The sequence below is a fragment of the Oncorhynchus kisutch genome, linkage group LG10, assembly GCF_002021735.2.
Source record: "Oncorhynchus kisutch isolate 150728-3 linkage group LG10, Okis_V2, whole genome shotgun sequence".
NCBI classification, from domain to species: domain Eukaryota; kingdom Metazoa; phylum Chordata; class Actinopteri; order Salmoniformes; family Salmonidae; genus Oncorhynchus; species Oncorhynchus kisutch.
The window spans coordinates 60,647,555-60,708,502 of record NC_034183.2 but is presented as its reverse complement, the minus strand read 5'-3'; the positions used below and the strand labels follow the sequence as shown (position 1 = coordinate 60,708,502).

Genomic DNA, 60,948 nt, shown 5'->3' with positions numbered 1-60,948 from the left:
TGGAGAAACCGTACCCATTACATTAGGAAAACTGTTGTAATGAACACTTATGAGAATGGTGGACTGAATTTTCTGGACTTTACTACTTTAAATAATACTTTTAAGATCAATTGGATAAAAAAATTCCTAAGAAGACCCACTTCTATCTGGAATTTTATTCCTCATCATGTCTTCTCTACTTTTGGTGGCCTTAACTTCATGTTGTTTTGCAATTATAATATTGACAAAGTTCCAGTGAAACTTTCTGCTTTTCATCGGCAGGTTTTCTTGTCATGGTCCTTAATTTATAAACACAATTTTTCTCCACACAGATATTATATATGGAATAATCGGGATATATTGTATAAAAATACCTCTCTGTTTTTCGAATATTGGTTCCGAAATAATATCCTATTGGTGAGCCAACTGGTAAATGCAGAGGGTCTTTTACTCAGTTATAAAGAATTCTTATCACTTTACAAGGTCCCTGTAACACCTAAAGATTTTGCAATTGTTTTAGATGCCATTCCCTCAGGTGTTGCTATGTTATTCAGGAACATGTCAAGACCTGACCCTCAGAGCCTACCTTCTGTTGACTCATCAGTAGGAAAGATTTGTTTCTCTTTTGGTCCATTCAACAACAGAGTGATACGATCCTTGTTTCAGCAGGATGTTGTATCTATACCTTATGTCATGCCTTATTGGAATGGATTTATTGATAATATCTGTTGGAAAAGAAGTTTGGATGTTGCCACACACATACCTACTTGTTAACAAACCACTATATGAAGAAGTTTAAGGAAAACATCAACTCAAATTGCTCCTTTTGTAATGACCACCCAGAAACAGTTGTGCATCTTTTTTGGCATTGTATGCATGTAAGAAAACTGTGTCAAGACATCAGTAGGTTTATAATTGAACACATTTATGAAGATTTTACACTATTGTGGAGAGATGTACTGTTTGGATTCTTTACATACAATAGAAATAAGCGGAATCATTTTTATGAAATTAATTTCATTATTCTTTTGGCCAAATTTCATATACACAAATGTAAATTTACAAACAGAAAACCACATTTTCGTACCCTACAAAAATAAATTGAACTGTATTTTACTAACAAAAAAGCTGTTAGAATTGTAAGTATATGCATGTCCCTTAAGGTCCTTGTGTAATTGTAATGTGATATTGTACCCCCTAGCTCGATTGTCTATTGTTTGTAATCTATGTATGCTTGTGTTCCCTCATGTGCTTTATGTATTGATTTGTTATTAATAAAAAAAAGATTTAAAAAAAAAAAAAGAAAAAAAAAAGTTGGCAGCAAGTAGGCCTTAATAGCAGTAGGCCAAAATCGTCTGGACCTGTTAAAAGTAAGGACAGGCGGTCCTTATTTTTTCATGTGACTACGCTAGCTAATGCTAACGTTAGCTATCTAGCTAAAATGTCGCTAGCTAGATAGCTAATTTAACTATAACGTCTAAACCTATAGGGTTGACTAGCTAAGTTAGCTAACTACCAGTAGCAAGCGATCCATAGTCAGGTCACTAACGTTAGCTAGCTACAATAGCTAGTCTAGCTAGTCTAGCTAGGTTAGTTAGCTAACACTAGCCAGCTCGAACTGATTGTTAATGTTAGTTATTAAAGGGAGAATCTGGGATTCGTACATCCATTTTTGTATTTATATTTTGAATGATTGATACTATTAGCTAGCTATTTACTCTTGACGAATATAACTCATACATGTATCATGACCTTCACGTTTAACTAACTGCTTTACCACATTTAAACCCAAAATTGTATTCGCATATCTATTCCATTGTTTGTAAACAATGTACTTTTAAACAAACTCTGTATAGCTTCAAAAATGGGTTAACATTTGGATCTAATGGATGGTCAATCCTGGCATCCATAGCTCCATCTATGAATTTGAGAGTAGTTACATTTCTTCAGCCCCATCTCTCAACTGTTTACCAAAAATGTGTCTCATTAGCCAGTATTATTATAAGCCTATTCTGTTCTGTATCATTTTGTCATATCTTTTCTCCTTTGATTATAGAAGGTCGAATTTGCAAAATGGCTAGACATGACAAACTGTACACATGGATGCGTTATTTGATGTTGCTGCTTTGTGTGATACTTGTTGTAAGTAGCTAAATGTTGCCTAGCTAGCAAACAAAGCCCAGTTGAACTGCAAAAGTCAAACACACAGAAGACAGCAACTGCTGTTGTTGTCACTGTAATATTACCTAGCCTGAGAAATCCATCTGGCAAAACATAGAAGAAAAAAAACAGGTCCATAACAACTCATATGTAATTTATTAGCTGATGATAAAAAAATACAAATGAAACTAGACCACCATCCTTCTCTCTCCTCCAGATAAGTGGTTTTGTGCTGCCGGGGCTTGGCGCATGGATTAGATATGGAGCAGCTACGTTTGTGGATGTCCTGGGCCCCTACTCGTCTCAGCTCAGCTACATCTGTATTGGTATGGGCTCAGTGCTGTCTTTCACGGGTCTCATCGGCTGCTGTGGGGTTTGGAAAGAGAACCACTTCTTTATCATGCTGGTGAGAGACAACAGTTGTGCAGTCAATTTCAAGGCACCAAACAATAGTTGTTTTACTGTGTTATACTACTGCAGAGTTGTGAATGTCCCACTCTTTTCCCCGTGCAAGCTACAATAAGAGGCCATATTTGACCTCTCTCTGCATTTTTTGTACCCTGTACAGTTTTTCTTCATCGTAACAATGCTGTTTGTTGCCGAAATCATTGGGACTGTTTTCGTCTTGACGTACCGGAATCTGGTAAGAATAAATGAACATGCTGGCATCTGTATCATCAAGTAGGCAAACCTATATCATAATTTAAAGCACTGTAAATTATTGATTTATATGTTGTCACATAAAGTAGGCCAGAAGGCTAAACTTGAAAACCTAACCTCTATCAAAATAAAAAGATGGCAGTGCCACAAAAGTTCTTCTGTGCAAGTGTGTTTATTTACAAAGTGATTCCGGAACAAAAACAACAGTACTGCCATCAAACATATACCTTTTGGGCCCGCTACAAACAATACTACCCAATCCAAAAACACCTCTATGAACTGAAAGAGAGGCTCCTTTTGTAGGGCTAGCCCCTCCCCTCAGAACAATTAACACAAATTAATTAGGCAATTACCTAAACAAACCTACATTTTACATTTAACTAAAAATACTAATGTATATACATTGCACATGTTTTTTATTAAACAATATCACAATATAACATTTACAAAATTACGTCACCGCTGACAGTTTCTTTCAATAAGTCCATTTACATTAATGAGCCATTTGGAACAGGCACTACAAAGTCAGCCCATTCCCTTAGCTCGGGTCCTTATCCAGCATACCCGGAAGCTACAGAGATTGAGAGAGAGAGAGGAACAAACAAACAAACAAACAAACAAACAAACAAACGAGCTCATCCACAACATCGATAAGTATAATAAATATTGCTTATATTAAATATGAACACTGACGAGTGTGAAATGTATGTACTAAGACAGAGAAGGTAACTTGTGTGTCAACCCACATTGTTAACTTATCTGATAACGGAGCAGGGAGGAGTGATTAATGTGTGCATGCGTTAAAGTAACAAATGCTGCCCGCGGCCAGTGACTGACTAGTACGTCACATATGTATGATATAGCCTAGTCAGGCTATGCCTTTCAATAAGCTGTGATGTCTAAATGTGACAGGTTAGATTAGTGGTACGTGATGCAAGCAAGAATTCCCTGATGACTGCCAATATGGGCCCAGCAGCAAAAGACCCAATCTCAACAGCATGGAACACAGTCATGGTCAAGGTGAGAAGCTCTAAATGGGATAGGTCCAAATAGGCTTGGCTTTACTATTTGGTTTCTTTGACCACCAGAGCATCCCAGACAGTAGTTATCACAGCTAATATATTTGATGTCTTTGTTTTTTCATCTCTTAGTTCAAATGCTGTGGTTTTGAGAACTCAACTGTAGATTTCAAGGGCTCTGTGTTCAGTACAACCATGGGTTTGAACTACCCTAAGGCTTGCTGCGTGAACAAGACCCTTGCAGACTGTGACGGTATCACCATCACTCCAAGTCTGATCCAACCACAGGTTACCTAACCCAGTGCCTCACTGCACTATGTTGTATCAGTCTGGGCTCTAAAGCTGTAAAGCCTTAAGCCAAATGCCCCCTGTGTGTTTCCCCCAGAGCTGCTTTGGTAAGGTCATTACAGTGATCAGAGAGCAGAGTGTCATCCTGGGATCATCAGCTGGCTGCATATGTAAGATGGAGGTATACTATGGGAGAATCTCAATTGGTTTTGCTTGACTCCTCGCGTCGTCTCCTCCGTCCTCTCCTCACCTGATGAAAAGATGGCGCCGAAGAACATAGCTGACGTTTTACATTCTCCCAACCAATTGTGCTATTTTGTTCGTTTTTTAAAAGTTTTGTGTAACTTATTTTTCAACTTATTGTGTGCATAATGTTGCTTCTACTGTCTCTTATACCAAAAATAACTTCTGGACATCAGAACAGCAATTACTCATTGTGGACTGGAAGAAACTTCTTCCTTTAATGAGTCTGATGAGAAGGATATCCTGTTTTCACTGGAACTGGCCAGATCCCCGCCTTTTGCATGAAGAAAAGATGAAGGAAAAGGGGCCGCAGATCGAGCGGCCTTCTGAGAATCCGTAGGCAAGCGAGTAAACTCCCACTGCCATCCGTTCTTCTTGCTAACATGCAATCATTGGAAAATAAAACTGATGACCTACGATTAAGATCCTACCAACGGGACATTAAAAACGGTAACATCTTATGTTTCACCGAGATGTGGCTGAACGATGATAAGGAATATAGAGCTAGTGGGATTTTCCAAGCACCGGCAGAACAGAGACGCTATCTCTGGTAAGACGAGGGGTGGGGGTGTGTGTCTTTGTCAATAACAGCTGGTGCACAATGTCTAATATTAAAAATGTTTCAAGGTATTGCTCGCCTGAGGTAGAGTACCTTATGATAAGCTGTAGACCACTATCTACCAAGAGAGTTCTTATCTATATTATTCACAGCCGTCTATTTACCACCACAGAACGAAGCTGGCACTAAGAACGCACTCAACCAACTCTATAAGGCCATAAGCAAAGAGGAAAATGCTCACCCAGAACCGGCACTCCTAGTGGCTGGGACTTTAATGCAGGCAAACTTAAATCAGTTTCACCATTTTTTTTTACCAGCATGTGCAACCAGAGAAAAAAAAATCCTAGACCACCTTTACTCCACACACACAGATGCATACAAAGCTCTCCCCTGCCCTCCATTTGACAAATCTGACCATAATTATATTCTCCTGATTCCTGCTTACAAGCAAAAACTAAAGCAGGAAGTACCAGTGACTCGCTCAATACGGAAGTGGTCTGATGACGCGGGTGCTACACTACAGGACTGTTTTGCTAGCACAGACTGGAATATGTTCTTAGATTCATCCAATGGCATTGAGGAGTACACCACCTCAGTCATCTGCTTCATCAATAAGTCCATCGACGACGACGACGTCGTCCCCACAGTGACTGTACGTACAGTGGGGCAAAAAAGTATTTAGTCAGCCACCAATTGTGCAAGTTCTCCCACTTAATGATGAGAGGCCTGTCATTTTCATCATAGGTACATTTAAACTATGACAGGCAAAATGAGAAGAAAAAAATCCAGAAAATCACATTGTAGGATTCTTAATGAATTTATTTGCAAATTATGGTGGAAAATAAGTATTTGGTCACCTACAAACAAGCAAGATTTCTGGCTCTCACAGACATGTAACTTCTTCTTTAAGAGGCTCCTCTGTCCTCCACTCGTTACCTGTATTAATGGCACCTGTTTGAACTTGTTGTCAGTATAAAAGACACCTGTCAACAACCTCAAACAGTCACACTCCAAACTCCACTATGGCCAAGACCAAAGAGCTGTCAAAGGACACCAGAAACAAAATTGTAGACCTGCACCAGGCTGGGAAGAAGGAATCTGCAATAGGTAAGCAGCTTGGTTTGAAGAAATCAACTGTGGGAGCAATTATTAGGAAATGGAAGACATACAAGACCACTGATAATCTCCCTCCATCTGGGGCTCCACGCAAGATCTCACCCCGTGGGGTCAAAATGATCACAAGAACAGTGAGCAAAAATACCAGAACCACAAGAGGGGACCTAGTGAATGACCTGCAGAGAGCTGGGACCAAAGTAACAAAGCCTACCATCAGTAACACACTACGCCGCCAGGGACTCAAATCCTGCAGTGCCAGACGTGTCCCCCTGCTTAAGCCAGTACATGTCCAGGTCCGTCTGAAGTTTGCTAGAGAGCATTTGGATGATCCAGAAGAAGATTGGGAGAATGTCATATGGTCAGATGAAACCAAAATATAACTTTTTGGTAAAAACTCAACTCGTCGTGTTTGGAGGACAAAGAATGCTGAGTTGCATCCAAACCTACTGTGAAGCATGGGGGTGGAAACATCATGCTTTGGGGCTGTTTTTCTGCAAAGGGACCAGGACGACTGATCCGTGTAAAGGAAAGAATGAATGGGGCCATGTATCGTGAGATTTTGAGTGAAAACCTCCTTCCGTCAGCAAGGGCATTGAAGATGAAACGTGACTGGGTCTTTCAGCATGACAATGATCCCAAACACACCGCCCGGGCAATGAAGGAGTGGCTTCGTAAGAAGCATTTCAAGGTCCTGGAGTGGCCAAGCCAGTCTCCAGATCTCAACCCCATAGAACATTTTTGGAGGGAGTTGAAAGTCCATGTTGCCCAGCAACAGCCCCAAAACATCAATGCTCTAGAGGAGATCTGCATGGAGGAATGGGCCAAAATACCAGCAACAGTGTGTGAAAACCTTGTGAAGACTTACAGAAAACGTTTGACCTCTGTCATTGCCAACAAAGGGTATATAACAAAGTATTGAGAAACTTTTGTTATTAACCAAATACTTATTTTCCACCTTAATTTGCAAATAAATTCAAAAAAAAAATTCTACAATGTGATTTTTTGGGATTTTTCTCATTTTGTCTGTCATGGTTGAAGTGTACCTATGATGAAAATTACAGGCCTCATCTTTTTAAGTGGGAGAACTTGCACAATTGGTGGCTGACTAAATACTTTTTTGCCCCACTGTACATATCCCAACCAGAAGCCATGGATTACAGGCGACATCCGCAGCGAGCTAAAGGCTAGAGCTGCCGCTTTCAAGGAGCGGGAGACTATTCCGGACGCTTATAAGAAATCCCGCTATGCCCTCAGACGAACCATCAAACAAGCAAAGCGTCAATACAGGATTAAGATTGAATCCTACTACACTGGCTCTGACGCTCGTTGGATGTGGTAGGCCTTAAACTATTACGGACGACAATGGGAAACCCAGCGCGAGCTGCCCAGTGACGCGAGCCTACTAGATGAGCTAAATGCCTTTTATGCTTGCTTCGAGGCAAGCATGCACGAGAGAAGCATGCACGAGAGCACCAGCTGTTCTGGATGAGTGTGATAACGCTCTCGGTAGCCGATGTGTACAAAACCTTGAAACAGGTCAACATTCACAAAGCCGCTGGGCCAGACGGATTACCAGGACGTGTACAGTCGTGGCCAAAAGTTTTGAGAATGACACAAATATTAATTTTCAAAGTTTGCTGCCTCAATTTTTATGATGGCAATTTGCATATACTCCAGAATGTTATGAAGAGTGATCAGATGAATTGCAATTAATTGCAAAGTCCCTCTTTGCTATGCAAATTAACTGAATCTCAAAAAAACATTTCCACTGCATTTCAGCTCTGCCACAAAAGGACTAGCTGACATCATGTCAGTGATTCTCTCATTAACACAGGTGTGAGTGTTGACGAGGACAAGGCTGGAGATCACTCTGTCATGCTGATTGAGTTTGAATAACAGACGAAGCTTCAAAAGGAGGGTGGTGCTTGGAATCATTGTTCTTCTTCTGTCAGCCATGGTTACCATGCAAGGAAACATGTGCCGTCATCATTGCTTTGCACAAAAAGGGCTTCACAGGCAAGGATATTGCTGGCAGTAAGATTGCACCTAAATCAACCATTTATCAGATCATCAAGAACTTCAAGGAGAGCGGTTCAATTGTTGTGAAGATGGCTTCAGGGCGCCCAAGAAAGTCCAGCAAGCGCCAGGACCGTCTCCTAAAGTTGATTCAGCTGCGGGATCGGGGCACCACCAGTACAGAGCTCGCTCAGGAATGGCAGCAGGCAGGTGTGAGTGCATTTGCACGCACAGTGAGGCAAAGACTTTTGGAGGATGGTGTGGTGTCAAGAAGGGCAGCAAAGAAGCCACTTCTCTCCAGGAAAAACATCAAGGACAGACTGATATTCTGCAAAAGATACAGGGGTTGGACTGCTGAAAACTGGGGTAAAGTCATTTTCTCTGATGAATCCCCTTTCCGATTGTTTGGGGCATACGGTAAAAAGTTTGTCCGGAGAAGACAAGGTGAGTGCTACCATCAGTCCTGTGTCATGCCAACAGTAAAGCATCCTGAGACCATTCATGTGTGGGGTTGCTTCTCATCCAAGGTAGTGGGCTCACTCACAATTTTGCCTAAGAACACAGCCATGAATAAAGAATGGTACCAACACATCCTCCGAGAGCAACTTCTCCCAACCATCCAGGAAAAGTTTAGTGACGAACAATGCCTTTTCCAGCATGATGGAGCACCTTGCCATAAGGCAAAAGGGATAACTAAGTGGCTCGGGGAACAAAACATCGATATTTTGGGTCTATGGCCAGGAATCTCCCCAGACCTTAATCCCATTGAGAACTTGTGGTCAATCATCAAGAGGCGGGTGGACAAACAAAAACCCACAAATTCTGACAAACTCCAAGCATTGATTATGCAAGAATGGGCTGCCATCAGTCAGGATGTGACCCAGATGCTAATTGACAGCATGAAAGAGCGTATTGCAGAGGTCTTGAAAAAGAAGGGTCAACACTGCAAATATTGACTCTTTGCATCAACTTCATTTAATTGTCAATAAAAGCCTTTGACACTTATGAAATGCTTGTAATTATACTTCAGTATTCCATAGTAACATCTGACAAAATATCTAAAGACACTAAAGCAGCAAACTTTGTGGAAATTAATATTTGTCATTCTCAAAACTTTTGGCCACAACTGTACTCAAAGCATGCGTGGACCAACTGTCACGTGTCTTCACTGACATTTTCAACCTCTCCCTGACCAAGTCTGTAATACCTACATGTTTCAAGCAGACCACCATAGTCCCTGTGCCCAAGGAAGCAAAGGTAACCTGCCTAAATGATATCCGCCCCGTGGCACTCACGTCGGTAGCCATAAAATTTGATTTGACCTCTTTGAAAAATGTCAAAAGTAATCGAGGATAGAAGTTGAGGAGAGGAAACATGTGAAAAAAAGTGATGGTACGAAGTGACTCTTTCTCCTCTAGCTCGTCATCATACAGATGACGTTAACAGAGAAGGAATCTTAAAATACATGTGTAAAGTGGTAAAAATACATTTAGGTAAAAAGATTAGTAACGTATCATTTTAAAATCTGTGCATGCTTTCCTCTTCTGAGTATACAGCTGATTCAAAGGGGGAGTGGCAGATTTCAAAACACTTCGCAGAGGATGCACTTCAGTATCCTTTGCCGAACAAAGTAATTGACGATGGGAGCAAACTCCTCTGTTCGCTTACTAACGAATTTCAACTGTCCTTAACCACTTATCGGTTTCCGGGTCACGGAGGAAAGGAGGAAGACTTTTGCCCAATTGAGAATCTCCCTATGAGTTACACTGCTCCCTCAAGGTCTTCTGGAGAACTTTAACCTCTCTCAGACCCAATGACTATTGCTGAAAATCAGTGCACTTTTTAAAGCATAGTAATGCTTTTTCTACAGTAGCTCACCATTAGTCCATAAAGAGTATTCTTAGTTTGATAGCTATCTATTCTATAGCAATTGGTTGCTGAATAGATAATGTTGCTTGGCTTCAAGTCATTGTTTTCCTGTCCTCTCCTCTTTGCAGTTATTCTCCATGATCCTTGCCATGGTTTTGTTTGTTAAGTTTGGGCTCATGAGGCATCCATAGTGAAGCCAAAGGGTCCATCCACACCTGGAGGACACCAACAACCCCCACAGGCAACAATAAAGTTCTGCTAAACAATAAAAGTTAGTGTGTTTTCCTTAGATGAAATCATATGTTATTTTAGTTATATTAAAAGTTTAATATATTATTTTTTAAAGCTATGTACTTTGTTTTCACTGGGAAGAGGAAACCTAGTCAGTTGAACAACTGAATTTTAATTTTAGTGCTCACAAATGACAACAGTGCCCCCATGTGAAATTATTAATTAATGGTAGAGTGAAGACCCATTTAAGGTGACTTGATATGCAATAGCTGCTTCTATTTAAACAAAATAGCTGATTGATGTAGATCTATTTTTTGCTTTTATAAAAATTATATTTTTTTCTTTACATCTGCCACTATTGTTCGTAATGTGTAGAATGTCTTATTCAAAAAGTGACACTTGAAGGCAACATCTAAAATCCCTGTGTTTACAGGACCGTGTCCACATCAGTGGATTTTGTGTATGACTTTAGCTTCCTCATGCTTGATCAATCTTTAATGGAAGGAGACCAACAACATGTACTGTACTAAACATCATGTACTAAACAGGCAAACATCAGAGTTAGACATTAGTTAGTGTTCACCATAAAGTTGAATAATAGTGTAACCTTGCCGGTTGAGCTTTAGATGAATTCCTAACTGAATTAAAAGGGTGTTCAGTCCACATATTGTACAATAATTCTTCAGTGATCAAATGGAAAGAAATGGGGGTGTTTATAACAGCTGGTTATAGAGTACCACCGTGTGAGTTATAATACCCATAAAACGGGCAAATGGTTACAATTGTTTTTCCACATAAAAAAATTTTCATAGGGGATTTTAGAAACACTTCAAATAAGGGCTGTGTTTCGTGAAGGCCTACCCTGGCGTGACATTTTGATAACTGTAAATCTCTCTAGGACAAGGTAACTTATCAATAACCTCGTATGCATTTACCTCCCAAAAATGAAACGCTGCTAATGTGGCTTTCCATAAAGAACTACAAATGCCATGATCTGGATGAGAAGGTAAGAAATGAGTGGTGGAATAACGACTGGAACCATTTCCCTGCTTGACCGCTAGGTTTTATGGTATATTGACACCTCCACTGTGGGGCTCTATATAACTTCAGTGAGACTGGAATTCATTTGAACTGGTGTTAACTTTTAGGGTTTTCATCTCCAGTGAGTTATACAGTTTACAGAACATTGTTAATATGTAACGGGTCACATAAGAGGCTTGGCGTGTGACATTTTCTGAGTCAAACAACACACATAATATAATCCCGAATTAATGACTTAATATAACATGTAGGCTGTTAGAAAACTGCAGTTTCTTATCCTATTATTTTGCCATATATGCATAAAATGGGCCATGGCCATATTATAGACTAATGACTAATAAACGAAGAAATAGCCATGTTGACGTCGAGCCATTATGTATGTCCTTTGATTAAAGGTTATGGCAGGTTTGCAAAGTGTTCGTGGCATTGAGACGGTTTTGTCTGGAAGGGATACAGCTTTTGTCAAAACATTTTCGTAGCCGTTTTAGGAGAACTTAGGCAGCAGGTTAGGATAATTGATGTTGCAGGTTAGGATAATTAGGTTAACGTTACGAAAATGTTTAGGGTTAGCTAAAATGCGACAACAAAAAATATATGCTTTTTACGTCAATTTGACAAAAGCAATATACCTTCTAGACATGACCCATTGAGTTTGCGGATGTTGAAGGAGGAGTCGATCCAGTCCTCGTTTCTTTTCCCACACAGCTTTTGAGCACTTGACGCTTCTCTGCAACTCTTCTCAAATTACAATCCCAACAAGATTCCACAGCTCAATGCAACTTCTGTTCTTAAAGCAGAATCAATCAACCCTCCACTCAGCTTGTTATTAAGACAATTAGCTAGTTAATGTTTTTCCTCAAACCCTTCTGAGTAGGCTACTTTTCGACAGGTGTTTTGGGCAGAGTGCCCGGAAGAAAAAATGTCCAATGGGAAAGATGCACCTGCTGCGGCGAAGTAAGTTTCAACGTCGCGACAGCTTGGCCTACTGCACTGAACTTTCTTTATATATATATATATATATATATATTATAAGTTATATATAACTTGGTGGTTCGATTTATATGTTAGTTATTCAACATCAATTTAATTCATGTAAATACGCAGGTTTGTTTTATATATTGTCAGTACAAGTACTTACTGATCAAGTGACTTTGTTATCTTAAATAACTTCTGAATAAAGTAATGTATTTAAAAAGTTATTTTCCTCTTTACATTGTTGTTTTGACATTGAGATGGACAGGGTCAAGATGGTAGTTTTAACAATATTTTGTGAGGGTTTATTTGATAAATGTATTTTAGATGGAGTACATCTGATTCATGACTATTCAATAAATTCAACAAAAGACCAACCAATGCATTAATAGCTGAAGATCTTATTTATTTTAAATGACTCTCTCCTCCTTTCTAACTTATTCCTGTCAAGGGAAGTGTAGTTTCAGTTTAGTGCTTGTTTATTTCATGTTTCCACATATTACTCCTCACATATGTTGACGAGCTCTTTGTGTTTGGGGGCGAAATCCACTGTAGTGTTGTTATCTTGAAGTCGTACAAGAAGGCAGGTTTCCTTAGATCATCTTGCAGCTTATTTCTAAGAGTTCTGACTCTAAATAAATGCATACATTTGAGAATTTTGACAGGACTAACTTGGCCAAAAGGATATTCTTAAATTTTCTTTTTACTGTACATCAGAGAGCTTCAGATCCATCTGTGCCATGTTTTAATGTTCTGTGCAAAAGTACAAGGAAATGCATTTCTTGCAAGCTCTAAACCCAACAATGCAGTAATGAAGGTAAGAGGCAGTGTGTGAAGACTGCTGTGAACAGATGGGTGCATGTGTATTGACACGGTTGCAGGCAACTTACCTTACCTATGGGCCTTAGAGTCCCTCCATTACCTATTTTCTTTCTCTCTCAGGAAGAGAGATAATACTAAAGCTGATACTTACTGTCATGTAACCATTGTAGTGTGTGTGTGCACAGCTCCTCACAGATGACCCTGCAGGTGTGCCTTGAGGAGTGTATGGAGGCCCTGGACCTCTTCCTCAACAACCACTTCAGTGAGAGCCTGGACAAACTGCGGCCACGGTAACAGTGCCACTCTCTCTGGACTAAAGTGGGATTCAAACTCTCCATTGGCCAATTAGCATGTACAGGGTGTCTTGGGGTATATTTGTGCAGCCTTTAGCCTTTTGTCGTTGAGTGGTGTGTAACTTAGTGCAGCATCATCACCGTTGAGGTGTGATGTACAGTGGTATTGTGGTGTAGTACAGTGAAGTGTCACACTTCCTGCTACCCAAAGCATTAGGCCTCGTCACTTCTCCAGGATATGGAGTGTTTACTGAAGCTGACGCCCAGGGCTCAACGGGCAGAACAGAGGCCCTGGAAAATAAACACCATACTGCTAGAGAAATAAGAAAATAATTAGGTGTCTGTTAACTACTCTGTCTTTTCTCATTATCAATAGGTGAAGCCATATATTGGAAGAAAGGCACATTTTATTTTCGAAAGGAAATTAAAATGTTCGCTGGACAATAAATACTTGCTGTTTTCTGATTGTCAGTGAGGTGTGTATGATGATGTTGTGTGTTGCGTTGAAGGGTGAAAGAGAGCATGTACCATGCTCTGATCTACGCCACTGTGCTGGAGATGCAGGCTATGATGACCTTCCAGCAGGATGACATCGTCAATGCAGGCAACACCATGAAGAGTGCCCAGGAGGTCTGCCAGAGGTCAGGATGCTACTATACATGGACACTCATCTGTTTCATGTCCTCTTTAACACATTAGTTCATATTATAGACACAAGCAACGTCCAGAAAAGGTAAATAGAGGGAAATCCTGGATTACTCTGACAGTTGGTCTGGCCTCTAACAGTGAGGCCTAATATGCCTAGAGCTATTAGTCTCCTGTCCATCAGCCATAACCTGCAGGCAAATGAGAGCATTTACATGGCAACCAGGTCTCTTTGCGCCCCGGCTGGAATTTGCCTGTGTTTGCATGGCCAGAGCAGCTCTATTGATGGCCTACAGCAGTGGTATTCAACTCTTACCCTACGAGGTCAGGAGCCTGCTGGTTTTCTGTTCTACCTGAGAATGAATTGCCAGGTATAAATCAGTCCCTGATTTAGATGGGAACAATAAAAACAAGCACTTGAATTGGCTTCGAAGTCCAGAGGTGAGTTTGAGGTGCCTACAGCACAGGTGTCAAACTCATTCCACTAAGCTGAGTGGCTGCAGGTTTTCGCGCCTCTCTTGTACTTAATTGATGAATTAAGGTCACTAAATAGTAAGGAACTCCCCACACCTGGTTGTCTAGGGCTTAATTGAAAGCAAAAACCTACAGACACTAGGCCCTCCATGGAATGAATGACACCCCTGGCCTACAGCAAGCAAGGACACTTGAGATTGCTGGAGGTGGTCGAAAGGCTGCCGTGTGTTATTATAATGTTCCACATTAATGCCCATGTGATTAACATGAGAAACATGCATTGCTCAATGAGATGTAATTGTTTTAGTCTTACGCTCATAGTTGGTCTCATTTCTTCTTAGGTTTCGACGAAAGTCCCCTAGTAATATCAGTAAATCACCTGGAGAGCATCTAACTGAAGGTAAGAGCGCTTTTATAATTGGGCATCTCAGCCTATTATTATGGCAGATTTCAAATAGCCACTGACCGGGTGTGTGTGTGTGTGTGTGTGGGTTTGCAGAGCAGCTCCAAGCTCTCCATGCTGATGCGTGTTATGCTGAATGCTTGCTCCAAAGGGCTGCTCTCACCTTCCTACAGGTAAGACGGGTCCTCCTGTCCTCAACTATAAATCTTACTGATCCTGGTTAATGACACTGCTGATGTTTAGCATTAATGCACAGGTAAATGCCAAAATAAAGGAAACACTTGAGTAAATGAGGGATACGATGTATATTGAAAGCCGGTGCTTCCACACAGGTGTGGTTTTCTGAGTAAGTTAAGCAATTAACATCCCATCATGCTTAGGATAATGTATAAAAAGGCCTAGTTGCCCATTAGAAGAGATCAGTTACTTTGAAAGAGGGGTCTCAAGGGAGCACAAGGGCTTTAAAGTGGGTGCATGTGTATGTCTGTCTCTCGATCATCAGATCTCAACCCCATGTAACACTTATTGGAGATTCTGGAGCGGTGCTTGAGATAGCTTTTTCCATCAACAAAACACCAAATTATGTGATTTCTAGTGGAAGAATGGTGTTTCACCCCTCCAATAGAGTTCCAGACACTTGTAGAATCTATGCCAAGGATCATTGAAGCTGTTCTGGTGGCCCTATTGTGTTTCCTTGATTTTGACAGTTACCTGTATGTATGATAACTGTATCCAACTGATTAGTTATCGGTCGATGAAACACATTGTGGTTGTTTGCCTTCCTGCTTCCTGGTGTTTTGCGTCTGTGTGCATAGTTTTTAAAGAGCGATCCAACAGGTTTCCCCTGTCCTCTCATTTATTTTCCCTCTTCCTCAAGGATGAGAACATGGTGAGTTTTATCAAAGGAGGAATCAAAGTACGCAACAGTTACCTGATTTACAAGTAAGTTTGCAGGAGAAAGGGCAGAATGGTTCTCACATTAAACAGGCTCACACAGTGTGATTGTGAATCAACAGGTGGAATCAATAATTCTGTTGACCAAATTATGAACTGCTATTAAAATAAAACTATGCTCAGATGTTATAACAGTAATGGCAATTTTCTCTGGTAAGTGTCTGTCGTTATCAGTCATTTAGATGTGTTTTTATTGTGTAATAATCAGGCATTATTACAGCCTATAATATAATCATGTTAGACTATGAATGACATAATTGGCTTTTATGACACAGGGAGCTGCACACCTTCCTACAGTCTAACAGCTCTCTCCAAGGACCCAACCACATTCACTTAGAGGGAGGAGTGTCTTTTGGGATCGGAGCATTCAACTTGGTATGTCCCACTAGCATCCCCGTATTCCATTAATGGTCCATTTGGTAGATAATTGTGTGTTTTAGCACGTGTCAGTCAGACCTTATGCTGTATCACAGGATTCTGTACTGTCTTCCAGACTCTTTCCATGTTTCCACCTCGGTTACTCAAAGTTTTAGAGTTTGCTGGCTTCTCTGGAGACAAGGTATAGTTGCTCATTCTAACTCATGTCTAGAAAGTGACTGGTTTACAGCAGGGCTGCCCAACCCTGTTTCTGGAGAGCTAGCCTGCTGTAGTTAATTAACATGATTCACCTTAACAAGCAGGTCATTATTATGGTTTGCTAGATGCTCTAAAGGAACAGCGTTGGGCAGCCCTGCTTTACAGGTTGTCTCTGTCTCCCCCCTCTCACTATATATTGTATGTTATTGTGTGCAGGAGTATGGTCTGTCCCAGCTGAATGATGGGGCCACTACAAACAACCTGCGCTCCATGCTGTGTGCCCTGCTGTTGCTCTGTTACTACACCTTCCTCACCTTCATACTCGGTACTCTACTCTTCACAACCAGGAAGTGAATGGAGATCACAACTGACTTGACACAATTACATACACACATGTGTGAAAGAGCGAGAGATAAAGAACGAGAGAGTAGAATGTTTGAGTTTCTGGTTTTGTCCATACATCATATTCAGTTCTTTATCACTCTACAGGGACCGGTGAGGGGGATGTGGCTGATGCTGAGAAGCTGCTGAAGCCTTTCCGGCTCCGCTACCCACAGGTGAGTGACACTCCTCCCCAGGCTCTCACCCAGCCCAAAGCAAACTCAACTCTGTATGGAACCACAATGCGTAGTGATACCAGCAGACTCCTAGGCAAACACAATCTAAAGTAATAGTTTTGTAATGTGGGTAAGTAATGCACTGACCAAGAGAGAAGTCATTTAGTCAGAGGAGATGCTTGAGCTACCATTGTGTAAGTATGTCATTTTACAAGTGCTAGCCACCGCCAAAGTATTATATATGGTGTTATCAGAGAATGTTTACATTTCTCTCCACTTCCCTTCAGGGGGCCATATTTCTCTTCTTTGCAGGCAGGGCTGAGGCAATCAAGGGGAACATCGATGAGGTGAGCCTCAAACTACATATCTATGTTATACTATTTGTTATCTGTCTGTTTTTCCAGTCATATTTAGCAGTGGTGTTTGTATTGATAGGCCTAGAATGAGATCAGTGTGTGCCTGTGGTTTGCTGGTGGGGGGTACTGTAATGATGATATGTCACCAGGCGGTGGTGCTGTTTGAGGATGGCTGCAAAGCTCAGCAGCAGTGGAAGCAGTTTCACCACATGTGCTACTGGGAGCTGATGTGGTGCTTCACCTACAAGTGCGTGTGGCGGATGGCCTACTTTTACGCTGACCTACTGAGCAATGAGAGCCGCTGGTCCAAGGCAAGAGAGTGTGCTGTAGTGTTGAGTACAGCCTAGGACCCAATTTAAGATGACACAAAACCACTTGAGCAGACACTCTTAATTGAATTCAGTCAATTTGACCTACCCGCTAAGTGTATGGCTTTTAAAGCCAATGCAATATTTTTATCCCCACAACAGACATAACATTATTAAACTCTACAGTCGTGGCCATAAGTTGAGAATTACAAATATTATTTTCCAAAGTTTGCTGCTTCAGTGTCTTTAGATATTTTTGTCAGGTGTTACTATGGAATACTGAAGTATAATTACAAGCATTGTAAGCAAGTGTCAAAGGCTTTTATTGACAATTACATGAAGTTGATGCAAAGAGTCAATAGTTGCAGTGTTGACCCTTCTTTTTCAAGACCTCTGCAATCCGCCCTGGCATGCTGTCAATTAACATCTGGGTCACATCCTGACTGATGGCAGCCCATTCTTGCATAATCAATGCTTGGAGTTTGTCAGAATTTGTGGGTTTTTGTTTGTCCACCCGCCTCTTGAGGATTGACCACAAGTTCTCAATGGGATTAAGGTCTGGGGAGATTCCTGGCCATGGACCCAAAATATCGATGTTTTGTTCCCCGAGCCACTTAGTTATCACTTTTGCCTTATGTCAAGGTGCTCCATCATGCTGGAAAAGGCATTGTTCGTCACTAAACTGTTCCTGGATGGTTGGGAGAAGTTGCTCTCGGAGGATGTGTTGGTACCATTCTTTATTCATGGCTGTGTTCTTAGGAAAAATTGTGAGGGAGCCCACTCCCTTGGCTGAGAAGCAACCCCACACATGAATGGTCTCAGGATGCTTTACTGTTGGCATGACACAGGACTGATGGTAGCGCTTACCTTCTCTTCTCCGGACAATTTTTTTACTGTATGCCCCAAACAATCGGAAAGGGGATTCATCAGAGAAAATGACTTTACCCCAGTCCTCAGCAGTCCAATCCCTCTACCTTTTGCAGAATATCAGTCTGTCCCTGATGTTTTTCCTGTTTTTTCCCCCTGTTTTTCCTGGAGAGAAGTGGCTTCTTTGCTCCCCTTCTTGACACCAGGCCATCCTCAAAGTCTTTGCCTCACTGTGCATGCAGATGCACTCACACCTGCCTGCTGCCATTCCTGAGCAAGCTCTGTACTGGTGGTGCCCCGATCCTGCAGCTGAATCAACTTTAGGAGACGGTCCTGGCGCTTGCTGGACTTTCTTGGGCGCCCTGAAGCCATTTCACAACAATTGAACCGCTCTCCTTGAAGTTCTTGATGATTCGATAAATGGTTGATTTAGGTGCAATCTTATTGGCAGCAATATCCTTGCCTGTGAAGCCGTTTTTGTGCAAAGCAATGATGACGGCACGTGTTTCCTTGCCGGTAACCATGATTGACAGAGGAAGAACAATGATTCCAAGCACCACCTTCCTTTTGAAGCTTCCAGTCTGTTATTCGAACTCAAGCAGCATGAGATCTCCAGCCTTGTCCTCGTCAACACTCACACCTGTGTTAATGAGAGAATCATTGACATGATGTCAGCTGGTCCTTTTGTGGCAGGGCTGAAATGCAGTGGAAATGTTTTTTGGGGATTCAGTTCATTTGCATGGAAGAGGGACTTTGCAATTAATTGCAATTCATCTGATCACTCTTCATAACATTCTGGAGTATATGCAAATTGCCATCATACAAACTGAGGCAGCAGACTTTGAAAATGTAATATTGGTGTCATTCTCAACTTTTTGCCACGACTGTACTTACTGTATGACTGAGTCCTGACTGAATAAGGCTTGTCTTTCCTTCAGGCTATGTATGTGTACATGAAGGCTGCTTACCTGAGCATGCTTGCTCCTGGGGAGGCTAGGCCTTTTGGGGAAGATGAGGTGGAGCTTTTCAGGTAAACGCATGCTCATCACAACAAAAACATAACTTGAAATTCCCCAGTCCCATTTCATTGTGACCACCCCTCTTTCCTGGCCCCTTCTCTTTTTCTGTCTTTGCCTACTCTCTTAGACGAGTGTCCACCTTCAAGCAAAAGATAGCAGGGAAGTCTCCACCCACAGAGAAGTTTGCCATTCGCAAGGCTAGACGTTACAAAGCTAGCTGCCCAGTGAGGCTCCCAGTACCTGTGCTGGTGAGACCCCACAAACACACATACGCAAAGCTGCATAAAGACATGCACAAATCTGTTGCTAAAATGGGTCACTTGTATTTGTGGTTCTGACAGTATTATCTCTTGCTACACTGTGCTGTAGGAGATGATGTACATGTGGAACGGCTTCTCCATGATCAGCAAGCGGCCAGAGCTGACCGAGGGCATGCTGCAAACACTGGTGGAGGCAGAGCGCACCCTGCTGGAATCTCCCGGTATTGCAACATGTCTGGGGCTAACCAGTTTCAGGCAGTCAGACTGAACTGGGCCAAACCAGCCTGCTTGCCTAAGCTGGTCATAAAGCAATAACCACTCTATCCATTCTCTTTTGGTGATATTATAAAAGACTGATTCTACACACATTCTGCTTGAGCCTGTGTTGATGAGTAATTTTGAATGCATGGTTTTATCATCTGTGTTTTGTTTTGGAAGTGAATGAGTATTCAATGGATGACCGCTGTGTGATCTACCTACTGAAGGGGCTGTGTCTGAAGAACCAGCGACACATTCAGGCTGCAGAGGAATGCTTCAACAAGGTGTACAACAGGTGATGTAGGGAATCTTTTAGTCCGGGTAACTTTCATTTATACACACCTGGAATCTGGTGTTGTATAACAATGGTAAATATATATATATTTTTTTTGGATCCATATTAGCCGTTGCCAAAACAGCAGCTATTCTTCCTTAGGTCCAGAGTGTCACTTTTTTTAACAAGCTCATCCATGCCAAAAGGAAATAATTTCATGTTATTTAATCAAACAATATGTTCTTTGTTTGATTAAACCACACCAATGTTTTATCCATAGCAAGTTGAACAATGCAGTGTTATGAAGGAGGGTAGGACTTCATAGCAGTGAAATGCACTCTGAATAATGTCTAGAGATGTGTTTTTAGAACAGTCAGTGATATATGAACATGTTCAGTGTAAACAACTAAGAGGTTGATGATATGGCCATCTGTTCTCTAACCTCCAGTGAGAAGAAGATCAAGTTTGACCATTACCTAGTGCCCAACGCTCTGCTGGAGCTCAGTGTGGTCTACATGGACACGGGCCGCAAGGAGGAGGCCATCAAACTACTGGTGAAAGCCAAGTGAGTCATCTCTTACTGGTTGTTCCAATACAGTCTGCAAGCTGTAGTAGGATGTAGCAGGCTTACATTCCAGCTCGACATGAAAACACCTTATTAAACTAATGAAGATTGTTGATTGGTTAGTTGAAAATAATGGCACCGGAGGAGATGGCTGCTCTTTTTATGGGCTACTAACCAATTATTTGTAACTTATTTTGTACATAATGTTTTTCCCATGTCTATTATGACCCAAAAAGAGCTTCTGGATATCAGAACAGAGATTACTCACCTCGAACAGGACAAAAAATGTTTTTTCTTTAACGAGTATTGCAGATACAGGGGACGCCTCTACCATCTGTCCTATTTGCCAATTTGCAATCATTGGAGAATAAACTGGAGGAGCTCCGTTCAAGATTATCCTACCAAAGGGGGGGGGGGGGGGGAACTCTTATGTTTCACTGAGTCGTGGCTGAATGACGACATGGATAATATACAGTTGGCTGGTTTTTCCATGCACTGGCAAGACGGAACAGCTGCCTCCGGTAAGACAAGGTGTGCCAGTCTGTCTATTTGTCAATAACAGATGGTGCACAAAATCAAATAAAGGAAGTCTCTACGTTTTGCTCGCCTGAGGTAGAGCATCTCATGATAGGCTGTAGACCACACTATTTACCAAGAGTTTATCTATATTTTTCGTAGCTGTCTATTTACCACCACAAACTGATGCTGGCACTAAGACCTCACTCAATGAGCTGTATAAAGCCATAAGCAAAACAAGAAAATGCTCATCCAGAGGCAGTGCTTCTAGCGGCCTGGGACTTTAATGGAGGGAAACTTAAATCTGTTTTACCTCATTTCTACCAGCATGTTACATGTGCCACGAGGGGAGGGGGGGACTCTAGGCCATCTTTACTCCACACACAGAGACGTGTACAAAGCTCTTCCCCGCCCTCTAGTTGGCAAATCTAACCATAATTATATCCTCCTGATTCCTGCTTACAAGCAAAAACTAAAGCAGGAAGTACCAGTGACTCACTCAATACAGAAGTGGTCAGATGACACCGATGCTAAGCTACAGGACTGTTTTGCTAGCACAGACTGGAATATGTTTTGGGTTTCTTCCGATGGCATTGAGTACACCACATCAGTCATTGGCTTCATCAATAAGTGCATCGAAGCCGTCCCCATAGTGACCGCAACCAGAAGCAATGGATTACAGGCAACATCTGCACTGAGCTAAAGGGTAGAGCTGCCGCTTTCAAGGAGCGGGACTCTAACCCGGACGCTTATAAGAAATACCGCTATGCCCTCTGAACCATCAAACAGGCAAAGCGTAAATACAGGACTAAGATTGAATCCCGTAGCACTCACGTCTGTAGCCATGAAGAGCTTTGAAAGGCTGGTCATGGCTCACATCAACACCATCATCCCAGAAACCCTAGACTGACTCCAATTTGCATACCGCCCCAACAGATCCACAGATGACGCAATCTCTATTGCACTCAATAGAGTGCAATAGAGATTGGACAAAAGGAACACCTACTTGACAATGCTGTTCATTGACTACAGCTCAGTGTTCCACACCATAGTGCCCTCAAAACTCATCACTAAGCTAAGGACCCTGGGACTAAACACCTCCCTCTGCAACTGGATCCTGGACGTCATGACGGGCCTCCCTCGTGTTGTTGCCAACCCTTACGACCTATCTGCCATGCTGATCCTCAACACGGGGGGCCCCCGTACTCCCTGTTCACCCACAACTACAGGGCCAAGCACAAGTCCAACACCATTAAGTTTGCACACAACGGTGGTAGGCCTGATCACCAACAGCGATGAGACAGCCTATAGAAAGGAGGTCAGAGACCTGGAAGTGTGGTGCCAGGAAAACCTCAACGTGATCAAGACAAAGGAGATGATCGTGGACTACAGGAAAAGGGCCAAGCACGCCCCCATTCTCATCAACGGGGCTGTAGTGGAGCAGGTTGAGCTTCAAGTGCCTTGGTGTCCACATCCAACAAACTATCATGGTCCAAACACACCAAGACAGTCGTGGCGAGATGGCACGACAGTGCCTATTCCCCCTCAGGAGACTGAAAAGATTTGGCGTGGGTCCTCAGATCCTCAAAGTTCTACAGCTGCACCATCGAGAGAATCCTGACTGGTATGGCAACTACTCTGCTTCCGAACCGCAAGGCAATAGACTAGAGGGTAGTGCGTACGGCCCAATACATCACTGGGGCCAAGCTTCCTGACATCCAGGACCTCTATACTAGGCGGTGTCAGAAGAAGGCCCTAAAAATAGCCAAATAATCCAGCCACCTTAGTCAACCTGTTCTCTCTGCTACTGCACGGCAAGTGGTACCGGAGCGCCAAGTCTAGGTGAAAACGGCTTCTGAACAGATTCTACCCCCAAGCCATAAGACTGCTGAACAGCTAATAAAATGGCTACCCAGACTATTTGCATTGACTATTTGCTACTCACTGTTTATCGATGCATAGTCATTTTAGCCCTACCTACATGTACATATTACCTCAACTAACCTGTACCCCTCACATTGACTTGGTACCGGTACCCCCTGTATATAGCATCATTTTATTGTTGTTCTTATTTTTTAAAACTTTTTTTTGTAAATATTTTCTTAACCAACAATGAAGTTGGTGAACTCTTATTTTTGTTAAGTGCTTGTGACAAATACAATTGTATTTGAATTGGTTGTATTGTGGCTAGACTGGAACAAAATCCTGCACACTATTTTGCTCTACAGGACCAGGATTGGTGACTGCTGCAAGATAGTGAGCTCAAAGTATTGGGAGTGACTTTTTGTTTTGGCTCTGTACTCCGGCACTTTGGATTTTAAATTATACAATGACGATGAGGTTAAAGTGCAGACTGTCAGCTAACAGTCTGTACTTTAACCCGTATCCTTTCAAATCCAAAGTGCTGAGCCAAAACATGTCACTGTCCCAATACCTTTGGAGCTTTGGGTGAACACATACAATGTTACCAAGTCTTACTCATGATTCCTATCCACTTTGTTCTGTTCCCTCAGAACTAACTACAAGGAGTACTCCATGGAGTCACGCACCCAGTTCAGGATCCATGCTGCTCTCTCCAAACTCAAGGCTGACACTAGTGACCAAGATGAAATCACACCACTCTAGTATAACAGGTGTCATTGTGCTGAGCAAGCACTGGACTTGCTTCCCCTGCCATGTGTAGATGTTCTGGGAAGACTTGCGCTCTTTTACATCCTCAGCCACTTTGATCACTGCCTCCAAATGTTACTTGCTTTGTGGTGAAAGTCTCCGTCCTTCATGGATGGTGATCTTTCCCTGATTTAAAACACTTGAGTTTTGAATGGGACCCTGATCCTACAACTGTGGTTAGGTTCAGCTTCTATCTTCAGTGTTTGAATGTGTGGTACTTATATCACTGTACTGGTTACCCAGAACAGTAGATGGGGAGGCAGTTGCTCAAAACAATTTGAATATGGTATATCCACATTTTTTGTGGGGAAAAACATGTTGAAATTAACTTATTAACAATGTAAGTTGTGAGGTAGAGTTTTGCTTTTAACTTCTCCAAAAGTGATTACTATAAGCATTTTGACAAAAGCACCCATTTAGTGATAATTGAGTTAGACAGACATACAACTACATAACGTATGACATTGCTTTGATCCAAGTTATTTTAACAAATGTATTAACATTTATGTATTAGTAGATGTAGAAGAAGCTTAATAATCAATAGGTCATGCTACATTTGAAGTCAGAAGTTTACATACACCTTAGTCAAATATATTTAATCCTAGTAAAAATTGCCTGTCTTAGGTCAGTTAGGATCACCACTTCATTTTACAAATGTGAAATGTCAGAATAATAGTAGAGAATGATTTCAGCTTTTATTTCTTTCATCACATTCCCAGAGGGTCAGAAGTTTACATACACTCAATTAGTATTTGGTAGCATTGCCTTTACATTTTTAAACTTGGGTCAAATGTTTTGGACAGCCTTTCACAAGCTTCCCACAATAAGTTGTGTGAATTTTGGCCCATTCCTCCTGACAGAGTTGGTGTAACTGAGTCAGGTTTGTTGGCCTCCTTGCTCGCACATGCTTTTTCAGTTCTGCTCACAAATTTTCTATAGGATTGAGGTCAGGGCTTTGTGATGGCCACTCCAATACCTTGACTTTGTTGTCCTAAAGCCATTTTGCCACAACATTGGAAGTATGATTGGGGTCATTGTCCATTTGGAAGACCCATTTGCGACCAAGCTTTTTTGCGACCAAGACTGATGTCTTGCTGTTGCATCAATATATCCACATAATTTTTCTCCCTCGTGATGCCATCCATTTTGCCACCCCCATGCTTCACAGTTGGGATGGTGTTTTCTGCTTGCAAGCCTCCCCCCTTTTCCTCCAAACATAACGACTGTCATTATGGCCAAACAGTTGTATTTTTGTTTCATCAGACCAGAGGACATTTCTCCAAAAAGTATGATCTTTGTCCCCATGTGCATTTGCAAACCGTAGTCTGGCTTTTTTATGGTGGTTTTAGAGCAGTAGCTTCTTCCTTGCTGAGCGGCCTTTCAGGTTGTCGATATAGGACTCGTTTTTACTGTGGCTATAGAAACCTTTACCTGTTTCCTCCAGCATCTTCATAAGGTCCTTTGCTGTTCTGGGATTGATTTGCACTTTTCGCATCAAAGTACGTACATCTCTAGGAGACAGAACGCGTCTCCTTCCTGAGCGGTATGATGGCTGTGTGGTCCCATGGTGTTTATACTTGGTACAGATGAATATGGTACCTTCAGGTGTTTGGAAATTGCTCCCAAGGATGAAGCAGACTTGTAGAGGTCTACAATTTTTGATTTTCCCATGATGTTAAGCAAAGAGGCACTGAGTTTGAAGGTAGTCCTTGAAATAGATCCACAGGTACACCTCGAATTGACTCAAATGATGTCAATTAGCCTGTCAGAAGCTTCTAAAGCCATGACATTTTCTGGAATTTTCCAAGTTGTTTAAAGGCACAGTCAACTTTGTATGTAGACTTCTGACAAACTGGAATTGTGATACAGTGAATTATAATTGAAATATTCTGTCTTTAAACAATTGTTGGAAAAATTACTTATGCACAAAGTAGATGTCCTAACCAACTTGCCAAAACGATAGTTTGTTACAAGAAATGTGTGGAGTGGGTGAAACACTTTGGTTGGAGTCATTAAAACTAGTTTATGTACACTTCAGACTTCAACTGTATGTTGTCCCTGCTGCAATGTACAGAGGAAAGTAGTCAGTTGAAATAAGTTTAACCTCACTAACCTCTGATATTCATTACTTCAAATAAAGGTTAGACTGTCACTCAAGACCTTGTACAAAGAAAGGCGTAGTTAAAAGATTTGAAAAACATAATTAAATATGTCCATTTGCTACAAGCCCTTTTATTATATTGTACTGGAGCATATCTCAGTCGAGTGTAACCCGTCCTTGTCCATATTGATTGTGACTTTACAGAAATATTTAGTACCTAAGCGGAGTGTACAAAACATTATGATCACCTGCTCTTTGCCTGACTGCGCTATGATCCCTTATTGATGAATGGGAGGAGACGGGTTAAAGGATTTTTACACCTTGACAATTGAGACAGATTTTGTATGTGTACCATTCAGAGGGTGAATGGACAATTCAAGTGCCTTTGAACAGGGTATGGTACTGGGTGCCAGGTGCACTGGTTTGTGTCAAGAACTGCAACACTGCTGGATTTTTCACATTTTAACAGTTTCCTGTGTGTATCAAGAATGGTTCACCACCCAAAAGACATCCAGCCAAATTGACACAAGTGTGGGAAGCATTGGAGTTAACATGGGCCATGATCCCTGTGGAACATGCTCGACACCTTGTAGAGTCAATGCCCTGACAAATTGAGGCTGTTCTGAGGGCTAAAGGAGGAGGTGTAACTCAAATATTAGGAAGGTGTTCTTAATGTTTTGTATAATGTGTATAAACTTACCTGCTACTTCCTTGATGAACTTAATCGGTGGATCATGACATCACACCCAGTGTCAATCATGGGGCGGCAGGTAGCCAAGTGGTTAGAGCGTTGGGCCAGTAACTCAATGGTTGCTGGATTGAATCCCCAGCTGACGAGTTAAAAATCTGTTCTGCCCCTGAACAATGCACTGTTCCGCAGTAGGCCGTCGTTATGAATGAGAATTTGTTCTTCACTGACTTGCCTAGTTAAATAAAGGTTACATACACGGTCTGCACAACAGTGTGCACTGTGTAAGGCCATGGGATAAATGTTCTACATCCTTATACTTTATTGTCCATTTATATGGACATTCATTTTGTTAAGTCAGCATACAAATGCACAAAACCTATAATACATACAGGATCTAATTGTAGGGTGTTTACCTAAACTATTGGGCCGGTATCCCAGACACAGATGAAGCCTAGTCCTGGACTAAAAATCTATTTTCTAATGGAGATTCTCTATTGAACATGCTTAGTCCAGGACTAGGCTTCATCTGTGTCCGTGAAACCGACACCTTAGGGTTGCGATGATATTCAGGTATTTTTAACATATTGAGTCACACCCAGGGTCTTGAGACCATGACCAGACCGAGACTGCATTTACTTGGTCTCAAGTAGTGTCAGACCAATCCTCAAGATCAAGACTCATTTTCTGGTGTATACTATATACAGCCTGCTGATTTCATATGGTTCTGGATGGTGGTTTGCTAACCCAATGCCATCCTTCTGTAACCATAACCTAACTTTAACCAATTTCAATCCCTGTGTCTTTGGATCTGACTGTTTTATGTTAATCATATCTCATACTCTGAACAAAAATATAAATGCATCATGTGAAGTGTTGGTCCCATGTTTCATGAGCCAAAGTCAAAGATACACCTTTTCCATACACACAAAACTTATTTTTTGGATTTTGTTTTTACATACCTGTTAGCGAGCCTTTCTCCTTTGCCAAGATATGCCACACCTGTCAGATGGATTATCAAGAATCTGATTAAACAGCATGATCATTACACAGGTGCACCTTGTGCTGGGGACAATAAAAGGCCACTCTAAAATGTGCAGTTTTGTCCCACAATGCAATGCCACTGTTTCAAGTTGAGGGAGAATGCAATTGGCATGCTGACTGCAGGAATGTCCACCAGAGCTGTTGTCAGATAATTTAATGTTAATTTCTCTACCATAAGATGCCTACAATGTCGTTTTAGAGAATTTGTCAGTTTGTCCAACTGGTCTCACAACCGTAGACCACGTGTGAACTGCCCTGATGGCTGGTTCAGCCATCAAACTGTATCCTCTTTGTGAACTCGAGTGGCACCATGCAGTTTCATTGCAACAACCTGCAAGGAACCCTGGCCTCTGCTCGGAACCCCACAGAGTATAGCTTTTTGCAGCAGTTAACAAGGCACAACACCACCCCTACTCCTGTCATTCTATCTCCAGGGATCAACCATGTAGCATACTTCTACAACTGGTACACACAGAACGATGTGGCCCGCCACCCCTGCATCTATAAGCGATCCACAGAGGACTGCTAGTCAAATGTGACATACAGCTTCCCTTAATCTGTGAGGACAGACTGTTAGTCAAGATTCTGATTCTTTGTTTTTCCTGCTGTGTCTCTGGATAAGAAAAGTTTGCCAAATGGCTAAATGTGGTGGGATTTTGCCTGTTTAATATTGTGTAATTATTTTCAATAATAAACATGTTAATATCACAAAATCATTCTTCCTATACTAGCTACTAGTCTATAACTCAGTAAAAAGTCAGTAAAGTATGATCAGTCAGTAAAGTATGTTGAGACAGACCTAGTTCTAGTGCGTTTTATTCATTATAGCAGCCAAACTGAAAACACAGTTGACAATACATTTACAAAGTTGGCTAAATAGTCATATTTACAAAGTCAGTGCCTTATGACGAGGAATCAGCCAAAGAAGCAGGAGGGGCGTGGCTCTGTTCTTCTTTTAGTCTACGTTTCATCAGCTTCCTTTTCTTCTTCTCCTCCTTTTCAATTTCACTGACCATCTCCAGGAACTTGGGGCTTCGGGGGTCCATAGCATAGCCAAAGCGTTCTCTGGCCTCGGCTAGCAGCCTTTCACGACGGGCCTTCTCATCTTTCAACTTCTGTTTCGCCTCCCGTTTTTCCTTCCTCCAGTCAGCCACCATCTTAGGCATCTTGGCCATATTGGCTGCAACCAGTTTCTCTCTGCAAAAGAAGATTGGAGGGTGTGTTCGCCAAGTATCAGGTCATCATAAAAGCTACTATAAAAAAGGTATGGTTAGAGAGCTTTATCCACCGGTCAAGGAAATGCTGTACTTCCACAACACTATCAAAGAACAATATGAATTGAAACCAAAGCCTATCAGACTGTTGAGCATATTTATGTTATACATACATACATACATGAGGCCTCTCATTGAGAGATGTCATGCCCATGTAACTAGTTGCCTTGAGTCATATAGGCAAATGTCATGCAGTAACTACCATTCTCAATTTCTCTCAATGTTATCTAGTATAGCTACGATCTAGTATAGCACGTTGCGTCGAAACAAACATGTCATTTGACAGGTCCTAAAAAGATAGCTAGTATTAGCATGGCTGTTTACCTCGCGAGACGTTTCGCATTGGCTTCCTTCGTTTTCGCCTCGACGTTCTTCAGCATCACCTGGAGCGGAGGGTTCCATTCCCTCTCCTCTGCTATCATCTCCTCGAGCTGGGCATGGCTGGGCCACAGCTTTGCAGGGTCGATTCCCGACGAAGAGCCATACCGCCCGAATAGCTTGCGGTCATACTTCGCTGTCTTCTGCCATTCTGGAGTTTTCTCGCTTTCCCTATCTGGTATGTATGGATCTTTCAAATTTAATTTCAGTGGTTTAGGGTTATAATTTGCTATCTGATGTAGAAGCCCGCAGTGTGAGCTGGCAGGATTATACGATTTTAAGGGTGAAACCCTTCGAATAGCCCAGCTAAATATTGCTGTCCTCCTACACAACATGGAGGTTGCCATTTTTTGTGGCAGAGTTCGGAGGACCCTCGTTGCGTCACATTTGATTGCTCATAGCTGACTACAACATCGCCTGTCCTTTATTGTTGCCATCATCATAAGCAAGAGGATCATAGAGGTTATCAACTCTTAGGCTATAGGCCCAGTCAGTGTTATAATTAAAACAAATATTATTGTGTTGCCAATTTTTTATCCATAGCATATAATGAAGTTTAGGTCAAAATTGCCTTCATTTTGAAAAGTTGTACCATATGCTACAGAATGTCGGCTGTATCCAATCAGTCTTATCAGTGGACGTCATGCTGGAAAAGGTAACACTAGTCTAAGAGCTCATGTGCATATGAAATAGAGCTATGCTCAATAACTGACTTATTTGTTTTCTTGTGAAGTTAAATTCTGCCACAGACCTAAATTATGATGATCATCTCAACATCGCTCATGAGTCCACCATCATACGCTCTTGCAAGCCACTTTTAGCTTAAACTATTTTTTCAATGGGTTTGAGTTTCAAATGTATAAATTAATTAAATTAGTCCTTTCAAGATCCAAGTGGGGCCTGGAACCAGCAGTGGGCTGGTGGGCAACAGAGCCAAAACCAGAACCAGGAGAGAAGTATAAACTCTAACACCTTTTTTTAACATTAGGAATGCTGTATGGGGAATTATCCAGAAAACACACTTTGAAAGAAAGGTTCTTTGTTTCAACTTCTCCCCGCTTTCCTCTTTTAGCAGCTCCCTCCCACAACTCTTTTATTTTAGATTTATTTTCAAGAAGAGGAGATAGAACAAAGGGGGGATCTTGAGTGCAGCACTTACTGAGACAGATGTCACTGCTTTTGTGTTGCGGGATCTGCTCAAAACATTATCATTAAAGATGTAGGGTTCCCATGGCAGGAGGAGGAGAGGGGTGAAGGTGGGGGTGGGTATGATAGAGGCTTAATTTGCTTAGGAACAATCCAGTGCCAAGCTCGGGGCTTTAGGGATCAAATCAATGTCAGTCACTGGCAAATAGGCTTGTTAGCAGTTAGAATATAAGGGATGGCATGGCAAGCACATTGCCTTGGTCTATTTCTGACGGAGGGATATATAGATAAAGATTGAACAAAATTAAGTAGGACATCATAAGATAAACCAATGTAGTTATATCAAAATGATCTGAGGATCTGTAAATAGATAACAAAATATGAACTGACTAACATGAACCCAAACTCATTTTCTATGCAGGGACCTTCACTTCTAGAGTTACTGTGTGGACAAGATGAGTTGAGTTGGAAAGGAGAGAAAATAACTGAACCACATTAGTGGACAAGCACCTCCTGCCTGCTGGTGGAAAGACATCGAGGTAAGTGATGGTGTGGATGAGGATAATGTACATGGTATCTACTGGGGAGTGTTGGCAGAGGATGGGAAAAACAGGAGGCCCTGGCACCAAACATAACTTCCCATGGAGATTAGAGATGGAGATGCATAAGGTTTGATTCAGTGTTTGCCAACCCCAGTGAGTGCAGCTATAGAGGACATTCATATTGCCTTTTGATTAAATATTAAAATATCTCCACTCTCTTATAAACACATGTAAAATGAATGTTTAAATTGCATGAGTGTCACTGTACCCTTCCTCATTCCTGTGACCCCTTCTACACTGCGCTCATTTAACTTATAATTATGTCTTGTGAGTTCTCACATGGTGTACAGATGTACATTAAGTTTGGTCACTTCAGCAGGAGGCCAGGATAAACATTTACCTCCACCTACTAGTACACACACACACACACACACACACACACACAAAGTCCAGTGGCAGTCAGTGCCGTTTAAGAGGAGGGAGGACACTTTTTTTTTCTTGAGCATGGACTTATTTCTATTACAGCATATTGGATGACTGTCATATTCTATTCACCCAGTTCAATGTAACGGTTTAGGCTACTACATGATACTCAAATTTTCCCTTTAACCATCATGTGGTTGCTACAACCTAGCCTATGAATGAACGTTTACAATGTAGGTGAGCACAGGTCAACATTTTTTTAGGTGACAGACAGTGACACTTGCACAGACTGAGACACGTTCAATTGCCGCCTTACACACTCTTGCCTGCGTATAGCTCATATAGGATATAATCATTAGTTCCAACGGCCATAGAGAGGTTTTTATTCTCTATTTTGGTTAGGCCAGGGTGTGACTAGGGTGGGCAGTCTAGTTTCTTTATTTCTATGTTTTCTGTTGCTTTGTGTTTGGCCGGGTGTGGTTCTCAATCAGAGGCAGCTGTCTATCGTTGTCTCTGATTGAGAATCATACTTAGGTAGCTTTTTCACACCTGTGTTTTGTGGGTAGTTGTTTTCTGTTTAGTTTGGTTACCTTACAGAACTGGTCGTTTCGCTCTTTGTTATTTTTGTTCAAAGTGTTCTGAGTTAAATAAAAAATCATGAACATGTACCACGCTGAGCTTTGGTCCACTCCTCATTCTTCATCAGACGAGCGTTACAAAATGGCGCAAATGGATAGAGCTGCTGTGCTTCTAGCTCTTAGGAACCTTTGCAATATATATATATTTTTTTGTGTGTTATTTCTTTAAAAATTTTTAGATTTTTGTTATTACATACAGCCGGGAAGAACTTTTGGATATCAGAGCGATGGTAACTCACCAGCATTACCAGCATTACAACCAGGAATACGACTTTCCTGAATCGGATCCTTTGTTCGTAATTGAACTGATTCAAGAGACTGACCCAAAACGCAGCTGGCGGAGGAGAGGTAGTGGACTTATAGTCCGACTTAGGAGACACGCACACCACCCACCGCTTCCGAGTATATTACTCGCTGATGTTCAGTCTCTGGATAATAAAATTGACGAGCTCAGGGCGAGGATTTCCTTCCAGAGAGACATCAGGTATTGTAACACTCTGTTTCACGGAAACATGGCTCTCTCGGGATATACTATCTGAGTCCGTACTGCCAGTTGGGTTCTCGCGCAGACAGGAATAAATATCTCTTTGGAAAGAAGTATGTTTTATAATTAACTACTCATGGTTTGATTGTGATAACATACAGGAATTCAAGTCCTTTTGTTCACCCGACCTAGAATACCTCACAATAAAATGCAGACCGTATTACCTCCCGAGATGATAATTCTCTTCGGTTATAGTCACAGCCATATATATTCCCCCTCAAGCCGATACCACGACTGCCCTCAAAGAACTTCACTGGACTTTATGCAAACTGGAAACCACATATCCTGAGACTGCATTTTTTCTAGCTGGGGATTTTAATGAGGCACATTTAAGAAAAACTCTCCCAAATTTCTATCAATACATTGACTGTGGTACTCGCACTGCTAAAACACTCTAACACTTCTACTCCAACTTCTGGGATGCCTACAAGGCCCTCCCCTGCCCTCACTTCGGCAAATCTGATCACGACTCCATTTTGCTCCTCTTCCTATGGGCAGAAACTCAAACAGGAAGTATCCGTGCTAAGGACTATTCAATGCTGGGCTGACCAATCTGAATCCATGCTTCAAGATTGTTTTGATCACACAGACTGGGATGTGTTCCCGAGTTTCCTTTGAGAATAACATTGACGAATACACTGATACGTTGACTGAGTTGACAGGAAGTGTATAGGAGTTGTTGTACCCACTGTGACTATAAAAACCTACCCTAACTAGAAACCGTGGATAGATGGCAGCATTCGCGCAAAACTGAAAGCGCGAACCATCGCATTTGACCATGGCGAGGTGACTGGGAATATGGCTGAATACGGACATATTCAATCTCTCCCTCTCCCAAAAGTCATTTAGTTCAGTTACCATCGCCCCGTAGCACTCACTTCTGGCATCATGAAGTGCTTTGAGAGACTAGTCAAGTATCAAATCACCTCTACATTACCTGACATCCTAGACCCACTTCAATTTATTTTTCACCTCCTTACATAAGTCTATGGAAGGAGGTGGAAACCATCAGCCTCCTAGGTTTTATATTGATGTCAATGTACCTAGAGGAGGACAGAAGCTAGCTGTCCTCCGGCTACATCATGGTGCTACCCAACAGAGTGCTGTTGAGGCTATTGCAGACCTTCATTGCAAAATAGTGTGTTTTAATCAATTATTTGGTGACGTGATTATATTTAGTATGTTTTATCAAAAAAGGATACATTTTTAAATGTTTTACAATTGTCTTTTTATGAAATTCACTGAGGAGGGTCCTCCCCTTTCTCCGCTGAGGAGCCTTCACTGACACACACACACCATGTTTGGCTTTGATATAACATTTGCATAGTCAGCATTAATATGTGTTGACAAAGAAGAAATAACAATCATATGGGCCCAAATATAGACCTCTCTTGTTGGAAATAAACAATGAAAAGTACTTCATCCAGAATTTGGCACCAAGAATCAGATTTGTCAGCATCTCCTCTTTAAAACGAGCTATGAAGACGAATTCCAAATAAAAAGCGCAGTGAATCAAAAAATATACAATTTACCAGCAGTGATGTCCTACTGTTTATACTGTAAAATGAAAAGCAACAACTGATTGGATGAGAAGGCTGTGCTGCAATGTTTTTGGAGGAACTATGACACGTTTGTTATATCAATTCAGATCTTGCTTTGAGTTTCCACTTGTCAATTGACCTTGATAAATCACTTGAGTGACCACTGTAAAGTTCAAAGGACAATGGGATATCACATCCAAATGAAAGAGAGGGATATTTGACTGTGGTTTAGACTGTATTGTAAGTCAATGGTGTAACCAGCGTCTTCATGGTAGAGAGTTTACTGACTGCAGAGTACGGAATAATCCATGTGCAGATTCTATCACTGGAGCATAACTTGTGGCTGTGATCACTCTTACAGCTCCCACCCACTAATGTTAAACTTGGACACAGCCCAATTCAGAACTGTTGGCGTAAGCGGTTTTATAGAGGGAGGGGGGCTGGCGAAAATGCGATGGCGGTGAGTGTAGAGCGTTCAGCGGGGAGTGGCGGCGTATTTTACAGTAATGAATGTACCACATGGAGATCCGGTTAGTGATGTGTTTGGAGCGCTACGGGACTCGTTGGCTCAGTGTCCTGCTCCTCTGTGTCTGCGGAAAAAGAGAGAGATGCTTTTAAAAAGATGAATCCACCTGGGCCGTGGGAGGGGGGGGGGGGGGGGGTAATCCAGAGAGAGCCTTTATTTCTGCTCACTTTGCAGCAAAGAGTTCAGTTTTAATATCACTGCATTTCCTGTGTACCTCACATAATCACTGTTGCATTTTAACCAAATGAACTCACACGAATGGATCCTCTTTGCATATGTAAACAAATACAGAGATACATACATGGGTACATAAATACAGAGATACATACATGGGTACATAAATACAGACTGATGATAGATTTGATTTCAAACAACAAAATATTTGGCTTCCTATGACATTGTTGACCTAACCCAACAGTAGCAGAAACCTATGTATCTCTCAAATGGTAAAGGGATTGTGGCCTGTGATCAAAATATTTTCCCCCAAAAAACGGCATCTGCATTTAACCAATTTGTGATTTTTTTTAAAATCATTATCCAATGTGACTGGACGTAGGCCTACCGTAAACAACCATAACCTACCCGTAACCTACCCCATACCGCTTGTCTTTGGTAGAGCTCAAAGTCTCCCACAATGTTGGGAGTCCTCAACCCACCCCTGGCCCATACTCCTAATGAGATGATGAATGGTAGCGTAAGGAGTGATGGAGGCCCTATCCACCGGCGGTGGATAATTTAAGGAGAGATTTGTCAAACGTGGGGATGCACTCCGCTAGGGACGTGTCTCCATAACAGGGTGCTGGGGTCCCATGAAGATGAATGGGGGTAATTACTGTCTCTCTCCTCCGTTCACAGCCCTTCTTCCCCTTCTCTATTTCCTGTGGTTCAGGAGCTGGTCATTTGTCTCTTTACACATGGCACACCGTGCATTTTAATGGCACCCCTTAATGACCCCTTAATGTTTCAACCCATCACTTCACTGTGTGGTCATGATGGCACCCCTTTATGTTTCAACCCATCACTTCACTGTGTGGTCATGATGGCACCCCTTTATGTTTCAACCCATCACTTCACTGTGTGGTCATGATGTCACCCCTTTATGTATCAACCCATCACTTCACTGTGTGGTCATGATGGCACCCCTTTATGTATCAACCCATCACTTCACTGTGTGGTCATGATGGCACCCCTTTATGTATCAACCCATCACTTCACTGTGTGGTCATGATGGCACCCCTTTATGTATCAACCCATCACTTCACTGTGTGGTCATGATGAAAAAGCCATGCCTGTTTTCAGAATTTCATTTAATTCTGTTTTAGAGTAAATGTTAACAACAAATGTGATCACTACTGCCTGTGCATCAGCTCAAGTTACAGTATACTTTTGGTAATTAAGAACTCTTGATTTTCCATATCCCTTTATACCGGTATGGGAAAAACACATTTTATATTTCCACTTCAGTAAGACATTTTTTGGCAGCTTTATGGCATTTTATCACTACAAAAGAAAATATATATGCCTACATCTAGAGCCCAGAAAACCCTGAGATCTGAAGCTTGATGTGGCAGATGGATTTGACCTCATATGCTGTTGTATGTTCCATCTCCAGGGAAGTGGAAATGCTGAAGGACTTCCAGTCACCAGCTTGTCCTGCCTGTGTTACCTGACCCAACCAGAGATTCAGACACACCCACTGTCTGTAGCTGCGTGCCAATCCCTGGTACCCTGTGATCCCACGGCGCTGAGTAATGTCACACACACACACACACACACACACACACACACACACACACACACACACACACACACACACACACACACACACTGTTTTGGGTTATGGGAATGGGGTGCAGAGAGGGAGTTTCAGAGGAGTGCAGGTGGCACAAGGCTGGTTCAGACATCTCCACATCGCTCCCTTAGCCACACCGGTACCATCTGTCATCAGCGTGAACATCTGCAAACCCAAGGTGCCCTTGTCAACCAATGTTACAGCAGCATGTTTGGTGTTTCCATTAGCGGAACCACAGTGCAGCACCAGAACCAAACATTACATTTGAGTGCAGTGATTCAGCTGGATTGGACTTGTGCACACTGGGTAAATTCTCCTTAAGGCAAATCCATCTGGCTCGCATGACATCCCATCCACCGACTGTCAATTTGGCCTTAGTCTTCTCTTCTCTTTATGAGCCGTGACTCCTCCAGATTATACCGTAAAACAGATGGCCTCATCCCCTCCTTGTTTTCACTCTCCTCCTGTAAGATTTTGGGGTAACACTGAGTCTCAGTGTGCATGTTGTATTTTTGGGAAATGTGAATGCATGATGTTGCAGTGTTTATGACTGTCAGAAATATCAGGCTTTACCGGAGTTATTTTACCATCTACTTGAATGGTAAATATGACTTGGTTGATAGTATCTCCCTAAATAAATATTATAATCCATGTATTTTACATTCATATATATGTTCACTAATTGAACCACATGTGGTGCACAGTGCTGCAATAGTATTCAACACAGACCATGTCTATGCAGTAGTTCTGCTGACTGAGGCCTCCTCTAGCCTACTCCATATGGTGCTGAAGCACTGATCTGGATTACAGCAACAAGATCAAAACAATATGTCCATTGTCCACCATGCACGGATATAATCTCAAGGATTACTCTGGAATGAAATCAACGGCCGCTCTAACGATGATACAGAGAATGATATGAGGATTTTACGGAAGGCTTGGCAGAGAAGCTCTTTTTGAGATTTTCTGATCTTTGAGGTTTCAAGGTTCTTTTCTTATTATTATCTGTGCTTGCACATGACGCTGATAGACTCAGAACATTGGGCAATGCTTACCTCCCACAGCTGCCTCTAAACCAATACACATGCACTTGCTCACAAATGTGGAGCTCCCAAACCATCTGCTGAGAGAGTGAGGACGACTCTGTCCAGTTAATTGTGAATTAGAGGCAGCAGCTGAGGATGCAAACTGGCCACACAGAGTAGCCACACAGAGTAGCACTGCTGCTCAGCACTGCTGCTCAGTACACTAACAAATATGCTAACTAATTCACATGCACATCAAGATTATGGGTGTCACGCTCTCACACACTCTACAAAGAAGAGAATGAAAGTAGTGGGCAATAATTCATAATTCTCGTTGGGGAACAACACACCATCTCTATATTGAAATATTATACATTCTTCAGGGCCACTGGCATGTCATGTCATTTAAAAGGCCTATAACTGTGTTGCAAGTAGGCGTAAGTATATTTATTTTCAGCTGTTGTGATTATCAGAAAAAAAACGACTCTATTGCCAAATGACCTCTCCATCAACAGCAGGCCAACTTATGCATGGGCAGGTTGGGATATGGTCAGTCTGCACTCAGAGGTGTCATGCCCATTGGAGGCACAGGGGCACATGCCCCCTCAGATTTTTTGTTGTTCTTTCTCTGTAATACTACTAGCCACTTAGCAATTTTATGAAGTTGGCTTTGGCTAGCCCAGATAGCTAGTTATGAGGTTGGGAACCTATCAAGAAAACATTTCAGGGTATCAATGAAGTTAGAGTAGCTTGTCTATCTTACTATCTTAGCTGGCATACCTGCTGGCAAGGTTGGTAGACTTTAGGAAACCAAGCAATTGCTAAATGTACTGAATAAGACTAACATTCCTTTCAGTATTTTTCACAGATTTTAGCAGAGATGCAGAGAAGCATATTAACTTTTTTTTTTTTAAATAGCCACCAGTCAGGAAGATACAGACAACACAAGAGGTATGCTTAGATGTGCAGAAAAATAAACATATTTTTGACATAGAATTAAGCAAAAATGATTATAGCTCTAGAATGCAGGAAAAAGCTGTTTCAGGTGTTTGAAAAATGAAAAATGATTTTACTTCCATCGCACAGCAATCCTCACGTACTTTGTGCCAGTTGTGTGTATTATTCTTTAATATTTAGTCTTTCTGTGTTTCGTAATTTTCCTTCAATTTGCAATAAGCTGAATTTATCTCATCGGAGAAAGCATTCGAGCAAGCGAAACAGCGCCCCTCTGTATGTGTAGGTCATCTATCTCATGCTATCTGGTCAAAAAGATGATGACATTGTTGCCGCCTGTAGCATCGAATGCAATCGAAGCCAGCGAGCATTTGGCCTCCCTTGATAAAAAAAAGTATACAATTACAGCCAATCAGTGTTGAGGTAAACTGAGTGAGCCCAACTGGGAATGGTCCTGGCGCACCAAAAATAAGTGTCATGGGAAGCCAGTTTGGATTTGGCTTCACACCAATCCCATCATATTGAGAGCAATATGTCATTGACAGAAACAACTTAAATTGTTGCATCTCATTGTCCTCCAGTGGTTAGCTATCTAGCTAAAATTGTCCCTTTCCTAAATTAGCCATGGATGGCGATAGGGATTTAGACTTGTGGTTTTACTTAATTCTCTGTACTCACCAATGATTATAATGGCGATTCTGATCCAACCATAAATTCATACATTGTGCTCTTGGCCTGAGAGGATGGAAGTTCAATATGTAGGTAGATGTAGTAGGTTAATATTAACTAGCTAACGTTGCCCATGAAAGGAAGTTAGGCTAGCGAGCAAGCATTTTAGCCAGGTAGCCCAGGACAACAAAAAATACAAGCGTGTAGGCTACTGTATGTATGAAAGAGAGGAGGAGGGCATTGACGTTTCTCTACAAGTAGGGTGAGTCAACATGTTTTTTCTACTTGCACGAACACACACACACACACACACACAGAGAGAGAAGTCAGCCACATCATGGACAGCCCCATCATATTTAGCTTACATTGATTGGACCAAATAGTTTTGTGTATCTTTTAGTTGTCACTGTATTAGACAAAGCAGAGGTGATTTGATGAAGTTGAAATGGTGCTGGAATAGTGGATGCAGCTCCTGTTTTCTTTGTGACTTGCGGGAACTCTACGTGGTTCGAAATCAATAGTTGTTCAGTAGTCCAAAAATATCAGGAAACATGAACTTGCTTGACCATGCTGCAGGTCATGTAGCTGTTTGTTACATGCAATATGCTTTGTGGACTTCACCTGTGTGTTGTGATAGTTGTGCTTATTTGCAGTATAACCTGTTAGTTCATATACCAGTGGTAAGGCAATATGAACTAACATGTTATACTGCAAACAGCACAATTATCACAACACACAGGTTGTAAAATTGCTATTTTTTCTTGCTTGGCTTCCCTAGTGATTTTACCCACACACCTCTACTGCTTTGTGGCCCCTCAGATTGTTGGGGTACATGACGCCCATGACTACTTTTAGAAACATGAACACACTCATTCAACTGCAAGCAGCTCAACTGCAAGCAGCTCAAGATCGGCCAAAAAGTGCCTGGCAATTGGGCTGCTTTTGAAAACCGCACCTGCAAGATAGACAAAAAGTCTCTCTAAGCCTCCCAAAAAATATTGGCACTCTATAGACCTATAGAAGAAACCAAAGCACAAGCTGAAAATGGCTGTGGATTTGTGACGACAAAGTCTCAACTCTACCATGTAGCAATTTGTCACCTGGCTTGTTTATTTTCTTCTGGTTGTTTAGGACTCTCCTTTGTCCTAATGGGCTCATTAGCGGGAGCTTCGTGCCGGCAAGGCGCAAATCACAGGTTAGAGTAATAATACTCCAATTTACAGGCACCACACGGTAAATTAGGCTTGGCCCTCAACGTTGGGTAAGCTCACAAAATACAATATGGTTTCATTTGAACTATGCTATTTTCTTAACTCGACTATAGCAGACAAAACATTTTTTCACAGAAATACAGTATATTATATTCAACAAGGGAATCACACCTTATTGGAATGCTTTATATTCTCTACTTGAGAGGCAAAAACAAGGGATTTAGGAACAGCCAACTGTAGGCTGTGTTTCAATGGTTGCCCTAAGTGCTTACAGCACATTTCAAGTCAGTGGGAGCAAGTTTAGAGAATAGTATGGAACATACATTTGGAGTCCCAAAGGTTTCCTGTGTTTGGCGTTGGCGACAGCAGGCCTCATGTCCTTTCACAGGGGATTTATTGACGGGCCTCCACTAAACCAGTGAGTGAGCCAAGAGTTCAACTAAGGATAACATGAACCGACTTTAAGAAAAATGTAGGGAGCTATGGGATGTAGACTGCAGTCATTGTCTTGTTTGGTAGAAGTCCTCTAAAGCTATTATGTATAATTAATTACAACTAGAGATGGGAGTTAAATATTTCATCTCAAATTGTGACACTTGGGTAGGAAGACAACAGGAGAGAGCGAGAACTGGACAAAGTGGGATTGGGTGGTATATGAGGATAGAGGAGAACTGGGAGTAAAATTCAAACCAGATGGTAATGCTGGCACCTGTCTTGTGCTGAAATCTGTTTGGAGCCGTTTTCCACATGTAAAGAAGCCAATCGTGTTTATTGTGGTGAGAAAAAAAAACTCAGGTTTAACCCTTTGTGACCAAGCCCTCCCCTGGTCCTCTATCATAATGGGATGCCCCCTCAGTACAGGAGGATATATAAACCTCTTATTCCCTCCCCTCTCTCACACCCAGGCCTTGTAGTCAAACAGAGGGTGCATTCATGGTATGAACAGGAGAGAGCCTAATTTGAAGCTTTAATCTGTAGGCCACATGCTGCACAACGCCAAGCACCAAACGGCCCTGTCAGACACAATGTTAAATGTATTTATTTGGCCAAGCTGACTAAGAGTCTCTTCCAGGTGGTTACATTTATTAGTTTTGACATTACATTTGCCTTCCATCTTTCCCAGGACATCAGTGGTCAATGAAGCTTCTCCTTAAAGGTCCAATGCAGCTGTTTTTATCTCAATATTGAATCATTTCTGGGTAACGATTAAGTACCTTACTGTGAAAAATAGCTTCTTTGCAAAGACCAATTTCTCAAGCAACAATTTTGCTAGGACTGTCTGGGAGTGGTCTGAGTGGGGAGGGGAAAACTAGCTGTTATTGGCAAAGAGGTTTGGAACTCTCGTTCTTATTGATGACAACAAGGCACGCCAAAACGTACACCAAGGGAATTGTGATAATTTCACAGTTTATTTCAACCTCATAGTGTGGAAACATTTATACATTAATAAAATACAGTAATTTCACATTTTTGACTGCACTGGGCCTTTTAAGAAGCTATGGAAACATTAGTTGACCTATAGTTCCACACATGTTAGGGTATTAGGTTTTTGTACATAGGGTTAGCTGACTAAGCAAAGGGCTAGGTATAGTGTCTCATTGTATGGCAGAATGAAGGACAAACTGGTCTTTTTGTTTTTCTGGAACAAATTAATCCAATGTTCTTGCAAATGATAATCTGTGAACACTATACACAACTTTTTTTTGGACAGATATTCAAATAAATAATTTGACAGATATTCAAATAATCATATACATACATTTCAGTATGTATTGCATTGTTCTGCAGGCATCTTCTTGAATACCACACCTATAATCACAGCCAATGAGAGGTGCACAATGCAATGTTCCAAAGCCATCAGCAGAGGGCGCCAGAGTACTCATTTAGTCCCTGAAGGTTGGTTGTTCCTCCTGCATGCCACCGGTCTTTCTGTTACGCCACAACCACATCCAGCCCCACCTCAACTCACACATGATCTATTTGGACCAAAGAACAGACACCTGTCAAAGGTTATTGTCACCAGGGTGTTTCAACCCTTGCCAAACTTTTATCAACTGAAATAGCTTTCCTTCCCCTCCACTCACATGTATGTTTTAAGGGGAACCACAAATTGATTCCAGCTTTTCACACATAGTAACTTAGTGTTTGGAGCTATTTGGAACAGAAACAATTACAAACAAACCTGTATTACACCACTTCTTGTTAATGGATTTGAGTAGGAAAGAAAGAAAAATAAAATATTCAGTTTCCCCTTCAGGTTATTTTAGGTTGTGTTTATATGTCTTTATTTCCCCCATGTTTTAAGCAGACATGTTTCTGAGTATGTACATGATGAAACTGCTTGGGCAACACAATGCACAGAAACAGTTTACATGGTTTGAAGTTGCTTCACCTCAAGAAACTGTATTGCAGTTGACTATGTGAAGTCTTGTAGGAATGTGATGATGGAGTAATGGACAGGGCTAAAGGCTTGGTGTGGGTGTAGTTGTATCACAACCTGGCATTGCCCGTATTCATGATCTGGGTTTCGTATGTGTCTGGGTGCTCAGAGGACGCTGGCATGACACCTGATGTAGCACACACACACAAACCCCAACAATGGTCTGCTTTATAATGTGCCCACCGAAGCCATAGTAACCCCCTCGTCCTGGGCAAGACGGGTGGAGTGGTGTGCCACAAAATGCCATGGTTACTTTTTTTTTCTTAAACCACTTTGAAAAGAAACCTTTGAAATGTAATAAGTGAAACTAGTGGGTCGGCACATTATGCCGGGAGTGTGAGGGAGAGCAGGAGAGAGAGTAAACTTGACATTTTAGTCTGTGTGTCCTGTCTTTGAGGCATACATTTTGCCCTGAGTGGAAAATTGCTAACATGTGATTACAGATCAGAAACTGTAGAGGGCCAGGCAGGGACGGACAGAGAGGGTTTCATCCACTATTAGGTACAGTACGGATGATACGGCTGTACCACTCTACAGATTACTTTAGTGGTATGGTTTTAGCCAATAAAACTATTTTTGGTGATCAAATCCACCTACAGTATACACCATCAGTATCTGAAAGCTCTTGAGCTGCATGTAAATGTATCTGGAACACTTATATAACATTATAGCAGCACGGGAACTGTAGAGGTAAGTCGAGGTTCCTAAAGAGGGCAGTGGTGATTTTATGTTGGCAGCAACTTTTGGAGCAGGAATGGTTTTGATAAAGTCAAGAGATGAGGGATGTATGTACTGTATGTGTGTTGATGGGGTATTGTTAGGAGTTTCTCCAGCCATTTCCATATTACCCGGGGTCATCTAGGCATTGCGCCCACTCCCTCTGCTTGTAGGCCCCGCTGAGGCCTGGCGAGATTGAAGACAGCGCCGGGGGAAGGGAGGAGGCGTGTGTGGTCACACAAAAGGGTCCCGTCTAGCACTTTTTAATTCAATTGGGGCGACATGCCAAGCCCAGCTTCTCTGTAACAGCTAGCACACCATAACAGGCCCTATAATTACCACTCATCCCACACCTTGGGTCCCCATCCAGGCTTTGTCTCTCTTTCTCTCTCCGTACACAGCCTCTTTCCTCTATCTTGCGTACTCGTTCACACGCATGTAACATTCACAGATGACAGCAGCACTTACGCAAAATCACCTGGGAATACATGGCGTTGTGGTGGCTCTCTCCTTCACAGTCTGTCAATGACTACAAATGAGACCCTGGATAAACACATATCTGTATCATGATCCAGCTATGACTATACTGGACAGTGAGGCAGACAGACAGTGAGGCAGACAGACAGACAGACTATATGGTATCTGTGTAAGATGGAAATAATGACTTACACTGGCAAACAGTGTTATGGATAATAGTACTGGTGTCTTTGGAATAAGCACAAAGTCAATGAAAGTGCATTTTTATCTTAGACATGTATTTTTTGTTTTCCATAATAAGCTTGAATAAATGGAATTCACTGTAATGTTTTCCTCATGGGCAGTGACTAAATGTTTATACCACTGAGGAAAATGACTTTGTTTTGTTTTCATTATGCTCATCAACAACAGACTTCCATCCAGTTGGAATGTGCAATATGGAGGGGAACCAAGAAGACGTCATGTCGCAAGGTGAATGAACCACAAGACAAAGGTGTTTTGAGGAGGACAGGACACACGGGACACAGCTATTGTCAATGGTCATTTGATTAAATTCACTATCAGTAGCAACCATTTGTATTCACAGAGACTGAAGATAAATGTACAAGGCCTGTAACATGGAGGCACTTCAATGACGGGGCACTGAAATGTGACTTTGGCTCATAGCATCTTGTAGCATGTTTCCACCATGGACTAGACTTCCAGAACAATAGGCAGCACAACATACAAAACACATTGTAAATGATTTAAGTACACATTGGTACATTGAACCCCCCCCCCCCCCCCCACACACACACACACACAGCCTTGAATTGGTTCAGAAATGGTGCTTCTCTAAGTCTACATATGGCAGGGTACTAGGACTGGCAAAGCCCGGGCACAGCTGCTTGGAGAGGGCTTCTTGGTGTTTTTGTGTCCATGTCCTCTCCCTCACACACACAGACACACGCACACTCACACTGGGTGCATCCTGGTAACACACAGCTCCTGATTGGTGCTCCATCCGTGTTTTCCCTTATTGACTTATTTATATATTTATTAGGCATCACGGGAAGAGGATTTTGGCTGGCGGAGTGAGCGCAGGAATGGCGTCGGACAGACAGTGTGACCCAGGGCTCAGGTGGCAGCTGTGCTACGACTTCTCTGCCAGGTCATGGTGGATGGTAGGGATACTCCCTGTCTATCTCTATTGCTTTCTCCATCACTCTCGCTTTCCCCATCACTTTCGCTTTCTTCTCTCTCCATTGACCATCTTCATTAAATTGAAAAAATTTGTTTCATTAAAATGACATTTGGGTGGCGGTTGTTGCTCAGGTATAGGGCATAGAAAATGTTTTGTTCCTGTGGGTATCTACTTTTAAAATGGCAAGTTGATTGTCAGGAATCAATTGATTGAATGTTTGATGAAGTGATTTCTGGTGAGAGGATATATTGTTGTACGAGGGTCTAGTTGACTTGGGTGAAAGGATTCCTGTAGAGAAGTTGGAGTCACCTGCATCAATTGATATTGGAATGATGGTGTAGTCATCAAAATCCTGATGACAATTGTGATCATTTTGTGTTTTCAATAATGCTTTTTCTTTGGGTTACTTTAAATGGTAAAAAGCTCAGTTGTGTGTGTGTGTGTGTGTGTGTGTGTGTGTGTGTGTGTGTGTGTGTGTGTGTGTGTGTGTACAAAATGAGGCTGCTGCCCTGAACTCTACTTTCATTGCTAGTTTTTTTTAAAGTGAAAGTTGGTAGATACGTAACGCCACTCACACAATTATTTAACATAATTCAGTGCCAGATTAAATATTTCAATTGCCGTGGAATAAAGACTGACTGTTATTAAATACAATCTTATCTCTGTTGCTATCCTATTACTCTCAGAATATTGGGACTTCAAATGTTTTGTAAATGCTTGTTACTTTTGGCTTGCATACATTTATCATATCATCTACTGAATAATAAATGATCTCATATTTGAGATTAAAGATAATACCAATGGATGTAGTTTCAAACTGTACTTCAGCTTGTACTTAATATTCAGTGTTTTGCCCAAAAGTCTTTAAATACAAATGGACAGAGGACTGTTTCTAATAAGGATTGATTGGAGGTATAATTAACAAAAAGCATAAAGTAATGATTTTAGGTCTTATTTTTGCGTCCACATAGCCTACATGTTTCACCCATATAGATCATATATCCTGCTTTATACACATACAAAACAACTAGAACATTTTTTGCGCCCCCAGGTTCAGAACCAGGTGCCAGCCACCAATCATTTGACCCCTTTATATTAAATAGTACATATTTATAGCATTGATCATTCTGTACCACTCTTGTTTGCATTGCATTGATTGTCCTTTGTGTGTTGGTACACAGCGCAGAGATGTCCTGAGGCCTGACACAGTTAGAAAACCCCAGGCTTCCCTGCAGTGCCAGCCTGCTGCGCTCACTGCTATGTAGGGCACCACAGGGCCTGCTGCCTTGCTGAGAGGGAGGAGGAGAGAAGGATAGGGAGGCCGGCCAGAACTGGGGCCCCACGTAGGGGGGTGGCAGGGGATGAGGCGACTGCAGGGTGCTGGGGCACAGGGGTTGGCAAGGTTGGGTTATTATGGCTGGCAAAGGAACGTTCTCTCACCCTGTGGAGAATCAGCAGGCCCTGCTAACCGGAACGTACGTGTCAGCACATCTAGTATTGTTCTAGCACTCTTACTGTCATTGCTAGGGCCTGATTCTGTGTCTTCATTGGTTGTGTTTTATGACTGCTCATACATATGTATGTAAGTCTGTAATAGACTGTTCCTTACTGTATCATTTCATTGAAACCTCACACTCAAATGTGCTTAAACACATTTCAATGTCTCTTCATCCTATGTCCCTCCTGTCCAGGAGACCTCTCCTACCAAAACTGAATGTCTGTCTGCAGACCCTCCTGCCATTATCCCCACCTTTCTGTCTCACTTTCTCTGCTGTTCCTCAGCCTGTCTGTCAGACTGTCTCACTTTCTCCCCTGTTCCTCAACCTGTCTGTCTGACTGTCTCACTTTCTCCCCTGTTCCTCAACCTGTCTGTCTGACTGTCTCGCTTTCTCCCCTGCTCCTCAACCTGTCTGTCTGACTGTCTCACTTTCTCCCCTGTTCCTCAACCTGTCTGTTTGGCTGTCTTACTTTCTCCCCTGTTCCTCAACCTGTCTGTTTGGCTGTCTCACTTTCTCCCATGTTCCTCAACCTGTCTGTTTGGCTGTCTTACTTTCTCCCCTGTTCCTCAACCTGTCTGTTTGGCTGTCTCACTTTCTCCCCTGTTCCTCAACCTGTCTGTTTGGCTGTCTTACTTTCTCCCCTGTTCCTCAACCTGTCTGTCTGTCTGTCTGTCTGTCTCATTTTCTCCCCTGTTCCTCAACCTGTCTGTTTGGCTGTCTCACTTTCCCCCCTGTTCCTCAACCTGTCTGTTTGGCTGTCTTACTTTCTCCCCTGTTCCTCAACCTGTCTGTTTGGCTGTCTCACTTTCTCCCCTGTTCCTCAACCTGTCTGTTTGGCTGTCTCACTTTCTCCCCTGTTCCTCAACCTGTCTGTTTGGCTGTCTCACTTTCTCCCCTGTTCCTCAACCTGTCTGTTTGGCTGTCTCACTTTCTCCCCTGTTCCTCAACCTGTCTGTCCTCTTCCTCTCCAGACAACTCCCCCGCCTGTGCCCTTATCCCTCTGTCTGTCTCTTCCACTTTCTTTTCACCCAGATGACCCTGCCTCTGCCCCTTTCCTTCTGTCTGTCTGTCTGGCTCTCTACCCAGATGCCCCGGCCACTGCCTGGCGTTCTCTGTGTCTCCCTCTCCCACTGCACAGATGCCTGGCTTGGCCTGCAACAGCTGTCTCGCCATGTGCTGCTACCAAGTGTTGCCGCCGACAGTGGGGGGTGGGGGGTGAGTCATGAATATTCATATTCTCTTGGATCCACTCTACCAAACAGAGTCTGCCACTGCTAAGGAGGCTCTACCCATCGATGGGGGGGAAAAGAGGGAGGAAGATGGGGGAAACTGCAGTGAGGAAAGAAGGAGGAATTGAAATGGAGAGGGTACCGGACCAGACCAGACTGTATGGCCCGGTTCCATAAAACAATGCTTTCCTCTCAGAGGTGTGAAAGAGTGAACACAGGAAGCAGAGGGATGGAGCGAGGGATGGGGGCAAGAAGAGAGGGGGGAATGGGAATCACAATATGGAGAAGGATGCTGACAATTACATTGGTAGAAGCCACAATCTATTTGCAGTATTATAGCTGATCCATCTGCTAATGCATTTTTAAAAAATCACAATATGGAGAAAGAAAAAAGTTAGCGATTTTATGAATAATATGAAATATTACTTTTTTTGTTCAATTGTGGTCAAATATGAATTGTGCTTCCAAGTCATCCTTACTGTACAGTTCTAGGATAGAATTGTAGCTACATCATTGTTTTCATGTAGCAGCTAAATCCCACCCTGATCTAAAAAGACTAGAATATTGGCAGCTGCTGTTCTCAAGTGAATGGATGTACATAATGACAGTGATTTCTTCATCTTTTATTAATAATATGAATCCATATTTGAAATCATGTTTAATACAAACGTAGATACCAAGAGATACGTTTAGATAAGAATAAGGAAACATTGACACAACGACATCCGTTAGGAAAAGCAAATGGATGCTTGTGCAAGCAGAGGGTGGACTGGAATGGAGAGTTAAATCAATAAATCAATTGCAAACCAAGGGATGGACAGAATAGCAGATGAAGTGGATGAATAGAGAGAGGGAACAAAAATAAGCTTTGTAGAATATAGCGAGAAAAGGAGGGCTGGAGAGAGGTATGGAGAGATAGCAGATGAAGATAGACAGTAAGGGTGGAGGGCAGCTGATCTGAGAGGGCCAGTCTCTAGTGGGTCTCACTCTCTCTTTCATGGAGAGCCAGGAAAACAGATTATATCAGTGCTGGTCTCTCCTGGGGGAGGACAACCCTACTCTCCCAGAACCCCCTTCCTTTAAACCCCCTTGCAGATACCCCTCTCCATGGTACTGGCTGGAGCCAGACCTGAGTAAATCACAGAGATGAAGAAGTGTATTTCCAATGGGGCTCTGAGATGTGGAGCCACACATGTACTCAAAGGACAAAAAAATAGATCATTTTATGTCTTTCCACACAGGAACGAAATATTGGTGGTTTGGTTTTGATTGCAGCTCATCAGCCTGAGAAAACACTGCATTGTTTCCCGCTTTGTGTGGAGAGATAACCTAGCGGATCTAAACGTATACACACAGAACACTTGACCTTGTTTAAGAAAAAGCCTTTGTGTTCCCTTTCAGTGGCTTTGAAGAACTGTGGCTGGAGCTTTAACTGAAAGAGTGGGAGCTGGCACAGAGAGAAGTGTGTATCATTGTTTACATTGTTTTTGTCATGATTAACAGCATCTCACCAAGCACTTCACTCATGCACACATGTGCAAACAATACACACACATCCAAAACTCATACAAACATTTACCTTTCTTATAAACACATGAGCACACACACACACAGGCCGAGTTAATAAGGACCTCTAAACCCTCCTTGCTGGTGGACGATAAGCGGTGTGCTGGTAGCCCTGCCCTCCTGAGACATGCCTTCCTCTAGCGGTGCCGTGTAGGAGCCTGATAAGGCTGGGGAGTGTGGAATAGCCAGGGACCAGGGACAGCTCCACTCCAACAACCTGCAGCAGCCACCCTGGCTCCAGGGCCAGCCAATCACAGCCCTCTGTCACATGCTATTTATCTCACCGCTTGGTGCCTGGAGGTGGACTCTATACCTGGACTGGTTAGCTGTCTGCATTTGTTACATACAGGGCTGTGGTAATAGGCCTAATGCATCGTGTGTGTGTGTGGATATGTGTTCCCGTATACAGATGTTTTAACTCCCTCTATATCCTCTGTGGTTCCAGAGGCTTGATAGTCCCACTCCAACAGAAACTCATTAGGGGTGCAGTGTTAATTAAGCAGTAATGCTTTAAAACTGACATACTTTCAAAGCACCTTTTTAAATTTCAAAGTCCTTTTCTAGATGAAATGTACAATCTGCTGGGACACAGAAATGTACACCTTTAAGATGAAAGATCCTTTGAAAAAGCAATTTTGTTCAGGAGATTGATGGTAGGCCTACCTAGATGTTCAAGATGCAACTTAATCGCTGTCTTTGAAGCTATAACCAATTTATGTTCTGACATTTAGATCATGAAGGAACTATACCCACATGAGGATATACGGTCTGCAAACAGCAGGCTCTTCAAAAAGTATTGCGCACAGGTTATAGGTCCGGTTGCCTACGCTTGCTTTGCCGTGAGCTATGACAGACAGACTAGGGATAAGGTATGCATGAGAGAGAACTGTTGCATTGCTGTTTTAAAGAACTGTGTGGGAATAGGTGAAGCGAGTGTGCGTGTAAACAGACCTTTTTTGTCCTTCCGTATGGGAAGTTACGGGCCTACAGTACCTTTGGGGGAGAAACAGGCGGTGAATTAGGCTGCCGGTCTGTGGCTCTTTCAGCCAGTGCCTGTTCGCAATGCCAATGTCAGCATTCCTAGACACGCCGTTGTCTAGTGGAACTTTTGTTTCCCAGTTTTTTGTAAAGCTCAAGCCGAGAATACTGGGCAAACTGTAGAGAAACGGAAGGGAATCCAAGTAAAGTCCCTGGATAGTGCAGGAGAGCGCGAGAAGGAATTGAATAATGGAATTGGGAAATAAGGGCTTACACTTTACAACGCTGCCTGAAAATCCATTTACATTTTAATGAGAACCAGATAGCCTATAGTTGTAGCTCATGCTACCCCAAGAGCAACACTGTTTCGTTTTACTTTAGGCCGGGAATGGATTGTGAAGCAATCAGTTTGAAGCATTTGGGCTCCATCAGAAGCACAATTTTATTTCTCGGCCGTGGCTGTGCAACGAGAACAGTGGCTCTTTAGTTTTTGCCCTATGCTCACTATATGCCTACAGTACTACGACACATCACGCACGCTGTGACCTTTGTTTGGGCCTAAATCTTTTGTAATTATTGTTAGAAATTAAACTACTTTAGAACATGCTTAAAAACTCTTAAATCACAACTCTTCATTTCTAAACACAGACATTTGTGTTCGCGGGGCAGGTGCGGAGAGCAGGTTTTATCACTCTAACGGTTGAGTAATAAAAGGAAGCAGATGCATCAGGCCCAGACCCTACTTCGGGTTTTTCCGGATTGGTTAAAAACGTGTTTGTGTTGATGTAGGTCTATTTATTTCTCCAGAAATAGAAGGCTACCTATTTATTTATTTTATCGAATGGCCCTCTTTGACTCAATCATTCTATTAACTGAACTTCTGGATGAGTTTTTGTTATGCACTCATTAGTGTGCCGGCCTGTGCATGAGTCTATCTGCTCTGCACTTCATATAGTGAACACAGTCAATTTGTTGTTTGTAATATATAAATCTTATTTGTATTATTCTATATCAGTGTGCAAAAATGATGTTTTTACATTTTGAATAATTTCACATGCAGGGAAGTGAAGATTGACATTAAGCTATATGAGAAATCAGACAACAATGGTTTGTCTTCAACAGAAATAAATTATGCTATTACATTGTTGCCTATATCTAATCGTTTAGATAAGTAGGCTTATCGCGAATTCAGATTGCAGAGGCATTGAGAGCCTACATGTGACAGACAACTACAACTATAGATGAGGAAGATGTGGGAAATCAGGATATGATACAATGCTTAGCTTTACTAAGTTGCTTAGCCTATAGGCTATATCATGAACGAATAAAGTGCTGAAATAAAATATATACAATTGGTAAAATAATAAAGAAGTGTAATTTGCTGTTATATCCTACACTTCCGGATGAAGTAGTGTCTGCCTGGTATAATGCTGTGTGTTGTCACAAACAGCAACAGCAACATTGTCACAAACAGGCCTAGTTTTTCTTTACACATTTGATTGTATAGATATAGGTCTAGTTGTATCATATATTCTGCCTTATACAACTTTTCATATTCTTTAGGCCTAGAACAAAATAATTATTAGTCTGAAAGTTAACTGCCTAAACTGATACTTGGCACAAGTTTTGAAACAAATTATAGCACCCATCAATTTAAAGAAACGTTTTTCTTTTTATAAAAAAAAGTTCCTAAAAATAATACTTTTAAAGCAGATAATATGAAAAAGTATTTCGGCCTAATATCAATACAGCTTAGTTAATATCAATACAGCTTAGTTAATATCAATACAGCTTAGTTAATATCAATACAGCTTAGTTAATATCAATACAGCTTAGTTAATATCAATACAGCTTAGTTAATATCAATACAGCTTAGTTAATATCAATACAGCTTAGTTAATATCAATACAGCTTAGTTAAATGTGACAGACATGTTTTAACACGTATTTGGTTGCAAACCACAATAATATGTAGATGTAGACCTATGACATAAAACATTTCAAAGAATAAACCAAATTTGTATTTTTGTGTTTTTTCCTCAATGCCTAAATGACATTAAATAGACTAGGGAAACATACATTCCGGAATTAATATTACTAAATCTAACCTGCGGGTCTCACCTGCATTCTGGAGGATTTTAGATTATCATTTGAATTGGATGCAGCCTATTATTGGACATGCAAACTGTCTGTTTAAGTATCTAAAATGTCATGCAAATCAACCACTTTTTAAATCTATGAATACACTTAATGTAATCCATTTCCTTCCAAAGCAGAATTGTATTGTGGTAAAAAGTATTTTCTCGTAGAAATTAAACAAGTGTCATTCTGATCTTTCCATGTCCAGTCTCGTTAGAATGAAATCTTATTTGTTTTTTTCTTTAAAAGTTACTGTATTCGAAGAATTACAGGCTCCTGACATATGGCAGAGCATCATTGAGTCTGTGAAATTACAATGCAGAAATTTCGACTGGGGAGGCAATAAATTAGGTACTTCCAAGGATGATTAGTAAAAATACAAGTGATTAATGGTGATAATAACAATAAATTCATGTATATATTTATATTAATCAGTGTCTAATACTAGCCTAAAATAATATTACAGCAATTGCAATAATATTGGTATTAGTGTTATCTTTCTGTTATTTCTGTATCATCATCATCATCATCAACAACATCTGCTCTTCTCCAGCTATTAGATTCTCCTGAAGTTATAAACCTGCAGGAGCCATAATACGCTCTAACACTATATAACAGCGTGTGTTTCTCATGGGTCTTTCTAAATATAAGGTCATCAACTTATATTGCGGAAGAGGAGATGAACAACCAGTTAGCGTATTGGAATCCCTTGGGCACGCTCATACTTTGTGGCATCACAACACTTGCATATTCTTACTTTTTAAAGGTCAACGCAGAAATGTGTTGGAATAAAGGAATATTCTATTAAAGTCAAGTCCTATTGAATGTCAGATGAATTTCATTGCCCAGTATTGTTTGATATGAATAACATCACAGTGATTTCAACAGGGTGCAAAAATGATCAGCCTCATCAATCCGTGCACCTGTCCCGTTCCTGCTCTAGGCTAAGGCTACATTAAGAAATAATAGTTTGCTTACAATAGTTGGCTAAATGTGGATGACTTCTGTAGAAAATGTAGTGGAAATGATTCTGCAGCCTACAAAACTGGTGGTAAATCCCCGTTTAATCTCGTCCTTCACTGCAAGTCTGAGAAAGTTATTCCAAACCTGCTCTGTTCTTACTAAAACGCACAAACAGGACCGTGACGGTCACACACAGGGTATATTATTATGTTGAAAAAAATGTCCTTTTATATTAATCTAGACTACAAAATATTTTCCTATAGCTTACTGTGGCCTCATAACTGCTAGGCATTTACTGTCAAATTGTCATCGTTGTAAAATATCTGGCATGACTAGCCTAAATAAACATGTAAAAATCTAAGAAACATATCCCTGCTTGCAGTGTGCACTGATTACATCTTTGTTTTGGATAATGATTAAATGTTATCTAGGCCTAATACCGATAAGAGAGGTTAGTAACTTATAGCTTATATCATTGACCAATGTTAAAATGATTGGTATTTTATCATACCACCTCCCTCTCTGCTCTCCCTCCCTCCCTGCGTTCCCGCTCTGCCTCTACACTGTAGCCGGTGAGTAGTAATCCCCTGCCGTCCACGGTTTACTCTGAGTCCGTATTTAATTCATCTAACCCCCAGCTGCCGTCCTGGTTACTCACTGAGCACGACAGACTGTGAACCACTCCGTTTATTAATAATTCACCAGCCCTCCGCTTCTCCGGCCGCGATCCACTGCTGCGCCTCCGCGCGCTTTGGGCCGCCACAGCACTTTTTTCTGGGTTTATTACACTTTAACAGCTGTTAACTCCAACTATTTCATTCACTCGTCATATGTACAGGGATTAGCGTATACATATGCGCGTTCTCGTGAAGTCGCCTGGCATAGTGATATTGATCAAGTATCACCTCTCTCCAAAACTTGCAACATCTATGGTGCCAGATCTGGTACTAGTTGTGGTCTCCTTTTTATCTCGAGTAAATATGGGCATTGAAGAACAAATGAAGAAGAATCAAAGGGAATTCCATTTTTGTATTGTTTTTTATTAGGAGGACCAGAGGATGAGGATAACACAGAGTTCCTTTGAGGCACACAGAAGCAACAGCTGATTTGTGAGCGCGTAAGTAGAGTCTACTTACTGTCGGCCCCTTGCAAAGAGAGACCTCTGCTCTGTTACTTGGGAGCAGACGATACGCTAGCATCGTGCACGGATTTGCCTCACTGGGTATTCGGTGAACAGAGCGGACGGAAGGGATGGCGCACTGACAGGCGACCAGAGCAAGTCCTCACAGCTCCGACAACCGCCGCCCGTGTTTTCATGGAAGTCCCACGCGTGAATAGCGGACATAAACACCCCGAATGAAGCCGGGAAGTGGTTGACTTGGATACGCCGTCTCCCTTCCCTTTCCCTGTTGGAGGAAACAGTAAAACTACAATTTAAAAAAATGTTCACCGGGCCACAGGCCGTCCCGTATTAGGGTTATTTTGCTTCCGGTATCAGAAGAAACGAGTAGTTTTCTCTCTCCCATACTTTTCTTGGAAGCTGAACTTTTTTAGAGTTGAAAATGGGTATTTGAGACTGTTGGCACATTTCCCTGCTCCACAATGGTACGTGCTATGTAAATCAATAATTTGTTATTTTATGTATCTGAAAGCTTGTAAACATCTTAATGTTTTGTTTAAACAGGAAAAACATCACGCTAGTGCATCAAAAACGATTAATGATTACCCCCAAAGTTATCTTGTGAGTGGTTTAAGGAGTAATACTGCACATTAAAGTTAACTTTGCACTACCCAAACTCATATTGATACTGTATAGGATTTTATGTTAAATCATATATATGTGGGTTATATTTGAACAAGGATAACGCGGATAATTTATCTTCCTTTATCCCCCACTCAACTACATTCCCGGGGCAGTTGAGCTGCTTCCAGTCATTGCAGCTCTTGGTCATGCTGTCGCCCCCTTATTGAAAAGCAGAGCACGGCTCTCCACCAATAAAGCATCTACTTTGATGTATCTATATTATACACAAAGTCAAGGCAGCGTTGCACAATCCAAACGCGTCAAGAAATTGAATAAGCAGTAACATAAAAGCCGAATTCACTTAATGTGAATAGTCAACGAGCGCATTTACTTTTTGCTTTATAAGCGCATTTTGGCTACAGTTTATAGGGGACGTTACCCTAAGAGTTGGCATTTTTTTTGCTGAAATCAATGTTAGTTGTGGAAGATAATTGGCGAGACTGCTTTCCACTCGTGCTCTGTTGTTAAATATTATCTACCGGTATAACGTCTTACCGACGGCTGCGTATTTACGCATAGCTGTAAAGGCTATTCACTGAATTCAGGGCAGTAAGGAGAGCACAATACCATTCTAATAACCACTAGACCCACCAAGTCCACAGCACTGGCCCTTGTGATGGATGGCATGTTATGATATTGTAATGGAGAGTTTAGTTCAGTAGAGGTTAATTTCCTCTATGACTTGAAACATTTAACATGAGTTTCTTGAGAGCAGATAATATTGCTGCACTATAAGTAGGCTTAAACCAAAACAAAGTTTGATACAAGCTTTACACAGTAAAACAGTGGGGTGAATCATGTCTCTAAGACTGTCAAGTAAAACTACCCGACTCCTGATTAAATGTAAGCACAAAGGACATCTATTCTGGTCCTTTATTTGTTTAGTGTGTTTTCCCAAAGTAGTCCAGTTGTGGGATATTGGGTAGAAGTGGACTGCTATTAGGCTCTACATTAGTCATGGAAAGTGTTACTTAATGAAGGTCCTTGACCTTCAGCTTGATCTCTTGGCATAGGATCAGTTGAGTTGGCCATTTTGTGTACATTGGCTATTGAGGAACCACTGACATGTCGATTCCTACAATTCTATTTGCACATGAATATGGAAAAGTATTTGTCTGAATAATTATGTGTTTACTTGCAAACTGGAATGGCACTAGTCCAAGTAGCTCAACAGTGACTTAATATAAAAACAATATTCAGGACAGGCCTCACATGGGGTTATGTTTATTTGTTTTTCAGCTACTTAGCAAGTCACCTCTTTTTAATGAAAAGCTCGACAGAATTTCTGCCCAACATATTCTAGACATGTAAACACACATAATCAGTATTTAAGGATGCTAAGGCAATCCTTCAAACTCACCCTGTTCATTGAGTCCCTTCACTTATCAAAAATATTGTAGTTTAGGAGTGCATAAATATATGCATATATTAAAGAATAACATATGCTTCACAAAGGAATGTATGCTCTCTTTTCTAAGTATTCTATAATGTCGTTCCCTCTATTGACTTCAGGACCTAAAAGTTGTCTTTTTTAGAGTGCTCCATGGTCTGGCCCAGGGTCAGGATGTGTGTGATTTGTATGAGAAGGAGTACTGTATCATAATCTCAAGGAGCTGTGTAAATTGTTAGGTAATCGTATACCCCACTCTGTTGATGTGTATGTACAGAGGGAGCAGCTCACCCCGAGATGATCAAACAGGCGGTTTCCAGGCCATATGTTTTCAACAGCTCTTGTCTGTCGCTGCCAGTGATGTCATCTCTCACTGTGTATATGGGTCCTCCTTTGCCCTTTTGTGATCTGTGGTGTAGAGGCTACCATATCCTTATTGGCGTTGCAATCCAGATGAATGCTAGGGTTTGTCTTTGTTAAATAAACACTTGGAGGTGGTGATGGCATGCATATGTGTCATATTAACCCCTGGTTGTGATCCTATAAAGGGTGCAGAGAGTTGTCTCTCAGTTCTGATCCGAGGTCAGTTTCTCATTTCATTTTTATAGGTTTGGTGTCATGCAAGGTCATCTTAGATTAGCAGTTAGGGTAGACTCAAATCAAATCAAATTGTATTAGTCACATACTGTACATGTGTTTAGCAGATGTTATTGCAGGTGTATGTACTAGTAGAGCCATAACCTATGAGGACTATGTACATAGACTATGAACATGGATCAAGTTTTGGTAGCTGTCCATATGCTGCAGAAGTTGTTGCATTTTGAGCCATCCTGATTCTACAGAATGAGGCCCCCTGTTTTAGAATGCCAGCCTCAGCCCTTTAAAGACATCTTGCAGTGCCCACTGCAGAGAGAAGAAGATGTCCACATCACACCCATTTTTACATTTTTGTCATTTAGTAGATATTCTTATCCAGAGCAATTTACAGGAGCAATTAGGGTTAAGTGCCTTGCTCAAGGGCACATCAACAGATTATTCACCTATTTTTCACCTAGTCATCTTAGGGATTCAAACCAGCGACCTTTCGGTTACTGGCCCAACACTCTTAACTGCTAGTCAACCTGCTAGGCTACCTGCCACCCCTCACTAACCTGTTGTCCCACATTCTTGGGCACACATTAAATGTGCATTATAGTGTATTTTTAGCGTCAGACCAAATTGAGATGACGGTGAGCAGGTCATGTGTATGGTATTCAAAATAATGCCTCAAATGTTTGATATAGCCCAGACTCAACAATAGTGCTATGACCAATGCAGCCTGCACACCAACGCTTAATGAGTCATTTCATTCCATTTAGTTTGGAACTGTTTTACAGTCTCTTCTGCCCTCCAAGTTTCATTTGAAATCATTTCCCAACAGTTGATGTCTTTTTGACTGCTCTCCAGTTGAGGGTCTCTAATGAAGAATTAGAGTCAACACCATTATTCATTCAATTGAGCTCACAGGCTATTTATCAGTTGAGTTGTATTTGCATATTTAATTTTTCAAAATGTCTTCTGTATTTAGAACCAGGTTGAGCAAACATAATAAACTTGCATCAAATACATTATCCACACCTCAGACTTAAAATGGAATGCAAGAGTCAGGATCAAAGGCAAACCCCAAACAGCCGTACAACAATAAGCAATCTCCAATCCTACACACACCCTTCTAATTATTACCCCCCCCTTACCCCTCACCTCCTGAGATGCAGGTGTAAAATATCCAATTTTTCCAGCATTGTTCCCTGAGGTGGCTCTGGCGTGGACTCACACAACGCACAGAGAGAGATGTTTTAACTTATCCTGTGCCATGAAAATATGCCAAGTGGGGCAACCCCCATACATACAGTCCATAATTATTTGCACCCTTGATCGAGGTGAGCAGAAATGACTGTATAATACAAATACTGAGCAATATTTTATTCTCAAAAAAGGAAAATATGTTATTATATACTAATACAATTGCTCAGAGAAATATATATTTTTAAACAAAGTAATTAAAAACCATTCTGAAAAAGATAGGGATCAAAATGATTGGATCCCCTGTTTTCAATACTGTAGAACCCTTCCCATGTTTTCAATACTCTAGAACCTTTCCCATGTTTTCAATACTGTAGAACCCTTCCCATGTTTTCAATACTCTAGCACCTTTCCCATGTTTTCAATACTCTAGAACCCTTCCCCTGTTTTCAATACTCTAGCACCCTTCCCCTGCGAGGATAGCCACACTGAGCCTTTTTCTAAAAAGTTTTATGAGACGGAGAACATGTTGGGAGGGATCTTAGACCATTCCTCCATACAGAATCTTTCCAGATCCTTTATCTTTCATCTGCTCCAATGGACTGCCCTCTTCAATTCAAACCACAGGTTTTCAATGGGGTTCAAGTAGAGTTAGTACAAAATCATTTAATTTCCGGGTGGCGCAGTGGTCTAAGGTACTGCATCACAGTGTTAGCTGTGCTACCAGAGACTCTGGGTTCGAGCCCAGGCTCTGGGGCGACGCACAATTGGCCCAGCATCGTCCGGGTTAGGGAGGGTTTGGCCGGTATGGATATCCTTGTCTCACCGCGCACTAGCGACTCCTGTGGCGGGCCAGGCGCAGTGCACCCTGACCAGGTCGCCAGGTGCACGCTGTTTCCTCCGACACATTGGTGCGACTGGCTTCCGGTTTGGATGCAAGCTGTGTTAAGAAGCAGTGTGGCTTGGTTGGGAGGACACATGGCATTCGACCTTTGTCTCTCCCGAGCCCGTACGGGAGTTATAGCGATGAGACAAGATAGGAACTACTAACAATTGGATACCATGAAAAAGGGGGGAAAATTAAAAATAAAATAAAAATAATTTACCCAAAATGTTACCATGCAATATAGATCAGGGTGCCAATGATTATGGACCTGACTGTATATCATTTTGATGAGAGACTGTGTGTCTGCGGCATGGAAAATAAAGCATTTCTGCCTTTGTTTTAGTTGCTGGTCAAACCCACACAGTTACATTGAGCATTCACTGTTCACCAAACATGGGAATGTTAAGAAATCAAATCTCAATCAATTGCTTTTGATGAACATTTGAATTCGGTGTAACAGCCCATCTAGGCCACTCAATCACAGACATCAAATCACTTTTTGTAGCTTTTTAGGTGTTAATTAAGTGAGTCCTTGATACTATTTTTGCTCATATGTTGCATATATATAGAAAAAGGGTGGCATATATAATTGACAACATGCTCCATAAAAACACAGAGAAAAGGGAAAAGGGGGCCAGTGCTTCAGGGAGCTACATCAAACAATCAGTGCCGCCTCAAACAAATGATGCCCCTTTTCAAGTGTGAAGGCAATCCATGCAGCAGAGAGGGAGAGGTTTTACTCTGCTATCCTTCCATCCCTTCATTCCCCCCTCCTTTCAGCAAACCACTGGTCAATCCAACCGCTTTTAGTACTGTAACACCCTCAGGCTTGAGAATAAGCCTCTTTCTCTGATGAAGAGACCGGTATCATTATCACAGCAATAGCCAATACGTGGCAAGCAGAACTACTACTGTTAATGCCTTTGTTAGGATGATATGTCCATTAGAAGAGTAAAGGACATACTACAGATGAACCTTGGTCTTTAACAACCTTTGAAGAGCTGAGAAACAGCATTTCTTGTAATGGAACTCTTTTATGGTTTCACTCTGTTCTCCTCCATATATATTAATGATGGCCGGTACGAACATGGTTGTTGAAGCCGAACGTCATGAATCATCTAATTTGAGTTTTCGGTTCTTTTGGATGACTTGCGCTCACATTTCTTATTCGGAAATCTAACTTGAAGAGTAAATATACAAAAGTAAGCAATGGATTTGCATTAAATTATTAGTTTATACAGCGTACACAAACACACCAACACACACACAGGCACAGATGCCCCTTCAGTGTTAAAAGGGAAAGGGAAAAGACAAGAGTGCTAACCTCTCATTGGGTGGGATATGAATAGCCTGTGTTTCTAGCCACATCTTGGTTAGCCAAAGTCTGGGACTTATTATAGTGTTGTTTGTTTATGCATGTGTCTGTGTGT

At 41.7% G+C, this 60,948-nt stretch overlaps 4 protein-coding genes across 10 annotated transcripts in view; 3 read left to right on the top strand and 1 right to left on the bottom strand.

Annotated features, from left to right (window-relative positions):
* Positions 1–1,294: 1,294 nt before the first annotated feature.
* Positions 1,295–10,174, top strand: LOC109897367 (tetraspanin-16-like; the record flags this gene model as incomplete). Its single annotated transcript, XM_031834984.1, has 8 exons — positions 1,295–1,349; positions 2,036–2,121; positions 2,357–2,545; positions 2,708–2,782; positions 3,712–3,819; positions 3,951–4,106; positions 4,204–4,287; positions 10,038–10,174. Coding segments are annotated over 8 exons (816 nt in total), but the record flags the coding sequence as incomplete, so codon positions are not given.
* Positions 10,175–11,801: 1,627 nt separating this feature from the next.
* LOC109897623 (tetratricopeptide repeat protein 39A-like) lies at positions 11,802–25,132 on the top strand. Of its 2 annotated transcripts, XM_031834465.1 has the most exons (18): positions 11,806–12,135; positions 13,161–13,265; positions 13,778–13,909; positions 14,729–14,787; positions 14,887–14,963; positions 15,668–15,732; positions 16,020–16,119; positions 16,238–16,303; positions 16,537–16,645; positions 16,810–16,877; positions 17,165–17,224; positions 17,383–17,544; positions 19,347–19,438; positions 19,555–19,675; positions 19,797–19,908; positions 20,126–20,240; positions 20,668–20,784; positions 23,814–25,132. In XM_031834465.1, the coding sequence occupies exons 1-18, from the start codon at positions 12,101–12,103 to the stop codon at positions 23,923–23,925; spliced, it is 1,707 nt and encodes a 568-aa protein (XP_031690325.1). In that variant the 5' UTR covers positions 11,806–12,100; the 3' UTR covers positions 23,926–25,132. The 2 variants fall into 2 exon arrangements, with proteins under 2 accessions (XP_031690326.1, XP_031690325.1); XM_031834466.1 differs by lacking the exon at positions 23,814–25,132 and having other exon boundaries at positions 11,802–12,135; positions 20,173–20,240; positions 20,668–20,778.
* Positions 25,133–28,602: 3,470 nt separating this feature from the next.
* Positions 28,603–29,888, bottom strand: gadd45gip1 (growth arrest and DNA-damage-inducible, gamma interacting protein 1). Its single transcript, XM_020492137.2, has 2 exons — positions 29,402–29,888; positions 28,603–29,000 (listed from the first exon to the last, which is right to left on the bottom strand). Exons 1-2 carry the CDS (start codon positions 29,800–29,802, stop codon positions 28,706–28,708), a joined length of 696 nt encoding a protein of 231 aa, XP_020347726.1. The 5' UTR covers positions 29,803–29,888; the 3' UTR covers positions 28,603–28,705.
* A 24,453-nt stretch (positions 29,889–54,341) lies between these two features.
* LOC109898621 (nuclear factor 1 X-type) overlaps positions 54,342–60,948 on the top strand; it is a 158,115-nt gene continuing 151,508 nt past the window's right edge. Inside the window, exon 1 of one of the 6 annotated variants that reach the window (XM_031834462.1) lies at positions 54,342–55,261. In XM_031834462.1, coding sequence (XP_031690322.1) covers positions 55,259–55,261 — 3 coding nt within the window. In that variant the 5' untranslated portion in view covers positions 54,342–55,258. The remainder of the gene's footprint in view (positions 55,262–60,948) is intronic. The other 5 variants (XM_031834446.1, XM_031834447.1, XM_031834453.1 and 2 more) reach the window with 5 other exon arrangements.

What these genes read in the sequence shown, in the direction of transcription:
- LOC109897623 (XM_031834465.1), top strand. Translation starts at nt 12,101, where the DNA reads ATGTCCAATGGGAAAGATGCACCTGCTGCGGCGAA. An exon ending in CTGCTCTCACCTTCCTACAG is followed by an intron (nt 14,964 to 15,667) that starts GTAAGACGGGTC and finishes CTCTTCCTCAAG; the next exon opens with GATGAGAACATGGTGAGTTT. An exon ending in ATGAGAGCCGCTGGTCCAAG is followed by an intron (nt 17,545 to 19,346) that starts GCAAGAGAGTGT and finishes TCTTTCCTTCAG; the next exon opens with GCTATGTATGTGTACATGAA.
- gadd45gip1 (XM_020492137.2), bottom strand. Translation starts at nt 29,802, where the DNA reads ATGGCAACCTCCATGTTGTGTAGGAGGACAGCAATATTTAGCTGGGCT. An exon ending in AATGCGAAACGTCTCGCGAG is followed by an intron (nt 29,001 to 29,401) that starts GTAAACAGCCAT and finishes CTTCTTTTGCAG; the next exon opens with AGAGAAACTGGTTGCAGCCA.